The sequence below is a fragment of the Lygodium microphyllum genome, chromosome 5 (assembly GCF_053477565.2).
Source record: "Lygodium microphyllum isolate KBCC chromosome 5, Lygodium_microphyllum_v1.1.10, whole genome shotgun sequence".
Classification (NCBI taxonomy): domain Eukaryota; kingdom Viridiplantae; phylum Streptophyta; class Polypodiopsida; order Schizaeales; family Lygodiaceae; genus Lygodium; species Lygodium microphyllum.
Window position 1 is genome coordinate 40,405,656 of NC_141139.1, and position 72,089 is coordinate 40,477,744.

General features: G+C 40.5%; 2 protein-coding genes across 2 annotated transcripts; one reads left to right on the forward strand and one right to left on the reverse strand.

The window, feature by feature from the left end:
• Positions 1–21,972: 21,972 nt before the first annotated feature.
• Positions 21,973–41,308, reverse strand: LOC148035724 (histone deacetylase 8-like). The gene is given in 4 exon segments (XM_087677744.1): positions 21,973–23,676; positions 23,826–24,406; positions 40,929–40,970; positions 40,973–41,308. Coding segments are annotated over 4 exon segments (1,182 nt in total). The 5' UTR covers positions 41,196–41,308; the 3' UTR covers positions 21,973–23,340.
• On the forward strand, positions 30,389–31,666 carry LOC148035725 (uncharacterized). The gene is made up of 2 exons (XM_087678793.1): positions 30,389–31,406; positions 31,623–31,666. Exons 1-2 carry the CDS (start codon positions 30,404–30,406, stop codon positions 31,664–31,666), a joined length of 1,047 nt encoding a protein of 348 aa, XP_087534919.1. The 5' UTR covers positions 30,389–30,403.
• Positions 41,309–72,089: the final 30,781 nt, after the last annotated feature.

Below are 72,089 nucleotides of genomic sequence, written 5' to 3' on the forward strand. Positions count from 1 at the left end.
TTAGATCCAGTTTTGGGATAGTTTGCTCTCATTATTGCGGTTCTGAAATTTATTACAGCAAGCATTTATTGGTGGACTGAGCAGTATTTTTTATGCTGAAATATCCTGATTTGGTGTATCGCACGTAGTATTAAGTGGGCAGCATCTTTTGGCACACTTTTCTCGCCATTTGAAGCTCATTTTAGTGGATTTTGGGCATTTTCTGTAGTAAAACAGCAAGCAGTTTTAGATTGTCTGTGCATTTCCAGCCTGCATTATGGCATCCTATTCGACTGATAATGCCATATTTAACATCATAAAGTTGGATGGTACCAATTACTCTTATTGGAAGAGTCAAATTTGGCAGGTCTTGGTGCAGAAATCTCAGATTAAGCCACTTCGGTTGAGTGGGCAGCAGCCTGCAACTATGAACAATGACAACTGGATTGAACTTGATGAGCTATGCAAGTCCACGATTGTATTGTCTCTCACTGAACAGGTAAATTATAATGTATTTGAGGAAGCACAAAGTGCATGGGATCTATGGAATAAGATCAAGAATCTTTATGATAAGAAAAGTCCGATGAGTCAGATGTACTGGTTGAAGCAGCTTATGGATCTGCGCATGAAGGATAATGCAACTATGTCTGCTCACTTGAGCCAGTTCCATGCTATACTGAAGAACCTGACTTCGCAGGATATCACCTTTGGAGAGGAAGTAACTCCTCTTTTCTTGCTTGGGACTTTGAATGAGTCATGGGATGAATTCCGCACTGCCCTATGTGCCTCTAGTGCTACTCTGAAATTGAATGATGTTGAGAGTGATCTTCTGCAGAAAGAGGTTAATCGCAAAAACTTGGATGCCTCTTGTGTTTCACATGCTTTGACAGTTAGAGGCAGGAATGACAGGAATGATCGTGGTCATGGCTGTGGCCATGACTCGCAGAAGGGTCGGTCTAAATCTCATGGAAAGTTGCGTAATAAGTCGCGTGGGCGCAACGCTAATGTCACTTGTCATCATTGTGGGAAAAAGGGCCATATCAGACCACAGTGTCATGAGTTGCGCAATGAGAAGCGCAAGGATAAGGGGAAAGAGAAAGTGCAGGAGAAGTCCTCTGATCGCAGCATAGTACCTGCGAAGTCCAGCGTCAAGATTGAGGAAATTAATGTCACGCAGACTGAGGATTCCGATGGTGATGATGAGTTCATACTTGCAGCTAGTTCTTCTGATGCCTCACACTTGACTGAGACACCTAGTATGTATGCATAGTGCTGGTTATTGGATTCAGGTGCGTCCTTCCATGTGATGCCTTACCGTGAGTGGTTTCACTCTTACCGTACTGTATCTGGATCGGTCAGACTTGGAGATGACAGGTCTCTTGATATTGTGGGCTGTGGAGATATTCAATTGCAGTTTTCCACTGGCAGTTCCTTTTTGCTCAGGGATGTACGTCATGTACCTGCGCTTACGCGCAGTCTTATGTCTGCAGGACAGTTGGATGATGCAGGGTTTCATGTCTGTTTTGGGGATTCTGCCTGGAAGATTACCAAAGGCAGACTTGTGCTTGCTAGAGGTGCCAAGGTTGGCAGCCTCTATCCTCTTGTTGTACCATAAATCCACGTTCCCTTTGACACTCGTATATGTGATCACCAAACACAAATCGCAAGGAGCCACTGTGAACCAAAAGCACTCCTATACATTAGAAGAATGTATGTGCCAGGAGGATTAGTGTATGTAATGCTCTCCCATGTAACCAAAAGAAAAAATTTGCATATCGTCAGCCTTCCAAATCCATCTACCTTTGCTTCGGTACCTTTCTTGATACCATGACTCAAGTAAAGAAATAACACATTTGAATTAAAGAAAAAAGATTAAACACAACACATTTGATCACACAAGAATCTCACACACTTCTTGTAGCAAGTAATAAATTGATATTCTAAATCTTCTTTCAAACGTTGTTTGTTAGTAGGCTAATGTGTTCTCCAAATTTTATTCTCCAACTAATGTATATTAACAAACTAATGTGCTTTCCTCATTTTCTCCTTTATAGACACACAACACCCATTAAGGCAAAGATGACTCGGGATGAGTGGAGCCCTAAGAGGAACACCAAGGAAAAGGGGTTTCTACTGCAAGAAAATCTATATTGTAACATCAACAAGCTTTTGTTTTATTATTTTGAGAACCACAACAAGGAAAATAACAAATCTTCACGCAGCATCATAGTAGATATCTCCCACGGATTTGATAGAATCAACCATAATCTTCAATATCTGCATAGAATCCATCAATAAAGAAAGAAACACAAAAGAATACACAATTTTTGAATGGAAATAATCACATATGATTCATCTTCATTGTCTTCGTAGTTCTCTCTCTCAATTTGTCATAGATAGATACATTATTTTGAAAGAATTGGATATCTCTGACTCTCTCTTTTTCTCTCAATCAATAGTACATCATCTCCTTACTACAGTACTCAATAATCACTCTCCATAATCCTTCTTAGGCCGTGGATGCATCTGCCAAGAGGTATGGGAGGTATGAAAGGGCACCAGAGCCACTACAATGTCTCTTCATAGCTCACTACTGTCACTTCACTTTAGTCCTCTTTTCAGTCTTCAACAGCTACTTCTTCCATTTTATTTAGCTCTTTTGAAGATTCATCCTTTTCAAAAGTTAGAAAAATTTCCCAAAGTCACATACACATTCCACAGAACACTTACAGAAGATCTATAGAACAGAAACATAACAGAACAAGACAGAACAGAGGCTCTACAGAAGGTCTACAGAGTGTTAACAGAAGGTCATCAGATCCTCATAACTCATACTAAAACCATCCCAAACTATAAAAAACTATTCAATAAGCTTTCAAAAGACCTCAACCTTCATCAATCATCAATCCATGCTTCATACAGAAGAAAATCAGGATAAAACATAAGCTAAACAGAAGGTATCAAAATCAATCAGAACCTCAACAAAACCTATCAGAGCATCACAGAGCCTCATATTTCTACTGAGAATCATCATGAGCTTCCAAAACATAATCAATATAATCCTAAACACTCTCAAACACTTCCAAAACAACCAAACATCACTCAAAATCTATCAAAAGTCAACCATTCAGGCCTAAAAAACAACAAAAATCGACCAAAAAATCTAGTCATTTCAACATTCAATAATGAGGTACACACAAACCGAATGATACCAACTATGTATTTGAAAACTAATAGATTACTTTACCTAACCACATTCATCTATACATGCAGATATTCTAGCTATACATTCAAAACCATAGGAACACCTAGTGCCCTATCAACAACTGTCTTGCAAATACATAGAATCCTAGGTACGTAACGATAAACTGGATGAGAATGGCAAACGTCATTGGACAAAAGCCATCAACATATGTCAATGGCTTTGCAATGTACAACAACCTCCAAAAAATGATGGTCCCATGCACTCCAATTATTGACAACAAACGTCATCTTGCATCAAATAACAAGCTTGCAACTGGTACACAACCTCCTAAAACTTCACATTGTTAATATTTACTAGAAACAATGCTAACTCATATGCACTTAATATGTAGGATTCCTCAAATACATACTCGAGCTTAAGTACGAAGACATGGTTAACAATCCACTACAAACAAGCATAGCACAAGCGCTACTAGACACAAGAACAAACAACATTTAAAAATACCCAATTGAGCTACTGCACTACGGATTTAACATCTCACTCAACCAATTGGTAGAAGTCATGGAAAAAGAAGACAGGGGCACACTAGAAGATTACGTGAGAAATAACTAGTACAATCATGGTCGTGAAAATCCTGCAATAACGATCGAGAAGGTCACATACCTACTGAGAAGAGAGGTTTACACCCAGAAACACGGTTTTAACTCTGATTCATTTAGCAACATAATCTATGTAACATGCAAGTTCTCAAACATGACTTCTTCTCAAACATTTTTTTTTTAACAATATCAACTTTTCTCGTAGAAATGTAAATAGAAGCAAACCAAACTTTTGCTAGTGCTAAACTTGCAGTCTCAACCACTGCAAGTCCAACCACTAGCTCAAGTACTTCCATATCATCCGGAAACATTTGCAACCAAGACCCACGAGCCAGTTTAGAAATGCCAATGCAGAGACACAAAAGCAAGTACTTCATCTACAGCATAAGATGTAAGAAAAACGGCAAGGAGTATGTAGGACAGACGAATGACATTGTTTAATTGGATTTTCTTTTGTATGAAGCATGGATTGATGATTGATGAAGGTTGAAATATTTTGAAATCTTATTGAATATTTTTTTATAGTTTGGAATGGTTTTAGTATGAGTTATGAGGATCTAATGTTCTCTGATGACCTTCTGTTAACCCTCTGTAAAGCCTCTATCTATATTTTGTTCCTTTTCTATTTTGTTCTGTAGATCTTTTGTAAGTGTTTTGTGGAATGTAAATGTGTCTTTGGGAAATTTTTCTAACTTTTGGAAAGGATGAATCTAAGTTCAAAAGAGCTAAAACAAATGGAAGAAGCTACTGAAGACTGAAAAGAGGACTGAAGTGAAGTGACAATAGTGAGCTATGAAGAGACACTGTAGTGGCTTTGGTGCCCTTTCATACCTCACATACCTCTTGGGAGATATATCCACGACCTAATAAGGATTATTGAGAGTGATTATTGAGTATTGTAGTAAGGAGATGATGTATTATTGATTGAGAGAGAAAGAGAGAGTCAGAGATAGCCAATTCTATCAAAACAATTTATCTATCTATGAGAGATTAAGAGAGAGAAATATAAAGACAATGAAGATGAATCATATGTGATATTATTTCCATTCAAAAATGGTGTATTCTTTTGTGTTTCTTGTTCTATTGATGGATTCTGTGAAGATGTTGAAAATTATGGTTGATTCTATTAAATCCGTGGGAGATATCTACTATGATGTTGGGTGAAGATTTGTTCTTTTCCTTGTTGTGGTTCTCAAAATAATGAAATAAAAACTTGTTGATGTTACAAGATAGATTTTCTTGCAGTAGAAACCCCTTTTCCTTGGGGCTCCACTCAAGATCATGAGGAGTGAATGCATTCCTAACACTCCTCCATAAGAGCCTATGAGAAGTGAAGAAACCCCTAGCGATATGTTTTTATATTTCCTTTCTTAAGTGGGACAAGAGCATCTCCTAGCATAGGTACCCTAGATGTTTTCCATTACTGCCTCTATGGAGGAATGGATCAGGGTCTTACAAGTGGACCTTGAGGAGCAAGAGGCCACTTTTGTGGAGCAGACATCTAGCTGGAGAGGTTCATATTGAGGGCCTTCGGTATGTTCATATAAACAATGTCTTCTTGAAAAGCCCCTAAGGAAAGGGTAAATAGAGTAGTGTTCAAGGTTCCTACTACCATGAAGAAGGTAGATTTATAGTATTCTACACACAACTAGGTAGACATGTGTAGCCAAGTGCAACAATTAACCAAATATTTTAAGAATTTTCATAGCAAAAACTTTCAATTACGATATCAAGCCTCCTATGTCACTCACTTGAGATTGTTCTAATATTAATATTTGTTAGAATGGAAATATTGTAATATGTTGATACTTATAATCTCCACGTATACATGATATATTTTATACTTTTTTGGTCATGTAATTTTGAAGATAAAACAAATCATTTATTGCAAGTGTTATCAACTTGTATTGGTAACAATATGATTTGGTTTATATGGTACTTACATATTGTCATATAAGTAAACTCAAACTTATATATGTAAGGAGTGGGAGAGATGGGAGTGCAAACTTACTCTAGATTGAATAAGAATCATAATGTCATGGTTAAGTATGAACAAGATCCATGCTCAATGTCCATCACACCTTGTACAAGAAAGAAGAAAACAAAGACAAATGTTAAAGAATAAAATGCCAAAATCATAACAAAGACTTATATATATGGATGAGGCTAGGCACAAGCACTTAACAAACATGGGACATAAAACTATGCTAGCATGGTGGAGAGTTGGCATAGTACTCTCCAAGAATTCATAATTATGGGGGAGTGTGCCCTTTCCCCATGAAGCACTAGTACTATAGTGTACTATAATGGTTATGTTATGTTCTATATTATGGTAGACACTAAGACAAATAATAGCAGACTTATCTAGATATTTAGTACTTAGTTGTCCATACATGAGTCTCCTTCGTGTATTGGACTATGTACATTGGAATTGAGTTCCTAATCTCTTCCTTTTCAATAGTGAAGGATGACATGCACATCCAACATTTAAAGGTTGATTTTGAATTTTCTAATGTGTTCAACGATGGCTCTATTTCCTTCCATACCCATTGTAGAGATCGAGTACAATCTCATTTCATTTTGCTTATAGCATTACTCCCAATGATGAAGAAATTTCCATACTGCTTTGAGTCACGCAATCAATAAAAATATGATGTTTTTTCCCTACCACTTTTAGTCCCATGATTAATTAATATCTAATATTTGAGAACAAATCTCTCTTTCACTTTTCCAAGTATTGCAAAGACCACCATGTTTGAATCCCACTCTTGACACAGTTGCTAGTAACGTGTGTGCTTCTTAGTAAAATTAGCATAAGTACCATATGAGACAATTGGATATGCATATCAAGTAGTAGCTAACAATGATGTTTGTGATGGTGATAACCAAGTAGTATATCCGATGATGATATTTATAATGGTGATCAGCTCCAAAAGGTGGGTGGTTGTCTCAAGAAGAGTAGCTATATCATTGAGCATGCCTTTTTGTTGCATGGTTTTTTTTGTTGCTATTATAGGTTGAGAGTGACAAATCAGGCAAGGGTGGAGGGAGAAGAAGTTATAGGTAGTAGTGAGAGGGAAGTGTGGGACCTTGTAAATGTTTTTCTAAACGACAATGTTTTTTAACCTGAACAGGAAACGATGAGAAGAAGTTTATATATGGAAATATGAGTGTGGACATGTGAGGATAAGCCTAATGTACTGCCTACTCGGAAAAGAAGGAAGCATCCTTCTATTAGAGAAGGTATTGACTTCCACATGGAGCTTTTGAAATGTAATAGCCACTCATGTGGATTCACAAAACTTCAACAATGATCTTGACAAAACTCAGAGAAAGGAATACAATGAAAGTATTGTACAAGAGCTAGAAAAACTCATTAGAGCATTATGCAAGATTGCAAACAAACTTTAGGGAAGGGGATTTAGAGACACCCTTTGTCCTTTCAAATAGTACAAAGATTTAGAAGCAACCTATGATTTTGACACCATATGGATAGTGCAAAGTGGCTAGTTAGTGAATCATTCGTGAAATTATCAAGGAGCTCAAATTCCTTCTATAGATGCTTAAGTTGGTGAAGCTTAAGAAGAAACAAGGCATGTTATATGAGATGGAGGAGAAGAAAATAGATCCAATTTGTTGTAATGGATACACCATGCTTTCTTATTAGCATGGCATATATAGGATGACTTGTTGAAACTAGAGTAGGCTAGCCTCAAAGGCACTATTGTTGATTATTTGGGGCCATGGATTGATGGTGGAAGCTAACTACTCATCTGCATGTTCTAGTGTTTTTGCCCCTCTCTCATCCCAACAACCAAAAATTACTAGCCAACCTACAGCTCCCTTTTCTCCTACACCAACAATTGCAACCATAACCAAAGATTATCTACCAATAACGGCCACAACAAGGCAATAATGGCCACAACAAGGCCACCAAATCAAAGGCTACCACCTGCATGGCCACCTCTCATCAAAACAATTGCCACTGCCAGAAGGAGGTGGTGGTGGGGTTGGACGAGGGGATGATGATAAAGAAGAAAGTGGCATTGGAGAAGGAGAGGACAACAATAGAGGAGATGGTAAGGGGAAAGGAGGAGAAGGCGATGAAGGGCAACGGCCTACACAATGGCCAAAAGAAAAAGAAGGAGAAGAAGAACAAAGAAGAGGGAAGAAGATGAAGAGAAGAGAAACTTGACCTCTACCTTTTCCTTCCTTATAAAAAAAATATTTAAATTAGTTTTCATTAAAATAGGAGAAATTTTTAAGAAAGAAAACAATGTATAGCTGCACATGTAATCAAAGTGCCATGTCATGGAGTACTTTCATGGGTTTGTTTTCTTTCTACATGTGTTGCTAGGGGATGAAGGAAAATAGCATATCCAAGAACTAGGAGAGACACAACAACTTGTTGAAGCAGAGACTAATGAGGTGCAAGAGGTCTCCTAGCCAATAGATGTGACTAGTGAGAGGGATCAAAGTGGTCAACGTTATGTTGAAGGTTTGAAAAGGGATAACATAGAGCCAGGTTCGGTTGATGAGTAAGAAGAGGTTGAGGAGGATGATGTTGAAGTTCCTACAGGTCTGTTTCCCACCTTCCTTATTGGAAAAGGTAGAATGTTCTCCTGACTCATATGCAAGCCCTTTTTAACATCATGGGGGGCTACTTCCTAGCCATTATTGCACAAAATCTTGAAATAGATTCTGACTTTATTGTTCCATATTGGGATAAGTATCTGCTTGTGGATTCATATATCAAGGATATAGAATACCACTCAACAGCAAAGACTTTGACCATGATATATAAGGATGCACTCTTATATGAGTCAACCCTTCCTTCAAAGGAAGAGTTTGAAGCAACATAGAAACAATTAAATGTATCTCACTTGGAAAAATAAAAAAAGAACTAGAATCATAAGTCTTTGTAGATCAACCAATCAAGCGTCCAAATATGGAGTGAGGAGTTACTAGTTTCATATAAAAATTAAAAGGTTTGTTTCACAAGCTATATTCATTTGGATACCAATATTGACTTTCATTTCACTATAATTCACTAGATATATTTGCTATTTTCAACTTTTTGTATACGAACATGGGTTCATTGGCCATGCAACTTGCAAATGAAAGGGAGGTTAAGACAAGGACTCTACTTTGACCATTATATATATTCTTCTAAACTGTTAGCTTTCTCTACTCCTCCACCATGACTTGTATGGCTAAAATAGCTAGTATGAGCTTGATAATGAGTATTCTCCATACCTCAGTTGACCACACTAATAGACTACCATATTCCTTGGTGAACCAAGAGGTTTGATTACATATAATGTACTATGAAAGCATAAGAAGGGATGCCAAATTAGTACGACACTTTCAATTAAGCAATTATACTTTATCAAACATTATGAAAACAACATACCATGTAGTGGATAATGTGTTGGTCTATCCACTCACTAACTATTGACTTTTTAAACTTGTCCAATGCTATTTCAAATACCTTATACTCATGTGAGTTCCATACCCACATGTTACAAAACTTTAAAGAATATATCTAAAGACTTTCATATATTCAGCTTGCATAATCGTGCTCTACCACTATTAGCATGGTCAACAACTAGATTATGGATACACTTTCACATGTTGAATTGAATTCTTTGGGTGAATTACTTGTCAAGGATTATCTAAGGGTGATACAAATAAAAACATTTGTACTTTCACACCTCTAATTGACATGTCTCATCCTTTGACCTTTTCTCATCATTTTCAATTTTCATATTTCTACCATACAAACCAACATTTGGCAATGCCTTCTCAAATATTGTAATTGCCTTGACCTGCATAGACCTAATTCACATCGTCCAAACAAAACATATACACAAGAAAAGTAATTTCTGAATGATTCTGCACAAACCTTGCATTGTATAGATATAGACTCTAGACAAGAAAATATCTTAGTTTGCTATAAAATCTGGATCTTTGAGGTGCCTATTGGGTGCCTTTTTTCAATTATTTTTGTTAAGTTCCTTTGTAGTACACATGTAACATATGCATGGGTTCTTCGAATTTGTCTCTTTTGAGACATTACACATACACTTTAGAGTCACCTACTAGATGCCACTCTACCTTGAATCTTCCATACCTTTCCACGACAAACTTCTCCCGTTCCTTTGTTCGGTTACTGATTTGGGGTATACTTATCTTATGAAAAATCCAATGCAAGGTTTTGAAATCCTCAAACATGACCTTGAATACACATACGCTTTTAGAGTCACCTACTAGATGTCACTCTACTTTGAATCTTCCCAACCTTTCCACATCCAAACTTCTCCCATTCCTTTGCTTGCTAATGATTTGGGGTATACATGTCTTATGGACAATCCAATGCAAGGTTTCGAAATTCTCAAACATAACCTTGAATACACACATATTTTATAAGCATGTGACACAACCACACTATTAGCATAAGTAAACTTCATACATAAATATATTGCTCACCTCAAATGACCCTAAAGAGAATATAATGTTCTTAGATTGAATACTAAACCATTCTAGATTTTACTTTGAAATTTTTGGATCGAGTGTCCTATTCATCAATGTGATAGTGAGCCGTTCTAGCTTTATATCCTTTATAAATTGACACTCATTGAGCTTGTATACAAATGTTGAGATACCGTCACATTCATCCAAAGTTACCTCAAATAGTTAAACAAAGTATGATTGTAAGGTCTCCAAGATGTAGAATATATTATTATATTTGTTATAAACCACCATCTGTCATATTGCTCTATAGTACGTATCTTTGATATGAATTCGAGCTCCTAGGACATGTAGAACTTCATCATTCACTTGTTTTCTCATTCATTCGAGTGATATTGGGTTTGGCGATATTTCTCCATGCGTCTTAGATTCCTTCATCTTCAAGTGAAAATATTTGTAAATAGTATATATCCCCAATTGGATATACATGCCCTATCTAACAAGGCTTGCATATCAGTTCCCTTTCAAGAATGCCTCAATCTCTTGTTTTATAAGCTTTTGATGCTTTGAATCCCCTACTGCTCCATAGTATGTATCTTCAATATGAAATGGAATTCCTAGGACCTATACACTTTACCATTTACTTTTTTTCGCATTCTTTTGAGTAATGTTAGGTTTGACAATATTGATTCATCTAGCTTAGATTCCTTCATCTTTAATTGAAGAGATTTGTAAATAATTATGTATCCCCAATTGGATACACCTGCCTCATCTAACAAGTCTTGCATATTGCTTGAGTTAAGTTGGCTCCCTTTCAAGGCCTCAATATCTTGTTTTGTAATATTTTGGTACTTTTGATCCTTTAGAATTGCTTTGATGACTCCATACTTAAATGATTTTCTTCATTGAGTTACAGGATATCTCTGTATTCATAATCAAATTACTTATTTATCATAAGATAATTGATAAATACTTTATGGCATCGAGAAAGAAGTAACAAACAGCTTGCTTGTTTCACTATGTATATCATTGTATTAATACCTCCGCTTCGTAACTTCACATTGAAACCAACCTTCCTCCTCGGATAGGGTGGTAAATAACCTGATTAAGCACTATTTATATCAATTAACAAATTCACAAAACTGAAATGCACACTTTACCATATAATATTGAACATTGGACACCCTATTGGCCCCAAAACTAATGTCCCTTTTGGTATTTGTTTAACTTAATTGAAGAAGAAGTTGATGTACAATGGGATTCTCCCAATGCCTTTCAATATTCCAACTCCCCTTGCTGTCCAAAATGATTAGCAAGTCTTCAATCTAATTTGCCCCTTGATTCAGGCAGTCAATTCGCCTTCACCTGCTTTAATGGAGATGGAAAATGTTCCCAATTCATTGATTTGCTAGTCCCTCCACTTGAATTTGACTGAAAACGGCTTTAGCTCTATTGAATCCAAGTCTTGAAGCTCCCAATGTTTGGCATGCTTCTCGAGGATTCTACTAAACCCTAATTTCTGCTCTGTAGATTAGGCTTTACAACATCAAAGAAATCTGAAATTTCTTAGCCACCTCTAGTGATCTCAATGTTGTAATCTTCGGAACAAGGCTATAGGCTGGGAGATAAGAGAGAATGCTGATGAGAGAGAAAATTCAGACTTTCTTTGCGAAGAACTAAAGAAAATCTATCATTTACTACTGTTGCCCCGTCTTAACAGCTTGTAGATGCAAAAAACTAAAAAAATCAGTAATTTACTATTGATGCTCTATCTCAATAACCTGTAGATGTTGTCACCTGCTATTGATTGGTCTTCTCCTATCGTTTGCTATCTTAGAAGGTCCTCTAACGGTGGCTAATGCAGATCAAACTAGCAACATCTCCTCCCCCTCTCTTGCAAGCTACATACACTAAAATGCCTCTCTCCAACCTCTAAAGACCCTGTCTTGCATGGGCATTTTTGACAAGTGACAGCCTTCCCAAATGGTTTTTTCAACATTATCCATAATTAAATATTAATTTTTAGTCTTTAAATACTAAAAATTAATCTAATAATTATTTCTATGTCTTGAAAAATAATCTAACTAGCCAATAATTAAATTGGCTAAGCAACTTCCATTCTCAAGTGCCTCTGTGCCATCTTTGACCATCAGATTGACGTTAAGCACCATTAAATGCCACTTCTCTAATGTCACCAACAATTGACACTTATGGCCAAATGAATAACCTAGGCCAACAACTAGCACCAGATACCACCAAGTACCTATGGGGCATAACTCATAGCAACTTTTTCCTTTGACATCCCATGATTACCTTGAGTCTCGGCCTCATAAATTTACTCTATCCCCAATTACACCTCACATATGCAACATTCACTTAACCATGTGATTAAAAATTAATCCATATGTTAAGTGAGGTTTTAAAAATATATATCCTCATAACAACCCTCCCCCTTAAAATCCTCACAATCATCCTTGATTACATTGTTAGATGCATCAAAAGCAAAATAGTGGACTGGAATTTCTACAAGGCGTCATAGTTAAACATAACATTGCGCACCATTGCTCAACCATTCCATATGCCTAACACATACTGAAAATTACTAGCCAATCATAACATAACATAAGACTCACAAAGAGTCTCAAAAAACATTGCAAGTTTATCATGTGATGTCTATTTCTCATGAGCTCAACTCATCTAGCAAAAGCAAACCATAGCATAGCATAACCAAGCATAAACCATGGCTAAAACATCAATGGCAACATAGCATATGTTGTTGTCCATGGAACCAAATGTAAACCATTGAAAATTGAGCATAATTTGATCATCAACTGATCACTTGTTGATCTGGGAACTTATCACAAACTGATGTAAATGTGACCCCAAACTGATCACAAACTCATTGCAAAAACTGACCAGCAATCAATGCAAAAACTGACACAAAACTAATCCCAAAAGTGACCATAAACTGTTTTCAAGTTGAGATCAAAAATTGAGCTAAATTTGATCAAAATTTATCTCTCAAAATTGAGGCAAAATCCATGCCAAATTGATCATAAGCTAATGCAAAAGTATAATTCCAATGCCCAAGTGAAACTCATACTCATCTGTATACACTCATAGTGACTAGTACACTAAGTAGTAACCTCAAACTAAGGATCTTTTGATACTGCTCCCACTGTGTCTTGTGGTCTGAAACATAGTACCTCAAAAGATCTAACATAGTGGAATTTTCTTCCTCAGACTAACCATTTGTCTATGGATGGAAGGATGATGAGAATTTCAGCATGGTATCCATATTCTCAAACAATCCCTTCCAAAATAAACTAGTCATCCAAGGGTCTCGATCACTAATGATCGACTCTAGCATACTGTGATACTTAAAGATGTGCTACAAAAATAATCGTACCATATGATCCGCCTTTATTTTCTTCCTCATCGGAATGAAATGAGCCCTATAGGTATCTTAAGAAGCTCAAAAATAAATTCCATTGCAATGCTTTGCCAAGGCCTATCTGAAATCGGCCAGAGCTGCAACAAACCCGGCATCTTTTGCCTATCATGCTTTACCTTCTGGCATACACTGCATGTCTTAACAAACTATTCTACATCATGCCTCAAAGATGGCCAATAAAAGAAATGCTCCACGGCCTTGACCATGGCATCACTATCTCTGTGTTGTGCATACGAAGAAGCATGATTTTCAATGATAACTCTAGGCCTTAACTACTTTGTGACACACAATTGTCCTTGCATCATCAAAATTCCATCTCTTAGTACAAAGTGTACATATATTTGGCCATTGTAAAGCTGAAGCAAAGTCCGAATCAGCAACATATTTCTCTTTCATGGCATCCAACTCAGTATGATAAACCATACTAACAACTGAAATTTGTGGCTTACGTAACAATGCATCAGTCCAACAACATTCTTTTAACCATCAATATATACAATCTGAAAATGGAACATAAAGAGAAAATTTGCCCATCTCATATGCTTCTCTGACAACTTTGTCTATGTCAAAAAGTACCTCAAAGTCTTTTGATGCAAGGTAAAGCACCGTCATCAACATGGGTACAATTCAAGCAAATGTTTGTATCAAATTGGTTGACGAGTACCTTTGAGGTGGACATCATGATAGCTTGGAATAAGTTGGATGTTAAGGAATGTAAGAATTTGGATCAATATAATAAGAAGTTTTGGGATGCATTGCTACCTATTACTTTTTATTGTCCCGTATCCCTTCATGAGCAAGTGGAAAAATATGTTTGTGGGCTACCCAAAGAAATTGTGGATTTTTGCATTAAATCCACCATGTCTGGCATGTCGCAGCTCATAGAGATTGCTCCTACAACCGATGCTTTGTTGTGCGGGAAAGATTTAGGCTTCTTAGAGAGTGGGAAAAAGCCGAATGAAAAGTTGTTTAAGGTTGAGAAAAGGGACAGATCTGAAAAATAGTTTGAAAAGTGGCAAAAAAAACAAAGAAAGCACTAAAAAACGTTGGCACAATGTAGGAATTGATGGCTCCAAATAAATGTTTTATTTGCAACATCACTGTAATGCATTCCCTTTCAAGAAAGTGGTTGCCTTTCGAATCTTCAAGGACTCCTTGAAGTTTCCCCCCAAATAGGCTACATCAAACTGCTGAATGAAAGTCAAAGCTTTCAGCCTATCTTGTACGCCACTGAAGGACTCAACCACTGCTTTTCCACACTCACATAGTCTTTTGCTGCCATGTCGGGTGTCAAGTTGTCATACACTGGCTGCTGCAAAAAGGGTGCATTTACTAAATTTACATCAGAACCAACGCCAAACAAAGCATTTGCATAACCAACATTCATTCCTTAAGTCCCATAAGCATTCGGGGGTGCAAATGCAGTACCAAACATGCTACTTTGTGCCCTAGGCATCAAGCCAATATTGCCATACATAGGGTTTTGCATATTTCTAGCTATACCCGAATACATTGGCCCTTGCACACCACGCATTAGTTGATGCATACCATAGGGATTTGTGCCATACATTCCCGTATGCAGTCCTTGCCCAACCATAGCATAAAAAATCATGCTTCCACCAAAATATCTTGGCTGCCCCATCATAACATACATGCCCGATTGTCCAAAATCCATTGGTTTGACACTTCCATCACTTGCATTTGCATTCCTTGCCCTATAGATAACAATTGTTTTATTTCATTAGCATCTTTGGGAGCTTCAAATAAAGGATTTGGCATTATCTTTGGTGCATCTTGATGTCTCAAAGGTGTAGAAGACTTCTTCTTCTTCTTGCCTTTATTGTCTTTCTTTGGAGCATTCAAAAATTGGGTAAATTGAGGATCTATTGTATATTGTCTAAGCCTTGTCCAAGGTCATGCATTGCATTTCCTTCATTTATATGTGAATGTCCATACTAAGAGGCATCATCACTGCTTGAGTCCATCTCACTGTATGAAGACATATTGTTGTCATTTCTCAATTGAGAGCAAAAATCAGCACTAGCACAAAGCTTGAGCTTGCAATTAGGTGCCTCGATTCCATCAAATCAAGGGATTGAGTGGTATCCCGACAATGGAACCATAAAACGAGCCTTCCTCCTCAGATAGGGTGGTAAATAATCTGATTAAGCACTATTTACAACAATTAACAAATTCACAAAACTGAAATGCACACTTTACCATATAATCTCGGATATTGGACACCCTATTGGCCCCAAGACTGGTGCCCTTTCGATATCTATCTAACTTAATTGAAGAAGAAGTTGATGTATAATGGGATTCTCCCAATGCCTTTGGGTATTCCAACTCTCATTGCTATCCAAAATGTCCAACAAGTCTTCAATCTGATTTGCCCCTTGATTCGAGTAGTCAATTGGCCTTCACATACTTTAATGCAGATGGAAAATGCCCCAAATTCATTGATTTGTTGATCCCTCCACTTGAATTTGACTAAAAACGGCTTTAGCCCTATCGAATCCAAGTCTTAGAGCTTCCAATTTCTAGCACACTTCTCGATGCTACTATTAAAACCTAATTTTTGCTACATATTTGGATTTACAACAGAGAAATCTGAAATTTCTTAGCCTATGGTGATCTCAATGTTGTAATCTTCGAAACAAGGCTATAGAAAGGCTAGGAAATCAGAGAGAATGCTAAGAAGAGAGAAAATTTAGATTTTCTTCCCGAAGAACTGAAGAAAATCTATCATCTACTACTACCTTGTCTCAGCAACTTGTATATATAAAGAACTGAAGAAAATCTATCATTTATTGTTGACGCCCTATCTCAATAGCCTGTAGATGTTGTCACCTACTATTGATTGGCCTTCTTCTACCCTTGGTTGCCTCAAAAGGTCCTCCAATGGCTATAGATCAAACCAGCAATATCTCCTTCCCCTCTCTTGTAAGTTGAATACACTAAAATGCCTCTCTCCAACCTATAAAGACGTTTTTCAATCTTGCATGGGCATTTTTAACAAGTGACAATCTTTTCAAATGATTTTTTCAATATTATTTATAATTAAATATTAATTTTTAGTATTTAAATACTAAAAATTAATCTAATAATTATAGCTATGTCCTAAAAAATAATCAAACTAGCTAATAGTTAAATTGGCTAAGCAACTTTCATTCTCGAGCGTCTCTACGTCATCTTTGACCATCATATTGACATTAAGTATCATTAAATGCCACTTCTCTAGTGTCACCAAAACTAACGTATGATCAAATGAATAACCTAAACCAACAACTGGCACCAAATACCACCAAGTACCAATGCAAGATAACTTATAGTAACTTTTATCTTCGACATCTCATGATTTCATCGGTTCCTAAGCTTGTAAATTTATTCTAACCCCAATTACATCTCACATGAGCAACATTCCCTTAACCATGCGATTAAAAATTAATTCACATATTAAGTGAGGTTTCAAAAATACATGTCATCATGACACACATCTTGAATATTTCAAAGTTTATGCATCATTTGTAAACTCCTAATATAATTTCTTTAATCCTCCATTTATCTCTTTGTTTCTCTAGCTCTAAAATAGGATTCTTGTTCTATAGTAGTCTATGCTTACATTTTCCTTCTCAAATATATATCTTTCTAACTTATATACATTGCTAATGGTATCCAAATGTTATGGGTATCTTATTATGCCATTATAACTATCTTTTTCTTATATAATGGCTCATACTCACGCTCAAGCTCAACATGGAGGTGATATGCATTTCTTTTGAATCTCTTTGATAATGATTCAAGCATCACCATCTCCATTTGTCATGTTGATTCAACCCTAGACATTCCTATTGATTCCACCCAAGCCATCTCCATTTGCAATGTTGATTCCCTATTTGTGCTATTTGTGAAGTTGCTTCCAAAAAATGAGAAAGTATACTTATAATATTTCAAAACACATTTGGTGAGCATAACTTAAGACTTTGCTTAGTGTTTTGGCTCATATTTTGATAAAAAGAAACTATGCCATTAATCTGAATCAATCTAAATATGAACCATCAGGTTTTGGAGTATTATGCACTTAATTCCAAGTACTAAACTCTTAATTATGGCTAATTGACAACTTAAAAGTTATGTGCTAATATATGTATTTTGAATTTAAAAAAGAAAATTTAACAAATGTTAATTGTCATTTTGTAATATTTTTGAGTTACCTCTCTCTATGTTGCGATGGAATTTCCTACAATGCCCAAACTTACAGCCAAATCTCCCTTAATAAAAAAACTCTACCAACTTAAACAATTAAGAATTTTGCAATAATCCTCAATGACAAGGGTGTTTTTTCAAACAAATATTCTCATAAACTACATAAATATCCTATTTTCTAAAGCTACATAGAATCAACATCTCAATTTATCTTCTTCTAATCTTAACTTGGTCCATTAATGCACCAAAATCCAAACATAATAGATTGCTAAGGCGCAGAACACTTACATCAACAAGTTCAATATATCAACATAGGCATAACTTGTTCCTTCTAGGCTTATTTAAGACTTAGAGTGGATATCACTAAAAACAAGGCATAGGGACATTATGATGAATGATCAAATCTTGGGGGTGTTCATACTAAGTGTATAAGCTTCCTCATGCAAAATATAGTTTTATTCTTGTCTTTCTCTTCAAGGTTTGTCAAATAGATACATAAATCTCCTCTTTCTTTTTTTAATTGATGTTCAATTTTTCCTCCAGTATATTTTCATAGTACTGCATCTTTATTAAAAGAATTGATAACTTCTAGAGAGAGGGTATCCCCCTCACTATGCAAGATCTCTACTTGTAGTAACCAAATGTGGTTTTTTCGAATAGCCAAGATCTTCCTTTGGATGATTTACAAGGAATTTTGCTTGGCAAAGTTGGGCTCGGCTTTTGTCAGGATCAACTCCCTTAAGGATTATCCCTTACATAGGTTTATTGGAATTCTTGTATTGTTATCGCACTTAGGAAAGAATAACTAGTACTTTAAGAGTTGAAAGTAATGTTTGGTCATGACTACCATGCTTACATATCTATACTTTTGTTGCCCCTATAAAACCCTTGAATCTCCAAAAAATATCTAAATAGATACATTTACTTCCCTCAAACAATTTGAGTTGCATACATAATGTCATGTACTAGCATATTTGTGAGTGCATGACATTATGTATAGCCCATACTTGATTTTTTGGAAATCTAACTTGATTTTTTGGTGCCTAATACTTGTCTAAAATCATCCTTATCCTTTTCAACTCTCTTAACCAACTATAGCCCATACTCAAAATTCATGTTATTTTTTGGAAGATATCCTTTTGTTAATGTGTTTGGGGATGCTAGAGACCTACATGAGATGTCTAAACAAATATGACCAAAATAGGTGATCAATATCCAAACTATTAGTAACCTTTTATGTGATATATTGTTTTTAGTACAAATTCAAAAGTCTCATTAAACAAGTTGCTTGCCTTTATGCAAGTAACTGAAGTTTTTCTATTTAGCTACAAAACTATTTAGCTCATGATGAACTTCTCCACCTATCATCTTTAAGAGTTTTTAGATGTACTTTCTTCTTTCATAGTCTCATAGGTCATTTTGGCCTTTTGCAAACATTAATAAATCATTTCATATCATGAATAATAGCTCCTATCACCACCACCATCAATGATACCTCAAATGAGGAGCAAAGAAGAAAGATACAAGCATTGCATGTGCTAATGGTAGGGCTAAAAGCACATGATAGTATGGACAAAGACATCAAAGTACACAAAGATTGGCATCAAGAAGACTTTATCCATATCACCTTAGAAGTTGGATAAGAAAGTAGTCAACTAGAATGAACAAGAGGAGAGCTCAAAAATACATGCCCTCATGTTACACTTCCCCATCATGGAGACCAAGAATGATTTCTTAGCACAAAATAGGACACTAAGGAAAACATGTGTATTCTTAAGGAATGACCCTTCAACTCAATTGGTTCGCATAACAAAATGCCTGCTAAATCAAAGTGGTTTGAGAAGAGGGTAAACCAACTTTCTATAAATGTGGAAGAGTTGTAATCTTGGAGAAATGTGCCAAATGATGATGTAAGACCTATGGAACCAAACTTACAATAGCAATTTGAAATTGCAATGAAGAATTGTGACCTAATCTCGATGCATTCTTAAATATATTTAAAGTTAGAGGTCAAGAGAAAGTTCCTTCGTTTGCATAATGCATTTGTTGATCTTACCAAAAAGGTAAGATAAAATTGTTGCACACCCCTTAGTTGAGCCCAATTCATTAAGGGTAAGTATGCTTAAGGATTAAGTGAGCCAAAGTCACTAAGAGTAAGCATGATTAAGGACTTATACCTTATGTAACATATATTGATTGGTATATGATTAGGGACTAATTCCTTATGTAAAATATATTGATTGATTTTACTTGTGCTACATAAGCCTTATCCACTTTTGTCAAAATTCAAGGGAGAAAAGAAAAATATACATTGGCTATGGTTCAAGTGGTTACATAGCCATCACTCTCTTCTTTCAAGGTGTGATCATGTTTATCTCCATTAAAATCGAACACTTCATATATATTTATTTATTTATTTATTATTTTTGTGTACATGTGCACACACACAAGCACATGTTATTTATGTGCATGAGAGAGAGAGAGAGAGAGAGAGAGAGTGTGTGTGTGTGTGTGTGTGTGTGTGTGTGTGTGTGTGTGTGTGTGTGTGTGCGCGCGCATGCGCACATGCAAAAACATATTTTCCAAAACCTTTCAAGAATTTTGTCAAAATATCTACATCCATTTGTCTATCCTGCATGGAGGAACTCTTAGCTTTTGTTTTCTCCCAACATGTCACACTAATGTAATAGATTGCATTATACAACTTTAAAGATGGACTCTTGAGTTTTCCAAAAGTATCACAAGTTTTGATGGAACATCCAAGAACACAAGTGATGCAAACACACACGTGCACTACTATACAAGTGTGAGAAAGTTGTTTTGAAATAAATGAACTCTTAACACATCACAAGTTTCAATGGAAAATCCAAGAGCACAAGTATGCATATAACACACAAATGCACTATCGGAGAACATGAGTGTAAAACTATTAAAGCCAAACCCTAAATACTAGGATATAATACTCCCACCCCTAAGGCACTTGATATTGGGCATTCCTATGAGAAACAAGAGGCAAAGAATCTACACATCTTGCCCAAGAAGGAACATTACTAGTAGATGAAGAGCAAACAACCAAATATCCAAGACACGTGTTACATATTGTGGGCTAGAAAAAGCTTTTCATTTCAATTCTTCCAAGTTTAAGAGAAATAGTAAGTGTTTCATATTATGGACTAAAAAAAGCTATTCATTTAAATTTCTTTTAGTTTGATAGGCATAGTAGCTAAGAGTCAAAGTTCTTAGTTTGAAGTCTTTTGAGATAACTTATAACTAAGAAAAATCATTTAGGTTCCAAGTTTTTCAAGTATGAGAAAGTTTGCAACTAGGGATTGAACAAACTATTTATGGGTATGAAAAAGCTGAGGCAAAAGTGATAATAAGATGTATGTCGAGCTTTACATTCCAAATCAGCTAGAGTAACACCAAGACCTTTAATGATGCTCAAGGATTGGGACATACACTCCGCCTACATGTACAACAATATAGACCCTTAAATAGCATCTATAAGTTAATGTTATCAAGTCAATAGACAAAAGTCATATCATCCCCACCCTAAAATAAAGACATGAGAGAGGGACTAATACTTCTTTGTAATTAGGCAAACAAAACCCATTTTTACCCATGCCCCTACAATCACCATCTTGAAGCATCAAAGAGAACCTTTACTCACATGTTGACAACCAGGTCAGCATCGAATAGTCATCTGCCCATCCATTGGTCCTTAGATTGTCTTGGGAATGGTATAATGGCAGTAAAAAGTGCCAAAGGAATGGCAGGGTTCAAGTTTTCCCACCTATCTAGAAGACAGAGTATAACAAAGTGCCTAGAGATGGATAATGTATTCAAATGCCCATCTCGAACTAGTATAGGTTACAAAGCTATGAATCTATCATAATAAAGACGCCAGGATATGAGATGATTTATATCATGCATATTCTTAGTAAACCATGAACGTGCAAGCATATGCATATTGTGATACATCGACTGGTCCTACTAAGTTATGGTACTGGAAAGTTCCAAACTGGTCAATTAGAAGGGCATTGCCCATGGACTGGCAACATGAAATTAGGTTATAATTATGACATGGGTACATTAGATGGTTGAATGTCCAATCAAATCCCAAGGTACATGTCAAATCCTCAGTGAGGTGGACAAGCTTCTAGAGGTTGAATAACATTGACTCAAACTGTCACTTCTTATTCTGGATACAAAAAGTTGTATGTTTATATAATCAACAATCTCAGTGACTAACCAAAAGGGTTAGAGCCCCGTTGCACCAAGGCCAATGGAGGTAAGCGTGAGCTTGTGCATAGGACGGCCATTTTTGAATGGTTTAGTACGGGGAATGGAGGGGTAAGAAAACCCCACTCCCCCTGCTCTTGCTGGGTGCAACTGAGGGATAGCGGGGGGAGTGGAATCTCACTGCTCCCACACCTCCCGGGCGCAACCAGGCCCTTACTAAGCCTAGCCCAGTCCCTACTCTCCAAATTGCCTACCATACAAGAAATATTCCAAAAAGACCACTTTCTGCCATGCAAGATTCCAAATTACAGGCTCACATCTACATTCAAATACCATATTGGTTCTAAACTCCGTAAGTGATTGCAGTGTGAAAATGTGAATCTTCTGGAAGCCGGTACTTCCCACCCTGTCATCACCTCTTGGCATCCCAAAGATACAGCATTGCATACTAAACTTATCCTGCTCCTGAAATCCTATGTGAGGTAGAATCTCGCCCCAGGCCGTTGAAACCATGCATCCATCCTAAAAGACTGTTTGGCTGTTGCTTCCTTTGCACAGGTGCACCTGCCATCTGAAATACCTCCTCTTTTCAACTTGTCAGCTGTAAATAGCACTCCCATAATAATCTTCCAAGAGCCAGTCCCTGAGAGAAAGTTCCAACCCCCAAACATTCTCCACCATCTGGATGAACCTTGTGTCAGATAACTCAATTTCTACAATTCTGCACTTCTGTGCTTTTCCTGCAACTAATCAGGCCAATGCTTTTGAGCTTCAATGCCTTGCTCAGCACCATGTCTCAATAATTACTAACTCAAATAATGTCCTAGCAATGTGGACAGAATTTTCTACTTATATAATCTTCAAAGTACCCTAGGTGAATCTGCTAATATAATAAATAGAATACGAGTGGCAATTAGACTGGAACCAGACATAAGAAGGGAAGCTGCCACAAGTCTGCTAGGATGTCAGCATCTGTACCTTCGTGATAAGCCCAATCCTAAAACCATTATTCAGATCCTGCACTTCAAGAAGAAGTCTCTTTCAACTTCATCACAAGAGAACAACCAACGTATTCTAGCATTCCATACATTCACAGCTAGAAACAGAGTAGAGTACAAGCAGTGTTACAGTGCCACTGCATTGTGCTGACCCATGCAACGTTCTTCACACCTGGCATTATACTATTAAAGATTAGCATCTTCCCGTGCATGTATATGCTGGGTATTTTTTGTAACAAGACCCAGTCTATTCCAATCTTCCTTTATCTTATTAACTGCAGCAATAGTTAGCTTTTCATCTTCAGGATAATATGCAAGAGGATCAGAAAGCAGTGGGGCAGGAAGATCCAGGATACCCTCTAAAGTTGCATGTAAACAATAGGCTGCATATGTCAGGTGGTAACCACCCTCTTGGACCAACAAAACTCTACCACTACAATCCAAGTTGGCCTGTTTCCGAATGATTTGGCCTAAACGGCGGTATCCAACCATGCTTAAAGATTGCCTTCCATTGGGATCAAACTGTATCCAATCAGAGATTCAATATACTTAGCTGACATCTCGCTAAAAACAAAGAGGCATATGTACAAAAAAGCTCTACAAAGTACAATGAAAGTTTTAGAAATTCTTTCGCAAAAACCAAGAATAGACCTCACATTCAATGATCTTACCTGACTGGAGTCTTGGCCGATTACCATCACAATTATCTCTGGTCTGAACCTGCTTAAAGCTGGAATAACCAACTCTTTCATTGTGTATTCATAACCCTCATCTCCAGTCCCATTTGGTAAAGGAATGTTCAAATTAAAGCCTGCTCCCCTACCTCTGCCCACCTCATCAGGTAAACCACTTTGGGGATGTGAAAGACCCCATGAGCCATGATTCATGTGTAAAGATACTGTAAGAACATCATCCCTTTCATAAAAGCCTTCAGCAGTGCCATTCCCATAGTGAACATCAATGTCAACAACACCCACCCGTTTAATACCAGAGTCTATAGCTAGCTGCACAGCAAGACCCACATTGTTGAGAAAGCAATAGCCATCAGCTTGAGAAGGCTGGGCATGATGGCCAGGAGGTCGAACCAGAGCTAATGCTAGCTTGCACTGACCTGCTACAATACTCTTCATAGCTTCCAGTGTTGAGCCTGCTGCTAAAAGTGCAGCATCCCAGGATCCAGGATTGAACTTAGTACCAGAGCAGAAAACTTTACCTCCTTGTGCATCTGCATCAATCAGCTCTTGCACATAATCTGGAGATCACATATTCACATTGTGTTATATACATGCAGAACATCCCTTTTTCTGTTACCATTTCAAAACAACCTGCTCACACAAGTAAAACTTTTCAATGCTTGTTTTGGCATGGCTATTTTACTTTTGAAGAGCTTAGTTCCAACAACCACTTGTAACAAAAACTATCAGGAAGAATTGGGTCATTTCTTGATTTGTGTGGGCACATATGTATGCAGTATACATGTTAGGCAGCTCCTATTGAGTTGATGTATTGCTGACTATTCATGGTGCAGCAGTCTTAGAGATCATTGCAGATCTGGGATTGTTGTAGATGTATTTTTGGTGATATTGCTAAAGTGAGAGTCACCTGGCAGTGATGTATGCTGAAATTTTAGTTATATTGCTAAAAGTCATCTTTTCTACTGCTGTACATGTATTTGGGCACTGTCAATAATATAGTGACACTAAATCTTGCTCTTATTTCCTGAAATTTTGGGCTGAAATTAGCTGAATATTCAGCTTGTTGTTTGCTGTCATAAATTACAGAATTGGTTTTTGGTGCATTGCTGACAAATGGCTACTAATGCTTCTAGCAACAGTGACACTAAAGCCCTCCTTGAAATCAAGAGGTTTGATGACACTAGCTTTGACCTGTGGAAGGACAGGATGCAAGGCATTTTGTTTCTCAAGGACTTTGATGATGCTCTCTTGGAAACTAAGCCTACAGCTATGACAGATGAGGATTGGGCTAGACTCAACAAGAAGGCCATTGCATACATTAAAATGGTTGTATCTGATGATGTACTTACAGACATTAAGCGTCTTGATATACAACTTATGCTGTATGGAATAAGTTAATGGATTTATGAACCAGCATCTAAGCATTTGAGTGCTTTCACAGTGACTTTAAGTCTATTCCAGAACTCTGGCTTACAGCCCTTCAGTTTATCATTGAAGGCTATTTTCTTGTTAATGACTTTGCTTGATAGCTGAGAGGATTCAATTGTTTCACTTAGCAACAACACTCATTTAACTTTTTATGGTATTAGGGGCTCTATCCTCAATGAGGAGATCAAAAGAAAGTCGAGTGGAGAAAGCAATGGTTCAATCTATCATCTAAGAGGCAGGTCAGAGAAGAGGGGTAATAAAGCAAATAAAGGCAAAACTAGGAGTAAAAGCAAGGGCAAACAACAAGATATTACTTGCTATCAATGTGGGCGTAAAGGGTATAAAAAGCCCAATTGTCTGTACTACAAGAAAGACCAAAAAAGAAAGAAACAACAGGGAAAGAAAAAGAAGGATGACAAGAAAGATGATGACAGCTCTTCCTCAAAAGAAGTTGCAAAGGCAAATGTTGCATCTAGTGTGGTCATTGAAGAACTTCCTAACACTGGAGAGATACTTGTTGGAGCCTCATGCAATGATGTAGAAGTTATGGCAACAGCAGGTGATGTGCACATCACCAAAAAGGAGATGATTGATGCCTTACTTTCAACCCATGATGGACTGTCCCAATCATGGATAGTGGATAGCGGTGCCTCTTTTCATATTACTCCCTCTTTGGAGTCATTTTCTACATACACTAGGTTGCCTAGGCAAGGTTTACTTGGATGACAACTATACATGTGAGATAAGAGGGTGTAGGTACCATTCACTTGGTCCTTGAAAAAGGCCAAGAGCTGATTTTACACGATGTCAACACTACGAGTCATGACCTGTTAGCCTGCTCTCTTTTCATTCTCAGTCTATCATCTCCTGGTTGTGAGCTCCTGTCAGAGTCTGGCAGGAGAGAGAGGAGCTCTGTCAGTTTTGTGTTTGCTGATTTAGTCTGCATTCCCTTCTCGGGTGGCACTGGCACTCAGCCCAAAATGGGCCTTTTTTGTGTGCAGTCAGCCCATATTTGGGCAGGTCGGCCAGTTTGTGTGCAGTCGGCCAGTTTGTGGGCAGGTCGGCCAGTTTCAGCCAGGTCGGCCAGTTTTGGCTGGTTTGGGGCTATTTATAGCAGCTCCCCCAGTCATTCTCTCACACACTCTTGTGCAGATTCAGCACACACTCCCTCCTCTCCCACTCCGGCATTGGTGCTGCCATTGCTTCCAGTCTATTCTGGTGCCCTCACTGACGCTCCGGGCTGCGTGCAAGGACTGATCAGTCCACTTTGGTGTATTCAGCATTTCATTTCAGTCAGTGCAGATTTTCTTCCTTCATTTTCTGCTTTCTCTCTCTCCTCCTCTGTGTTCGTGTTCTTCCGTTGCGCACTCTCAAATGGTATCATCGCCTGATTGAGAGCACGGAGGACCTAACCTTGTGGAGAGATACCTCACCCCTCTTCTGCTACTGTCGCCTCATCTCCAACTGCCCAGGCGGCCCCTCCGGGTGGCCATTCTTCTTGCGTTTGCTGCAGACGACTTCTCCTGCGGCTGCCACGTCATCAAACGACCCCTCCTGCTTGCGTTTACCATCAGGCGGCCTCTCCTTCAGCTGGGCGATACATCATCAGGCTGCGTTTTCCTGATCTGGTGGTCGTTTCCACTCCTGGCGGCTCATCTCCTGCTGGCGACCCACTCCCAGGCTGCGTTTTAGTACTGGCAGCTTCTGTTCTGGTGATCTTCGTCAACTACCTTTGCATTTTGCAGCTCCGGGTGTTTGTAGGCTATCACAGCCTGCGTTTTGGTGGTTGGTGACCATACTACTGGTCATACTTCGGCTTCGACACAGTTTTCTTTGGTGTTTGGTATTTTGTAGATTGGAAGATGTCTTACCAGTTTTCAAGCTTTGACGACTCAGAGGATGAGCTCCTTTATCATCATTCCTCTAACCGGAGGCGGGATTATCAAGAGTTTCGATGTCAGCAGGAGACTCCTTGCACTCATCCCTCTTCAGTCCATGCATCTCAGAGGGTTCCATCTACCGTGAAGGTGCCTTCCGTGAAGACTGCTTCAGATGTGCGGATGCCTTCCTTACTTCCCTCTATTCAGGTGCCGATTCTCCCTTCCTTTCCGAAGGAAGATAAGTTGGATGGTTCCAACTACTCCCTCTGGTCGTGCAAGGTGGAGTGCATCCTCGATACATTCGACCTATGGGAGCTTGTTTCTTCGCCCATCGACCGTCCCCCCGTGGATTCGTCAGATGGCGCCTCTATGGACCGTGCAGCCTTGTGGGATAGGCTCAACTCTCGAGCCCGTTCCTTTCTTTTTATGAGTTTACATGATTCCGTTCTTGTACATGTTCACAGGTTACAGACCACGACGGAAGTGTGGAAGAAGCTTGCGTCTTTGTATCAGCACAAGACGTTTGCCCACAAGATTTCCTTGGAGAAGAAGTTGCGGATGCTCAGTCTTGATGATTCTTCTTCCACGAAGGAGCACATCACGAAGATGGAGGACATGCAAGGCGAGCTAGCCTCTCTTGGTCGTGTGATATCGTCCGAGGATATGGCGATGATTCTGTTGACTCAGCTGCCATCACCCCGCTATGATGTCTTCTACACCAGCCTCATCACCTCGAGGACCCGCGAGAAACTCCTATGGGAGGAACTTTCCCCGCTTGTCTTGGAGCATGACGAGCGACTCAAAGAGGTGGGTGCCAGTGGCTCCACCAAGGCTTTTACTGCAGGTACAGGTGGCGGCAAGAAGAAGAAGCAACAGAAGGAGAAGGCCAAGGACAAGGAGGAGGAGGACAAGAAGTATGCATGTCAATGGGCTAGGGCACCAAGATATTATCATGATTATTTAGGCATTTTATGATGGTCATTTTAGCATTTATTACTAACTGACTAGCATTAAATGCTCGTCGACCTGACATGATTTATAGCATTATTTTTGCCTATTTATTTAGGCTTCTCCACATTCATCATCATCATGATCATTCATCACCTGATTGGTTCTAGTGGAGGGAGAGGAATAGGTAGGTGCCAATGCCTTCACAACCAGCGACTCACATTGGTTCTGTATTGTCTCATATTTTGGTATATCGATTCCATTTCTTGAGTATCTCTTTGCTTCTAAGTTCCTTACGCAGTGTTCTTTTCTTTTGCAGTGTTTCTCTTTCTCTTTCCTTTCTCTTGTGTTCAAGAGTTTATTACAACAGTTTTCCACAATTCCACCATCACTGCATCCACTTCTGACAATTCCATCCCATACCCCACCATCTCCTTTAGTGGTTCCCTCACACCTTCCATCCCCTTCGGAAGGGGACGATATTGGTGATGCAACTATGGATTTCTTGGCCCTTTGTGTTTCCAAAGGGAGCTTCCCAAGATCATGGGGAGTTCCTTCACGATTTCCAATCTACTTTGGGTCTTTCTTTTATGCCGCTACCCTTTTTCTTCATCATCAAGCCACCATTTCTTGCCACTTGGCCCTTGGTCCCTGGTTTTTCTATGTAGCTTATGACACCTTCAATAGTTCCTCACTATCATCTCATAGTTGGGTTAGAGGCTTGGCTCACCCATCCCTAGCTGGAGTTTTCTGGAGTGATCCATTTGAGGCCTCTCCATTTCCATTGCCCTTTGGTGGCCTTCCATTTGACTGGTTGTTTATATGGAGAGAAGGTCTTGCTCCTTTACTCGCTTTCTTCATCGACGGACTACATCAACATTGGTACTCTTCCTGCCACATAGTGACAGGAAACAGCCGAAACGGCCCCTCGGCACGTGGAATCGCCGTCCCCGGCATGTATCCGTCGCGGACCGCGTTTCCAAATGATGGAACGTTCCCTGTCCCGTTTCAGACAGGGAGCGTTCCCTGTCTGAAACGGGACAGGGAACGCCACGTGGCAAAAATTACCTACGGGCCGCCCGCTAACTGTTTTCGCCTGCGCCCAGTTCTCCTGCGTCCCGCCTGCTCCCGCCTGGCCCAATTCTCTTGCTCCCGCCTGCTTTCGCCTGAGGGTTGAGCCCCGTCCTAGCCTACGTCCTGCTCCCGCCTGGGCCCTGCATTCTGCTCGCGAGACCCGCCTGCATCCTGCCCCCAGGCCCCAGGGCCCAGCCACCTTCTTTCTCTTCCTTCTTCTTCTTTCTTCTCTTCCTTCTCTTCCCTCTCTTCCTTCTTCTTCTTTCTCTTCTTTCTCTTTCTTCTCTTCCTTCTCTTCTTCCTTCTACCTTCTCTTCTTCCTTCTACCTTCTCTTCACTTCTCCCTTATCTTCTTCCTTCTTCCATGAACCTTCTTCTTCTTCTCCCTTCTCTCCCTTTCCCTTCTCTCTCGACTCTTGAGTGAGTCTTGACTCTTGAGCCTTCTCCCTTCTCTCGAGCCTTCAATAATCAATTTTCAGCCTTCAATTTTTCCTTCTCTCGACTCTTGAACCTAAGGCCTTCAATTTTCAGCCTGAAATCATAAATGGCTTCATCTTCCCGCCCCGCTCGTCGGGTTGGTAGTCGAGGAAGAAGATCTAATGATTGGTCATGGTGGGAAGAAGTAAATGCTGACCGCCCTTTGAGTGGTGGAGGATCTCAACCATGGACTTGCAAGCTTTGCCCATACAAGCGAACTAGTGGAGCAAACAAGGTAATCCATTGAGCCGAGCATTTGTATTTCAAATTTTTATTGATTTTAATTTTTCAAAGTTACTTAAATATTAGAATATGGACTACCAATTGCCACTTGTTCCATTTTAAATTTTAATATTTATGCATAATCAGGTCCGAGCTCATCTCCTACATTTTGTCCAAATGTGACCTTGGAGAAACAAAGAGAGCTTCGTGACCGTGTAGCAGGTCAACAAGCTTATCTTGCATCTAGACCACAACGTGTTGCAGTTGACCCTGCAACTTTTGTGACACCATCCCCATCAAATGTATCTAGAGCAGGGTCAATATCAGGAAGTGCTACCTCCACATCTACTACAAGCATTGCATCGGCCATGGCATCAACAACGCCACATGTTGCACGTAGACAAAGCACACTTGATGCTAGTTGGGATCCCAAGAAAAAGGAAGAGGTGGATACATCAGTGGCACGCTTTTTTTAATCATGACCACATTCAATTTCGTGCAGCCAGGTCAGAGTATTTTAAATTGATGTGCAAGAAGATTAGTGAGTATGGCCCTTCGTATGTACCTCCATCATCAGAGACCTTACGCACCACTTTGCTCAACAAGGAAAAGCGCCTTGTTGAGCAAGCAGCAGTGACTAGAAAGAGCATGTGGGCTAAAAATGGAGTTTCCTTGATTGCTGATGGTTGGAGTGATACACGCAAGCGATCCATTCATGGTATGGTTGCTTATTCTCGTGGGAAAATGTATTTTATATCTTCACATGATGCATCGGAGACAAGAAAGTCAGCAGATGTACTTGCAGCAGAGTGGGTTACAAGTGTTGAGCTTATTGGCCCAGAGCATGTTGTGGGATTTGTTGCAGATGGAGAGCCTACAAATAGGGCAGCAGGTGCTATTATTCAGGGATATTATCCACATATCACAGTTTCATATTGTATGGCTCATTGCTTGAACAACCTACTAAAGGATATTGGTAACCTGTCATGGATTGCACCTGTCATAGAGCAAGGAGCTCAAATGGTTGGCTTTGTTTTGAATCACCAGTTTCTTCGCCATCACTTCTCTTTGCGGTCGAAGAAGACACTTTTAAAATACTCTGATACCAGATTTGCCTTTAACTTCTTGATGCTAGGCAGGTTAAGAGAATGCAGTGGTGCCTTGAGGCAGTTATTTCTTAGTGATGAGTTTACCTCATCAACATTGGCAGATACTCCTACAGGTATCTTATGCTTGGAGAAAGCAAATAACTCCACTTTTTGGGATGATGTAAAGCTGATAGATGCTATGGTATCACCCATTGTACATTTATTGAGGGTTATGGATGCTATGCAACCTTGCATTGGCAAGGTATATGAGGCTATGGATAGGCTGAATGAAAAGTTGCAGGAGTTGGCACCAAATGATGAGGCGTATGAGGAAATACACCATTTAGTTGTGACGAGGTGGAACTCCTATAGCTCACCCATACATGCAGCTGCATTTGTTGTGGATCCTGAGTTCCAAGGCAAGGGTCATGAGAATGACAGTGAGGTTATGGATGCATGGAGACTTATATTGTCTCGTCTAGTGCCTGATCATGGCACTAGACGAAAGATCAAAGATCAGCTTTCATGTTATAGGACCTTTCTGTTAGAGATCATAGCCTGCACAGTCAGTCGGACTGTGCAGTTGAACTGCCACGTGGCAGTCCGACTGTCTGCAGCCCAGTCGGCTGCATTTAATGCAGCCGACTTGTTTCCAGGCTGCGCCCTGCGCCTCAGTTCGTGGCAGATTTCGACTATTTAATAGTCGACACTTTCAGCAGTCTACACACTTCTTCTCTGACGCAGATTACAGACCGGTGACGCGCAGTCTCTGTCTCTGTTCACAGATTTCAAACAGCAGACAATGCAGACTGCAAGCAGACTTCGAGGTCAGCAGGTCGCATCGTCGAGGTGGAGACACGCAATCCAGCGCACTGCGCCTGTGTATATCTTTGTATTCAGCATTCTTTATACAACAGATCTTCATCGTCCACTGTCTCTTTCTCTCCCTTCTCTCTCTGCGTTCTCTCTCTCTCAGTCCTACGCTTCCGCACCGCTGCACTCTGACATGGTATCAGAGCAGTGTTTAAGGGCTGACTGAGCGCAGAATCAACCTGAAGAGGAGTTTCCATCGCGACACAAATTTGCGTTTTTTGCGTCTAAGGGCAGACAGGAGGGCTGCGCCTTGGAACAAGGCTGAAACGAGTGTGGGCGCACAGGAAAGGAGTACAGGTGGTGGATTTGCTGCTGTTTACTGCTGTTTGACGCGGAGGAAGTTTGAGTTTTCAGCCTACAAGTGCAGGTTTTGCTTTTTCATCGCCTCCGGCGGGTGAAGAGGTTCAGGACGCGGAAGAGCCTTAGCAGGCTGAGTTTTCCCAGTCAAAGGGGGCTGCTTTTGCATTTGTGAAGGCATTGCAGGTGAAGATGTCTACAGAGATTGACTTGGAGTTCCAGGCGATTATGGACCGGAAGGTGCCTGTCTTACCGGCTCTTCCTACAGATCAGAAGCTCGACGGCGACAACTACCGCATTTGGCGCGTCATGATGTTGGCCATTCTAGAGTCCTATGATTTGGCGGAGTTGGTACAGGAGGAGATTGACCGGCCCTCGGTAAGAGATGAGTTCAAACTCTCTTCCGAAGCTCGTGCGGAGTTGGCCAAGGCCCAGTCTCATTGGGACAAACTGAATGCCAGGATTCGATCCTTTCTCTTTCTATCATGCACTACAGCCGTGATCGCTCACATCGAGCACTTGACGGTGGCTCGTGAGATATGGCTGGAGCTTGATCAAATGTACAATCGGATGACCTTAATGAAGAGGGTTTCTTTGGAGGTACAGATGCGGACTTTGTCCGTAAATAAGTCTTCTTCGCTACGGGAGCACATTAACAAGCTAAGGCAGCTACAGATGCAGGTTCAGAATGCGGGGAAGCCGATCTCCTCCGAAGACATGGCGATCACACTACTGTCCCAATTGCCGCCACGATTCGGTACATTTTACTCTGCCCTCATTGCTTCTGGGCGAGAGTCTACTCTTCGGTGGGAAGAGTTGGTTCCTATGGTCTTGGACCAAGAGGAACGGTTAAAGGGACAGAATGCTTCCAAGTCGAAGGCGCTGACAGGTCAAGCCTCTCAGAAGAAGGGGAAGGACCAAAAGAAGAAGAAGGGGGATAACAAGTCCAAGAAGGACAAGGAGAAGGACAAGGACAAAGACTCCACATGCCATATTTGTGGAAAGACTGGCCATTGGAAGAAGGATTGCCCTGACAAAGACACGAAGGACACCAAGAAGAAGGAAACCAAGGATTCTGGAGCAGTGGCTGCACCCTCATCAGCTGCATTTCTTATCTAGCTGTCATTGAGGACGCTTTACCGAATGCTTCTGATGCTGCGATGACGGCCCCCCAGGCTCGAGAGTGGATTGTTGATAGTGGTGCCTCACGGCACATGACTCCTTCATCAGATGGTGTTGCCCAGTTGCGACCCTCGCGTGGGCAGGTTCTCATTGGCAACAACTCTTCAGTTTCTGTTGCAAGTCGAGATAAGATGCAGCTTATTCCGGATGGACGCGGTGGTACCCATACCTCAGAGGTTTTGCATGTACCAGGTCTAGGGTACCATCTCCTTTCAGTTCATAAGATTTGCTCCCTTGGTCTTCTGGTGGAGTTTGACAGTATTATAGTGCAAGTCCCTGATCGTGAATCGAGGAAGGTTCTATCATCTGGATATGAGGAGAACGGCATTTACAAATTGAAGTCTTCCACCGCCCTCTCTACTCTTCTTCTTACCTCACAGTCACAGTCAGAGTTATGGCATGCTAAGTTTGGTCACCTGAACTATGACTATCTTCGAAAGGCGTCGCGTGGACAGCTTGTTCGAGGGTTGCCAAATATAGTGGTGAGCCAGCAACCATGTGTCTCCTGCATACGAGGGAAGCAGCATAGGGATGCCATTCCCCACACAGCTTCGCGGCGGTCTACTTTCCCGATGGAGCTAGTATCTACGGATCTATATGGCCCTATGAGGAATGAGTCCCTGCGTGGGAGCTCGTACTTCATGCTGATCGTGGATGACTACAGCAGGATGACATGGGCCTATTTTTTGGCACTCAAGTCAGAAGCTTTCTCGCACTTCAAAGATTGGCTTCTCTTTGAGGAGAACCGATCAGGCCGGAAGTTGAAGACCTTGCGATCCGACAAGGGAGGTGAATTTGTGTCTAATGAGTTTGCTCGGTTTTGTGCAGATAGAGGCATTCACCAGGAGTTTGCCAATACCAATACTCCTCAAGAAAATGGTATTCTTGAACGGAAGAACCGCAGTGTGATCGAGATGGCGCGCACCATGATGGAGCACCGACAGACCCCTCAAGTTCTGTGGGCCGAGGCTGTGGCTACTGCAGTCCACATCCTTAATCGATCCCCTACTTCGGCCGTGGAAGGGATGACTCCATTTGAAGCTTATTTTGGAACGAAGCCAGATGTTTCTTACTTTCGGGTCTTTGGGTGTGATGCCTATGTTCACATTCCCAAGGCTCACCGTGATAAATTTGAAGCGGCTTCTCAAAAACAGGTATTTGTTGGCTACAGCTCCCAGTCCCAAGGCTACCGATTGTATGATCCCGTTAAGCGGGATGTATATACTAGCCGTGATGTGCGGTTTGTGGAGGTTCCGACTACTTCAACGGGTGAGGAGCATCCCGTTCTTGGAGATCCAGGGGAGAGTTGGGCTCCTTCTACAGTTCCACTGGAGCCCGTGCCTTTTGATTATGATTCTGTTTCTGACACAGAGTCTACTGTTCCACCGGACCCCTCTGAGGAGTTACCACCGGTGGATATTCCAGAGTCTTCTGCTAATGGAGAACGACGAGGGGAGGTTCGGCCTCCTCCTCGCTGGGCCCGTGACACACTCCGTGATTCAGGGATCGAGGGGGTTCCTAAGGAGTGGGGACCGCAGGATGGTCCGCGGCGGTCACGGAGGCACCAGGCGCATTCTTCGGAGCTTGTTTGCTCCAACTATTGTTTGGTGTCCTGTCTTATGCAGGATCGAGAGCCCACCTCCGTGAAGGAGGCTTTACAGTCCGCCCCATGGAAGAAAGCTATGGAAGCTGAGTTGGAGGCTATTGAGAGGAATGGCACTTGGTCACTTGTGCCACGCCCCCCGAAGAAGAAGGTGATTGGAGTCAAGTGGGTCTTCAAGACCAAATATCTCAGTGATGGTACTTTGGATAAGCACAAGGCTCGCCTTGTTGCTAAGGGTTTTGCACAACGCCCAGGGATTGATTGTCATGACACCTTTGCCCCCACAGCTCGTATGGCAACCATTAGAGCTGTTCTTGCTTTGGCTGGCCATAGGAGATGGCCTGTTTATCAGTTGGATGTGAAGTCGGCCTTCCTGAATGGTGATTTGAAGGAGGAGATCTACGTTGAGCAACCTCCAGGCTTTGGTTCTTCCGATGGGAAAGTCTACAGGTTGAAGAAGGCCCTATATGGCCTCAAGCAGGCCCCGCGAGCTTGGAACGAGAAGATTGATTCGTTCCTCCAGTCTCAGTTGGGATATCGGCGGTCCAAGGCCGATCCGCAGCTGTATGTTCACACTTCCGAGGATGGTTGTGTGTTGTTTGTATTATATGTTGATGATTTGATTGTCACAGGTGATGATGCACAGCAGGTCCAGGAGACAAAGTCAGCTTTATATCGGACGTTCGAGATGACGGATTTGGGGCTACTCCATTTCTTTTTGGGCCATGAGATTTATCAGTCTCAGAGGGGGATCTTTATCTCTCAACAGAGATATATACAGGAGCTCTTGGTGTCTTTTGAGATGGAAGACTGTCGGGCCCTCTCTACTCCTATGGATCCGAACTGAAAGGCCACTTCCCATTCAGCTTCTCCTTTGGCGGATGCGTCCCGCTATCGGCAGTTGATTGGGTCTTTGATTTGGCTTCTCAACACGAGGGTTAATCTATGTTTTGTTGTTGGGCTCTTGGCAGGGTTCATGAGTGAACCTAAGACGGTGCATTGGCAGGCTACTCAGAGGATACTTCGGTATCTAAGGGGGACGTCTGATTTAGGGATTCATTACCCCGCAGGGACAGATGGGTCAGATCTTGTACTTGCAGGTTGGAGCAACTCGGATTGGGCCGATGACGTGGACCACAAGCGGTCTACTACAGGTTACTGCGTTACTTTGGGTGCAGGGGTTATTTCATGGAGTAGCAAGAAGCAGCCCACGGTAGCCCTTTCGTCTACTGAGGCGGAGTATCGGGCCGCGTCTTCCACCACATGCGAGGTTGTGTGGCTTCGGAGATTGTTGGAGGAGCTTGGGTGCCCCCAGACTCGTCCTACATTGCTGCGATGTGACAATGAAAGTTGCATTGCCTTGGCAAGGAACCCTGTTTTTCATGCCCGGACGAAGCACATTGAGATTCAATACCACTTCATCCAAGAAAAGCTTCTAGATGAGACCATCACTGTGAAGTATTGCAAGACGGAGGACAATCTTGCAGATTTGTTTACGAAGGCGCTTCCTCAGGCTCTACTTCGACAACATTCCAGATCCCTCAGGCTTCTGCCCTGTCCAGGCTCTGAGAGGGGGTGTTAGAGATCATAGCCTACACAGTCAGTCGGACTGTGCAGTCGAACTGCCACGTGGCAGTCCGACTGTCTGCAGCCCAGTCGGCTGCATTTAATGCAGCCGACTTGTTTCCAGGCTGCGCCCTGTTTCTGGGGCCCCAGTTCGTGGCAGATTTCGACTATTTAATAGTCGACACTTTCAGCAGTCTACACACTTCTTCTCTGACGCAGATTACAGACCGGTGACGCGCAGTCTCTGTCTCTATTCACAGATTTCAGACAGCAGACAGTGCAGACTGCAGCAGACTTCGAGGTGGACAGCAGGTCGCATCGTCGAGGTGGAGACACGCAGTCCAGCGCACTACGCCCGTGTATATCTTTGTATTCAGCATTCTTTATACAGCAGATCTTCATCGTCCACTGTCTCTTTCTCTTCCTTCTCTCTCTGCGTTCTCTCTCTCTCAGTCCTACGCTTCCGCACCGCTGCACTCTGACACTTTCGGGGTTCTTTTGGTTGTGGGTATGCACAGGAGGATCGCTGTAAGATTGGGGCAGCTTTGTGGTGGGAGGACTATGGTTCGGATGGTCCTGAGTTGCAGCAACTAGCCATCCGTATTTTGAGTCAGTCAGTTAGCTCTCTTGTTTGGAGCAATTGTGGAGTATCTACGCTCACATTGCTTCAAAGAAGAGGAACCGTCTTGGTGTGGAGAGAGCAAACGATCTAGTATTCGTTAGTGCTAATTTGAGGATGTTATGTAACAGTATGACAACAAAGCCTGATCCATTCACAGAGTGGGAGATACAGCAAGAAGAGGAGACACATGCTAATGTTGAGGGAGATGCAGCAATTCATGGTACACATGATGATGAGGCTGGCACTTCAGGAGTGGCTAGAGCAGCCTCAGATCATGATCATGATCTTTGATTTAGCTTACTTATCACAAGTCTCATGATACATGACACATTTACATTATATATGATATTATGATCATTGATGACACTGTGACACTTGGGTTGTTGACAGTTGTGCCATGCCGATATTATATTTGTACTTGAGTCTTGCAGTCTTGCAGTCGCCCTTTGGGCTATTTTGGCATGCCGCATTTTGCTTTAGTCTAGAGATTAGACTTTATATTTACAAACTTTTTTGGGGCAATGAGCATGTTCTTTCAAAGATTAGACTTCAATTTCATATTTGTAATCTTTTAAGTTTTTTGGCAATGGTACCATAGGCATGCTCTTTAAGCTTAGACTTTTAAGTTTAGTTCATTGTTCATTGTTTTATCATTTATGATTTTTGACATATGTATTATGGATTTTATTATTTATAATTGAATAGCTTACCTCTTGAGCCTTGTAAGTTGCAATTCAATTTCTAATGAGTAGTTTTAAAATAATGCATGATATCTTAAAGTTAAAACTTAAAATGATTTGTCCTTGTGGATTATATACCTTGGTTTTTAAGTTTTAACACTCCAGAGTCCACATGGATTATGAGTGAAATATTAATTTTTTTTCATGAATTTTGATTTTTTAAATGCCGTTCCCGTTCCCACGTCCCCGTTCCCTAGGTTTGGCGTTCCCGTCTCCGTCCCCGTCCCCGTTCCCCGTTCTCGTTCCCCGTTTCATGTTTCTATGTCCTGCCATCCTCGAATCCGCCTCTCCTTTGGCCTTCCACCACATCCACAATCTAAGAGGCAGTGTTAGCATGTGTGTCTTGTGTGGTCATCTCCTGCCTGTGGACCTGTCTCAATCAAATGAGGACATTAGGAGCTATGATATTGTATTTGTCTGTCACTTTATGTGTTTGACACTTTAGATGGAAGGCTTATTAGTACATTTCTTTTTGTGTGCTTTTGGTTATTTTTTATGGGTTTGACGACATTTAGGGTTTTCCCTCTTTTTTGACTGTATATAGACGGCTTGCCCTCCCACTTTCATTACCCATTATCCGTCATTGATCCTTCATGATCAGTTAGACCTCCTCATCCCCTTGCTACCATCCGGTGTCCACACTGACGCATAGAGTTGTGTGTCGGGGCTAACTATTGAAACATTGTACCTTTAGCCATTACAATCACATTGTTCCTTCTCTCTCTTGCGATCTCTCTTTGTATTCTTCTTCTCTCCATCTTCACTTTCCTCTTTCCATTGCACACTCTCATACCAAGAACCATGATGAATTTGATGATGAAGGCAGACCTGAAGGCTGACATCCCTTAGCCAAAATAGCCAAAGGAGAATCAGCCATCGAGTATTTGGAACATGCCCGTACTTGAGCTTGAGAGAGCACTCCAATGCTAACCAAGTGGTGTATACAAGCCCGAATCTCAACCTCAAGAGATAGCTTCATGCTAGTTGAAAAACAACACCAGGATAGCAAAGGCGGATTCCCAAGATTAAATAGAGCCCTTTCAAGGTTTTCCATTTTCATAGGACCTTTTCACTGTGTAATAGCCTCTTTTCTCTCTTCTTCAAGCCATCCTTCCTTGTTACCAACATACCCATCCCATGCCCTTTGGTCCCTAATGTCCATCCTTGGCAAGAATGCACTTCGGCACTTTTGACATCTCCTCACTATTATCATCTAGTCAAGCTAGTGATTTGGCTCACACATTCCCGACCGAATACCGTCTAGGTGACCCATTTGAGGTCTCTCAATTCCCATTGGCATGTTCAAGTCACTCGCTTCTTCATATTTTGATCTAGAGAGGAAGTCATACTCCTTGGCTGAATATCATATTTAACCAACAACATTGACATCATTCAATCTTCTGTTGGATCCTCTGTGACCCTCGAGTCTATTGCAAGCCCTCAAAGCATTCTTTGGACATTGTTTGTAGTGTTTGAGCTTCCAAGTTCTTCCCCTCTAGTGTTCCATTCTCTCTACTCATCTTGCCTTTAGCCACACCCAAGATCTAAGAAGGGTATTAGTAATCATGTCATTTCACATGATTCTTTATGACCATCTCTTGGTTGTCAGCCTCAACCAAGAGTCTAGGGAGGACATTTGGAACTCTAGCATTATGCATGTTCATCAACCCTTTGCTTTCATCCACGATGTTCATTTGTAGGCACATTCGATGAGATCTAAGATCTTCCATTGCCTTTCTTGACCTTCCAATTGTCTATACCACATGGCTTGCCTATTGTACGCATCATTGAGCACTTCCCATCCTAATATTGATTGATGATGACATGTATCTCACATGACATAGAGTGTGATAGCATGTGATGTTGCCTGTTAGTGAGATGCACTTTTTTCCCAAGAAAATACAATGAAGCTCACCTGAACAACTAAGATAATACATCAACATGTGCACATATCCCAAATAGCTAGGCCAACCTCTCACCTCCCCTATGAACAATATCCTTATAATTTTCTCCACCTCTAAGCATATAAACGATCTCATCCATATATGAGCCAAAGTCTCCAAGGTTGGAGTGGTCTACTAGCATATATATTTCTAGCTGTCCAAATAAATAACAAAAAATATCGGTGCTTGTTACCTCGAAAAGCTTGCATGATAAACATGCGAGATTTTTTATAACACTTAATCAACAGCAAATTGACTGAAAGTAAAAGATTTGGAGAGTACAAATACAAAGAAAAGGCACTAAGGTATCAAGGGCCCACTGCCCCATTGACAAGAGACAACTATCTGCCCCTCAAGTCTCTCAATTATAGTATTGAGCGACTATATGCCAAAATTATTGACAGTGATAAAGCTAGGTTTTAAAAAATCTATTGTAAGGAACTAGAGCAGAAAGGCCTAAATGGGACCAAATCAGTATTGACCTGATCAAACTGGGGCTAGGACAGCTTGCATGCTGAAAGTAATGCAGAAAACAGCTATGCAGTATGACCAGGAATGACAAGCAGCCTCTTCCATCAATGAAAATTTGTGCATGATCCTCGCTAGTAATATAGATGGTGGCAAATGATGTCGTTTGGTTGTGAGCAAACTTTAAACAGCTTTGGTCAATATGTCCATATTTAGATTAGAATTTATATTTAGGTTTCTCAGCCAAGGCTTTGGGCTTTAAAAAGAATCAATGTAAGAGGCCACTTAAGATGAAAATTCACAGATGCATGTCCTTTTCCTCCTAACAAAAAAGAATTTCTCATTTAGCACAGACGCGAAAAAAGCAAGACAGAAAATAATTCAAGGAATCCAAAATAGGTGAAAATTCACAGAGGCATGTCCTTTTCTTAACAAAACAGAATTGATCATTTAGAGGAGAACCCCAAAAAAACACAAAATAGAAAATAATTCAAGCAATCCAAGCTAGGTGAAAATTCAGAGAGGCAAGTCCTTTTCCTCTTCACAAAAAAGAATTTCTCATATGGAGAAGGCAAGCTATGACAGATACCCTAACCAAAGGCCCAATTTAGAGACTCTCGAGAAATGAAAGCATGAAGGCGCATGAGAGAGGGTTAGAATAGCCTTACCCTGAGTGTGGAAAGAGAGAAGCTCGGGAACCTGTGCTTTCTGCCTTGGCGCCAGACGATGTGCGGAGCGATGGGGCCTTTGCGGAGGATGGAGACCATGTTCCGCAGGCGATCGGCATTCTCAGGGTGGGCCTCCAGAACCTCCAAGAAGCCAGGGTCTGAGAGGGTGTCAAAGAGCCCGACGCCCAGGTTGTGTTGGAGCATGCCTGCGTGCCAGAACACGTGAAGAGGAGCTCCTCGTCCGTCTTCTTCTCCTTCTTGCGCCATATCCGGCTAGCCTCCTTGGCTCGCGCGGCCAGAGAGCTTACTTAAGGCGGGAAGGCAAAGTTTACAAAATTTGTCGCTGCAGAAATGGGCAAGGGCTCAAGGGGGACGAGAGAGCGGGGTGTCAAGGAATAGATAACTAGGTTCACAATTGCATTTTTGTTATGTAACATTTTTACTTATAGTTTTTAGATATTTTACGTGTTTTGAAGTGAAGTATATTTGTAGATAAGTTTTTGCATTGTTTAAATACATAAAAAATGTCGAAAAGAAAATATATATACATATATAATTCGAGTCACTCATTGTAATTTTGAATATTCACATTTTTTGTATATTAAATGAGGTTTTTTCTCTTCAAAAAATAATACTTTTTACATCTTGTTGGGTGTTTATATAGGTTATTGTACCTTGTCACAGTTGCATTTTTCTTACAGACTTGTTGCATAGGAGTGCATAGATAAACTTCTTAGTCAATTTCCATGCATATTACATGTAATATTTCAGAACAAAACAGAAGGTGAACAGAAGGTATCATAACAAATCAGAACTTCAACAGAACCTATCAGAACATCACAGAACCTCATATTTCTACTGAGAATCATCATGAGCTTCCAAAACATAATTAATATCTTTCAAAAACACTTTCAAATACTTCCAAAACAACCAATCATCACTCAAAATCTATCAAAAATCAACCATTTGGGCCTCCAAAAAAACAAAAATCAACAAAAAAATCTAGTCATTTCAGCATTCAACATATCCCCACACTTAGAAAGGAAGTGTTCTCGCAACCTAAGAAAAAGAAAAATATAAGTTTAGTAAAGAGCTCATTTCGATCTTTTTTAGCATCTTCAATAATCCACCCAACCACGACCCCAACTTTGTCACCTGTATCTAAGAAAGAATACAACTAAAGGAAAACACCATTATCCAGTAACACATCTTATAAACAATAGAAATTCATGACAAATTTGTAAAGGATATAAGAGGTTCTTCAACTTTGCATCATAGGCTTTCCATCCACCATCACCATCAGTGTCAATAGTCGAAAAGAGAGCTCTCGAACAAATCCATTATTCAACCAATATGAACTCATCACATAAAAATTAATACAGCACAAACACAAAACAACCATTTGAATGGCTCCTCCAAAAGAGAGATATATCATTAAGAAGTATAGAAGATACATCTAGGGGTATCAATGAAGATGATCCCTCTTGAAAGCTTGATGATTATGAAAGTGATCCATGGATAAGGATTCATCTACAAAAGATTTTGGAGGATTTTGAAAGAATTAAAGGTAATACATCCTTTCTAGCAAAACAAAGTATCTGCTAGGTAGAAAAAGGGCATGAAAATATAGGACATCCAATTGTTGGGAATTAATGTTCACATTGACATTCATACAAAGCTTGAGAATGGCCTTTTGATCATTATAGGAATGCCTATGCATATATGCTAGGTACCAAGCAAAATGGGTTATCAATCTCACCGAAGGATCTAGAGATTATGAATATTATTGGAAAAAATGGAGATAATTTTGGTACACTTGACTAGCAGTTGTCCAGTCCCCTGGAATTAATGGGCAATTAATCCGTGGTCCCGTGTAAGAGAATCAATTGAGCTCCATCCTCTTCTTTTGGAAATCTGCTGATCAAATCCTTCATACCCACTAACCAATTGAGGGGGTTGAGAAATAGAAGTGGTAGGAGATGGAAGATGAATGGGTAAAAGAGGATGAAGAGATGGGTAGGCAAAATCATAAAATGAGGAATAAGCTAAAGAAAGATTAGCTAAGAATTTAGGCGAATCAGTTAAGAAATGTATTAATTGATAAGCAGGAAAAGTGGAAGGTATATGGATAGATGGAGAAAGGGAAAAAACTCAATCTTCAATGAATGAACAATAGGTAAAGATTGGAATTTAAGGAGCACCCTGAGGTTGGGAAAGAAAAGGTAAGATGGCTGCTGAGTTGGATTGATAAAGGAAAAAATAAGTATCATAGCGATGGGCCATTTGTTGATAATAAAATAAACTAGGAACAAAGGGATCTAAAACAAATCATCGATGGTAGGCATCAAAGAAGGGCGAATCAAATGGATGGTTCTTGGAAAGATAAGCTAAAAGATCCACCCTCAGTTGGCTGCACATGAGTAGAGGCTTTATTCGGCCGTTGGTTCAGGACTACAAAATCAATCATTGAATGCCATAAAGTGTTAGGGCAAGCAACCACTTTAGAAGAATAGCATTGGAACATTTCATCTATCCTCAACTCCAAATGGTTGACATATAAGGCAACTTGTAAGACCACATTCCCCTACATACCAAGCCAGATCTACATCATTTGGAATTAATAGATCACACGACGGCATCATGGTATCCAAAGTCACAGAATCTTCAAAGACTATACACACAACTTCTGTTAGCAAATCAGAAGAGCAGGATTCACTCCAACCATCCTCTGGAAGAGGTAGATCCATTGTTGAGAGCTTAATATAGAAGGCCAACTTCTGCAGCTGATAGTCGACAAAAAAGGAATGGTTGGGAGGAACATACTCCTAAAATTGCTCAAATACAGATCATAATAGACCCATCCTAGATTGCAATCTTTCCACTTTAGCTTGAAACAAAGGACATAACGTGGCATGTCTCTAGAGAATTGCCAAGTCCGCAAGGTCAAAGAATGAACTGGTTGCACAATAGGGCTCTGTGAAGAAGAACGTGACTGGACTAGTTGCTCGTTAAGATGCTGAATTTGGTTTCTGCTCTGGTCTAAGGTGGTATTGGCTATCTTAAGCTCCTTTGTCTGGGTGGCCAGCAAATCCTGAAGCTCGTGAGCTTCCTTCAACAATCTATCTCGTTCCTCAGTTACATTAACCGCTTGGGTTTTAGTGTTAGCCAACAGAGTGTGCAAACTAGAAATTTCCATTTTCTGAGCATCAATGATCTTAGTCTATTGCTCCATTTAGGTACAAAGATCAGAAAAGCGTTCATGAGTAGAAGCTAGCTCGACATTTGATTTTGTCAGCTCTTCTTTGGTCTGTTGGACTTCATCATAGCAAGAGGAATAGAGCTGCTGGATACATGCAGTCACTGAGAGCTCAATAGAACACTGAACATCTTGACATAGGAAGGGAATTGCATCTCCAGTTACCAAGCGTTGCACTGAAGGGATGGAAATCTCCAGAGTACCCTCACGATGTGCTCTGAAAAGATTCAGTATTATGAGAAAAATTGGTAGGTGACTGATAGATTGATTAGGAACGGAGACTAGAGGAGGAGTTGGGGCTAATTTAGCCACTCGTTTTAAGCATTTCCTCTAAACTACCACAAGAGGGATAGGATCTCAGAGTGTTCAATAGGGGGAGAAGCATTTTGTGGATCAACTATCAAGGTAGGAACTTTCTTCGAAGGGGCAGCGTATGCCAAAAAGACAGAAAGGTAGGAACCAAATGTAACATTAGTTACATTACCCCTGGTAGCTTTGACAAAGTGTTGATCCATTTTGGACAGAAGGGAGGAACTCCAATGAATCGTTATGCCTTTTAACACTATTCTAAAAGCTATAGACAACTCCTTTAAAAGGTAATTAGAGGGTGTCTTGGCAGGCATAAACTTGTCTTGAAGGAACTGGCATAGCTGCTTCCACACAGGATTGGAGATCATGGAGACACTGATGCCAGAAGTGGTAAGAACCTTCTTGGGATCCAACACATCCTGGGTCTGCTTTTGCAACAATTTAAGGATATCCTCATTCGAGAACAGTTGTCTAGAAGTAGGGAAAGAGTCTCCCTGATAGGGTAACGACAGAGCCTTGCCCAAACTTTTAGGCATCAATTAGATAAGAGATGTGTAGTGAAGATGGATTTAGATTTAATGGAAGGTAGATTGTATCAATTATTAACAATGGGTGAAACTGATCATAAGTATCAGTATCCTCTGGGATGAGTGGTAATGAAAGTGCGATGAACTTGGCTAAGCTTGCTTTGCCAATAAGTTCGGACTCCAAAAATAAAGAATAATCATGAGAGACCAATGGGACATACTAGACTGGAGGAGGAGCTTGAGGCGCCATTCAGATAGATTATACACACACCATACACACAAACAATCACAATGAATGCCTGCAAAACAACAGAATATCCATAAAAAAGAAATCGACCAAAATAAGTACACATAGACGTGACAAACCAACAGACCACCCCAAACAATCCACCTCCTAGAAAAAATTCGGCATGACCTCTAACATATGCGATCGAAAGCTTCATGTTATGCAACAAACATGCACCTGAGACCCCGTATCAAGCAGAAAAGAAAACTACAGACCACACCCGTAATCGTATCATACAATCGAACCATAATACCTCAAAAACCCACTTAGGACATAACGAGAACTTTTGTAAGCAATGACAGCTCGAGAGACTGCACGTACCCATCCTACGAAAGCACATTTATTGAAAATGGGAAAAAATGCAGTGAGGGGAATGATTTTAATGAAGGGTTTGTTTTAATAAATGATTAAAAATGGGTTAAATTTTATTAAGTTATAATGAAAAGGAAAGTTTCTTCTTAAAATATTAATTACAAATTATTAGGGTGAAGTGGTGTTTTAAACGGATCCGGGACTTCGTTACCTAGACTAAGGACTTTAAATGCATATTCATTGATTAAAAATTAAGTGTCTGTTTAATACTTTTTGTGTAGTATGTGCACTTGTGATGGCGAGTTCATTTTTAAACAAACTTAGATGTGTCTGTTGCGCACGAAGCGCGTGCTAAGTGAATGGCTGGTTCATTTTATTTGTTTAGAAAAATGTGTGTTTGGCATGAGTGCGCATGGAAATGTGGGTGATTTAAGTTCATTTTAACAATTAACCATGGTTAAGGGGTGACAAAAAATAAATAAAGCAAGAAATATAAATACTTGGTAGGGGTGTATATGCAAGAGACTGAGGGCACATAAATGGATCCCAAGATGCAATGAGTCATCCAACAAAAAAGCAAAAGCCACTACTGAAAAAAAATGAAACACAGTATTAAAAAAAAAGAAAATATGAAGGCGAGGTTAGTTGGGTCATATTTGGTTTAGTTAATTTGGATTAGTATTTGGGTCTTGTTATCATTTTTATTGTAATTGATGTGTTTTTTTTCTCATTGTTTGTGTTTTTTTTTTTAGTTTTTAATGTTTGATTTATTATGATTTTTGTTTAAAAAATTTAATAACTAGCTTTCAACCATCAACCTTGAGTGAGAATTGAACCATCAGGGTTCAACAATGGATCTGTATTTTTAAATATTTTTTTCAGTTTATTTTTGAAATTTAAAATAAAATTTCTACAAATTTAGGTAAAAGTTTTAGCATTTCGGTCATAAAATAATAGGGTGATCATGTGTCAAGGTATTTTCAGCTTATAAAATTTTCTATGATTTTTTTGAATTTAAATTTAATTTTTATGGAATTTTCTCAAATTTCAATGAATTTTGAAGGATTTTAAGGGTTGTAAATTTTTTGCAATTAATTCTTTGCATTGGAACCCACAAAATAAGCTTAAAAATTTCCCAATTTGGTAACAAAAATTTCAGCTATTTTTCTATTTTAATTGATTTTTAAATGAATTTTCTATGAATTTTATAGGGTTTTAAGTGTTTTTCTGAGTGTTAAGAGGTTAAAAAAAGGGAAAAAAGAGGAGATACTCGAGCTACGTGTGAACAACAGCTTGTGCTCGGATGACACGCACCACTGCACGGACAAGTCAAGATGCGCGTCCTCGTTCGTGAACACGGATGGACGACTCCCGAATACAATACTAGTGCACCCGCGACGCGCGCGAATACCCGCACGAACACCCATAAGCAGGGTGGGAGGATGAGATGGGGATTTGGACCCGGGTTGACACGAAAAGGGGGGAAAGGCCGTCAGGGGGGTGGTGGCGGGTTGTTGCGGAAGAATGGGGGCAGAGGGGGACTTGAAGGCCGTTGCGGGTGAACGGGGGTCAAAGGAGGTGGGTTTTTTTTTTTTTTTTTTTGGGTGGACAGGGGGTTGGACAAGGGGTTGGACAGGGCAGGGGGTGGACAATGGGTGGACGGGAGGGGTGAATAGGGAGGGTAGGAGAGGGCGGGGTGGGGAGGTAGAGAGGACGATGGGGAGGGCACTATGGGAGCGAGAGAGAGGAGGAGGGGAGGTGGAGAAGGAAGGTAGCGGGCGGGGGGTAGGAGAAGAAGGAGAAGAATGAAGGGGAGGAGGAGGAGGAGGAGGAGGAGAAGAAGAAGAAGAAGAAGGAAGAGGAGGAAATGGAAAGAGACGAGAGGAAATGGGGAAGAAGGAAGAAAGAAGAGGAGGAGGCAGGTGGAGGAGATGGCAGGAGAAGGAGAAGATAGGGGAAAATGAGGGAGGAGAGAGGAGATGGTGGAAGAAGAAGAAGGAGGAGGAGGAGGAGCAGGAGCAAGAGTAGGGAGAGATGGGAGAGAGAGGGGTGATGGAAGGAGAAGAAAGAAGAAGGAGAAAGAAAGAGAGAGGGAGAGGTCGGGGAGAGAGAAGAAGAAGAAGAGAGAGGGAAAGAAAGAGAGAGGAGAAGGGGAGGGGGGGTTTTAAAATTTTAAATTAAAAAGAAAATTAAAATAAATAATAAGAAAAAAATACCCCCTCGTCCTGCACATAAACACAGGGCGGGGGTAAAAGAATTTGCAAGGGTGGGACCCGTAAATGGCCGGGATGGCAACGGGGAAGTCATGGACGCCACGGGGACATTGCGAGGCACGTAAAAGCAAAAACACACACATTCACGCGCAAGGCGAGGTGCATGGGAACACGACAAAACAGAAAAAAATTAATAACATGCAAACCGTGCATTAAAATGAAATTCCATAAAAAGGAAAAATGTGTAGGAGGGCGACGAGGGAAGACAGCAAAAAAGGCAACGGGGTGTCTGAGAACAATTTAGGGCGTTCACATGGGAAAAACACAAAAATCGAGCCTGAAAACGCATATGGGAATTAATATCAAAAAATCCGATCACTGAAATGAGACGCGGAAAAAGGAAAAATGTGGAAAAAGTCATGTGGGACATGCCTATCATGTCAGAACACAGTTCTGACGAAGATAAGACCCATTCACATGGAAAAAACCAACAAAATCGTACGCGAAAAGGGATTCAGAAATTAATATAACAACATCCGAGCACTGGAACAAATGGCAGCAAAAATGAAAAATATTAGGAAATATATAATCGGCAGGGCTGTCACATCAAATCGCAGTGTAGATGGGGTTAGGAGGCGTTCACATGGAAAAAACAAGAAAATAGAGCTCGAAAACACCAAGAAAAATTAATAACAAAAAATTCAAAGGGTGAGGTTAAAGGAAAATTGTGCAGGAAGGATGGCCAAACAAGGCTATCCAGTTAGAATTGAATTTTGAAGAGAATAGGGTAGGCTCACATGGAAAAATGATAAAAATGTACGCGAAAAAGGCACGAAACCACACAAAAATGAATAACTGACAAATTGTACGTCAAAATGATAGGCGATTAAAAGGAAAAATATCTAAGGGAAGGCATAGGACAGGGTTGGTATGTTAGATCGCTATTTTGAAGCAATAAAGGTATGTTCGCATGGAAATACATCCCATTGTGTGGGAAAAGCTGCAAAAATTAATAACGCAAAAACAGTAAGCCGAAATAGGGGGATGTAAAAAGGAAAAGTGTGTCATTCGAAGGGACGAACAGGGTTATAGAGTTGACTTAGGGAATGTTCACATAGAAAAGGGAAAAAATTGCGCAATAAAAGCAACCACAAGGGAAATAGCCTCAACAACAGGGGATACGAGGGTAGTTGGGTGGGGAAGGGACCCCATCAAGGAAGAAATAGTAAGTTGTAGACACACATGATTAGGTAAGACATATGCATGGGGTATGCACAACAGACGCACAAGGATGTGTCCCCACACTTTAAGACCTTACTGGGCAGGGCTGACTAATCAACAAGGACCTAGGACCTGACAACAGAGTGTACTTGGACATCCCCACACTTAAGACATGATTTCCATTGGTAAACAGAAGGAGGTAGGGTTAGAAAAACTTGGCCCATTTTTGTAATAAAGCATAAATGCTTTAGTCTAGGGTAAGTATAAAAGGTGGAGGTGTAACTTGTGTAGGATCTTTTTGCTATTTTACAAATATTACTTGTTTGAGGTCTCAACCTCCCACCATCTAAGATGGTGAATACTCTTGGCCACCATAGCTTGGGGTGCATACCTTGCTGTAGCCTCTCATCATTTGATTCTCAACCAACATTGGTAATACCATTTCTTGCCAAGCCACCTTGGCTATGGCTTCTTGGCATTTTATGTCTATTTCTTGTATTTTCAGTTTAAAAGCTTGCTGTGGAATTTAGCTTTATTACATTGGTATGAGAGCATGGACTTTGATCCATGGGAAGAGTCATTTTCTTGGAGAATTTAGTCATTCGGACAGGAATCAGTTAACTGGAGCACCAAGATTTGGTCACAGGGTTTGGTACAATTCAAACTGTGACTAGTTAGAGTTCTCTACAACAAGTTGGGACTAATTTTGAAGGCTTCTTGAAGAAGATCTTGAGGAAGATGGAGGTTGTTGGCCGAAATAGCAGGACGTGGTCAAATGGAGGTCCATTTTGAAGGCTTTTGTCCCTAACTGGAGTCTAAGTGGGATTACATAGTTTAAACTGAGATTACTTTTTGGGGACAATTTCTCTCTCTTCTTTCTCTCAAGTTTTTCTCCAAGAATCCATGGAGTCAATTGCTGAAATCTTCTTTCAAGAGCCATTTTCCCCTGAAGAGACATCAGAGTTTGTTTCTTTGTGTCATAAGCTTCAGATAGAGTAGCATAATACTCACACTTGTTGAGTTTGATCAGCTAGGACAACCGATTGAGTTTGCGTATTTTGCGCTAAATTCCTGCACCTCTTCCTCTCGAAATTTCATCAGATGAAGCTTGGCTATGGTTATGGCAAACATTGGCAAGGGTCCTTCAAGTCTTCAGCAAGCATCTATGGTCTCCTTACACTTCCTTGATCATCCTTGATCATTCTTAAGCTTCCAAAACCTTGGCTATGGTAGATTCAGGACAACAATGAATCTTTTTGAAATTTCTTCAAAGATCAAAGGGCTTTTGCTCTAACAAGTATCCTAGAGCTTCTTCAACACTCAAATCACTGCAAAAGGGTAATGCCCTATCCATAGCCCTTTCAATTCAGTCATTTCCCAATACCCACTTGCATTTCATTAAAAAGTTCAAAGGCTTTTTCAGTCAATGCATAGCATCCTTGTTTGATTAGCCATTAGAATGTACTTGCCATGTTGGTTCCCACGAGGAAAAGCAGATGCCAGGCAAGTCGAGAAGACAAAAGCAAGGTGACCCTCCCTTCCCAATTATTAAGACTATGAAGGGGTGCACAACCCGGCTTGAGGTGGAACTTTGCACACCCCTCTTATCTCGGAGCCCATGCAATTTTCAAATTTAGGTGCATGAACATTTACCATTATCAAAGTTTGGCACAAGTACAGCATTGATCAGCAATATTCAGGGTTCCATAAGTGGTTGACGAACCATTGGAAGAGGGGCAGAGCATCTCCTATTTTCAGGGTACCTATAGGTGTTTGACAGATAAAACAGCAGGCATATACCAATCTACAAGTTATTCTTGAGCCCTACAGGTGCCCCATAACCCTCTCCTGGTTGCTACAGTGGTTTACAAGGGTTTCCTTCACTCAGGGTATTCCTACAAGGTCAAACAAGGTTTCCACAAGGTGTTAACGGGTTGCAGAAATTTTCCAGACAGGTACACAGTTCCTATTACAGAAAATTGTGTCGTGATTTGATTTGGGATCTTAATAGCTTGATTTGAAGAGGGGATCCTAAGCTTCGATTTGAATAAAAAATCTTGTTGATTCGACATCGGAAGCAAAATTTATGGCCAATTTACTGACAGGGGGCCTAGTGGACTACACCTAAACAAGATGTCTGGGATACACTGTTTGAGTTCATTCTACCCATATACCTTATTGTAAGCTGAGATATTACTAAATTTGGTATATCCCTATATAATAAGCTTTCCATAGAGCTATTAAGCATTGGGATTGGTGCCATATTTTGAGAGAAACAAGGGGTTAAGTGACAAACTATCTACTACTATATCACTATTTCCTAATGGCCAGTAATATGAAGAAAGACCCTATTACTGAGGCATTGAATGATGGTGTTAGAGACTTCCAAGATGATCAAAATTACACAACTGAAGCCCATAATGTTGATCAAATAGATGAAGAATTAAGCATTGGGATTGCTTATAGCACACATCAAGGACAACATGGCATACATGAAGAGCATGCAAGGAATGATTATCTTCTACTGTCAAAAGAGTTGGGACATCAATGAAGGCCTTTCTAAGGATTTGAAGGCTTTGAATGAAGGTTTAACCCATATGAATCAAGGTTTGTTGCAAGGGATGACATAGGTAAACCAAGGAATCTCTGAATTGCAGCAAAGCAATAAATCTTTATTCCAAGAGCTCATCTTAGCCATAAAGGAAATTGGAAGTAAACTACAAGGAGAACCTCAAAATATTGAAGACTCCCATGCAATTCACTTTGTTGGTAATCATTTCCATCCAAGCAAAGAAAAGTCTCAGCCAGTAAAGCACATTTTTGAAAGGGGAGAACCATCTAGAGTGAGGGGCAACCATCATCCTTCACAAATTCATGGTATTCATACCCCAAAACCTCAGTTTAGCAGTCCAAAGAATAATCATAGACATGAAGAGGAACAAGACAAAACTCGATGGGATAATGATTATATGGATGTGACCCTTTCTACAAGAATTTTTATCATCAGCCCTCAAATACACAAAAAGGGAATGTAGGCAACAATTAAGTTCATGAAGGTGGAAGGCATGATAAGCGAAGATCAGCCCATGACATCCCAAACCAAGAGCATGTTTCAAATGGACAACCTTCATCTCATGGTTTTGGGCCATCTACTTTTAGACAAAATTCATGGAGATAACAATCTCACGGGCAACCATCTTACAATGAAAAATAATATAAAGAGAAGATCAATATCACTAATTTCAAAGGAGACAATGCTTCACCTTCGGAATGGGAGGAGTGGACCAATAAGCTTGAATTATACTTCACCCTTTATCCTAAAAGTGAAGAGGCCAAAATTTATTTTGCGGCTCTTCATCTTGAAGGTTATGCCCATACTTGGTGGCGTTGCATGCAAAAGATTGGGCAAAACTCTTGGGAGGAGTTGAAGCAAGTAATGATTCATGTCTTTGTGTCTCCTTTGGAAAAAGAAAGGCTTCAAAGAAGATGATATGCGTGCGCTCAAAGAGGAATGTCTGTTAGAGACTATTCCAATGCCTACTTGAATCTTTCCATGTATATTAAATGCATTTCAGGTTTTGCTAAGCTGAACAAATACATTTTGGTCTTGACCCTACCCTATCATCGGAGGTAGGAGCTCAATAACCAAAAACATTACATGAGGCCATAAAATTGGCTAAAAGATACTCTTTGAAGTACAAAAGAGATGCAAACAATTTTCAGCAAAGAAGTATGGGCAATAATATTTCCAATCAACCTACAAAGTATGTTCAAGTTTCCAGCCAATAATCAAGAGACTCTTTTAGACAAGAAAATAGAGGTTATAATAGTCCAAACAATTATAATAGCAAAGTGCCAACATTTCCCACTGTTTATGCCTCTAAACAGGGTGAAAATTTTGTACAAAATCAAGGGCAAACTTTTAAAAATGTGACTGAGCCAAAAGGTACTTTTTCAAGAGCTGAAAATGCACCTAAACTGCCCCAAAACAGTTTTAACAACAACTTCCTTTCTCACGACAAGCTTAGGGAAATGCATACAAAAGGATTATGCTTCAAATGTGGGGAGAAGTGGTCACAAGATAATAAGCTGAAGTGTAAAGCTAAGAACTCAAAAATCAACATGGTGATCACTCAGGAAGTGGAAGTTGAAGAAGAAGAAGATCAAGAGGGAAATTTACTGCATGTTGATGCATAACCAATGGTTGAAGAGATTCATGAAGAAGAGCATGCCACCAATGAAGAATTCTATGATCCCATGGATGGATTTCCTTTTGATCCAGGTGGTAATCATGACTCATGTTTCCTTGTATACCATCTCACATGATGCATGGACCGGTTGCAAAAGGGGAAAATACACTTGGACTCAAAGGTTTCACTAATGGCAAGGTTGCACATATTCTAGTGGATACGAGCAGCACTCATAGCTTCATTAACACCAAATCTTTGAATGGGCTGAAGTTGCTACCCATTGATATGGATTCCTCCTTGTGGATACAAGTTGCCAATGGTGCATATGAGTCTAGTAAAGAAGTGTGTCCATGTACTTCAATTGAGTTATCACCCTCTTACACAATAAAAGTAGACTTGATCACTTTGGATATGGGACCTATTGATATTGCCATTGGTTGTAATTGGCTGAAAACACTTGGCAAATTTACCTTGGACTTGGAGCAATTGCAAATGGGATTTAATTGGTAAGGACAATACATAGAGTTGAAAGGAATAGACCACAAACAAATTGAAATCATCTCCATGAAGAAATTACGAAAAAAATCAATGCAAAGTCATGCATCTTCACTCTTTTGCTTGCAAAAGTAGATGAAGGACAATCAATAAATCAGCCATCTTCTTCTTTAAAAAAAAGGGATCCAAGATTAGGAGAGTTATCGGAGGAATACAAGGATTTATTTTAGCCACCATCATCTTTATCTCCAAAGCGAGAGGTTGACCATCCTATTGATTTTTTGCCCAATACAAAGCCCATCAACAAATCTGCCTATAGCTTGTCTAAGTTTGAAAGGGAAGAAGTGGAGCGACAAGTCAAAGAATTGTTGCAAATGGGTTTAATTCAGCAAAGTCAATCACCGTTTGCCTCTCCCATGCTCTTAGTAAAAAAGAAGGATGGATCAATTCGCATGTGTATTGGTTATCAGGATTTGAACAAGTCAACAGTCAAGAATATGTATCCTATTCCCTGAATTGATGATCTTTTGGATGAGCTTAAAGATGCAAAGGTCTTCACCAAAATAGATCTTCGATCATGCTATCATCAAATTTGAATGAAGGAAGGAGATGAGTTCAAAATAGCCTTTAGGACTGAAAGAGGGTTATACCACTTCTTGGTTATGCCATTCGGACTTTCCAATGCGCTCGCTACTTTTCAAGCCCTCATGAATAAAATATTGCAGCCCTTCTTGTTCAAAACAGTCCTTGTTTTCTTTGATGATATCCTAATCTATAGTAAATCCAAGGATGAGCATTTGAAGCATATGAGAGAGGTCTTTGACACTTTACGAAGACACACACTCTTTGCTAATATGATGAAGTGTTCTTTCATGGAAGATGAAGTTGAATACTTAGGCCATGTTGTGGGAGAACAAGGAATTAGAGTGGATTCCAATAAGGTAAAATGTGTTAAAGAGTGGCCTACTCCTACGAATGCAACCTCTTTGAGAGAATCCCTTGGTCTATCATCTTTCTATAGAAGGTTCATCAAGAATTATGCTCATGTGGCAGCTCCATTGACGGATAGGCTCAAAAAGGAAGCTTTCTTTTGGGACTCCATCGTTGATCAAAGTTTCAATGAGCTGAAATCTCTTCTAATTTTAGCACCCATCCTTGTATGTTCAGATTTCTCTAAGGAGTTTATCATATGTGCGGATGCTAGTGGAAGAGGAATTGGGACTGTTTTATGTCAAGATCATGGAGTCATAGCTTATGAGAGCTGAAAGCTTGATGACAAGGAGCGTCAATTACATGTTTATGAGCAAGAGATGTTAGCAATATTGCATGCTATCAAAAAGTGGCATCATTACATCTATGGCAGCCATTTCAAGGTCAAAAGCGATCATCCTGTGTTAAAATATTTTCTTTCACAACCAAATTTATCACCCAAGCAATGAAGATGGTTAGCTACTCTCAAGGATATGATTTTAAAATATCTTATATGGCTGGAAAAGACAATGTGGTGGTGGATACCTTATCAAGAATGTGGACATGTTCCACTTCTACCATTTCAACCGTGCATAAGGATTGGATCCATGATATTCAAGAGGAGTATTTGCTTGATGAGCAAGCATCAAAGATGATGAAGGAATTTTAGCAAGGCAAAGGAGAAGAGTATCCAAATTTCAAATGGCACAACGGTCTTTTATGGTATCGTGGTAGGGTATTTGTGGTTTGTTCAAAACATTTGACAATATCCATAAGAGTTTCTATTGGAAGGGTATTTGGAGGGATGTTAAGGATTATGTTATGCAATGTCTTCCATGTCAATAAAATAAAGATTCCTCTCTTCTACCCAATGGTTTATTTCAGCCACTTCCTATTCTTCAAGGCAAGTGGATTGATATTACAATGGATTTGATTGTGGGCTTATGTACAACAAAGCATAGGTGGAATAACATTTATGTGGTGGTGGACCGGTTGACTAAATCAACTCATTTTATCCCTACCAAGGTTCAATTTATAGCAAAGCAAGTGGCTGAACAGTTCATGGAATGTGTTTTTAAGCTTCATGGTATGCCATTGAAGATAGTATCCGATCGTGATACTAAGTTCATGGAAAGTTTTTGGAGGAGTTTATTCACTTCTATTGACATGCTCCATTTATTGACACGCTCCGTCATGGGAACTTGCTGTATTAAACTTTTGTCATAAAAATAATTGCTCTATAGTCATCAAAACTGGATTTTTATGGCATGACTAGATACTAGGGATTGTCCTTTACATTTCTATAGCTCATACATGATGATTGGATATTTCTTCTTCAAGTTATGGCCATTTTTGTGCAGCAGCCTGTTTTGGACAGTTTTCAACAGTATATTCAAACTTCATACCTATACTTCATTGATATATGAGATATTCTTCAGCTTGGAGTTTCATTATAGCATGGATTCATCTCTTACAAAGCTATCCTTGTACTCTTTCTTCATCAATTGTCCCAATTCTAGCTTTGAGGACAAAGCTCTTTTAGACCGGGATGGCTTGTAATAAAGCATAAATGCTTTAGTCTAGGGTAAGTATAAAAGGTGGAGATGTAACATGTGTAGGATCTTTTTGCCATTTTACAAACATTACTTGTTTGAGGTCTCAATCTCCCACCATCTAAGGGGGTGGATACCTTGCTGCAGCCTCTCATCATTTGATTTTCAACCAACATTGGTAATACCATTTCTTGCCAAGCCACCTTGGCTATGACTTCTTGGCATTTTATGTATATTTCTTGTATTTTCACTTTAAAATCTTGATGTGAAATTTAGCTTTATTATAATTTTGTAGATACTTGAGAGTAATTGTCGATGGCACGCACTAGGTCACATTTGTCTGCAGGAGGTACCAGAGCTTGCTGCAACAGACACATCCAACATGGTAGGGACCATGCAGCAGCACCCAAGGATGCCGCATTGCTGATGAAGGTGAGGGAAGCCGTCGATGGCGAAGGATAGAGCACACATGTCACAATCACTCATGTTGGAAATGAGAGAACAGTCACTCCCCCAAGCACTCACAGCACTCGATGAAAACTAATTGAAACCCATATCTCACACTCGGTATAGAAATTGGCAAGGGGAACGGTGCATGGGGAAGTATGCCGGTGTTCACAATTGCTGGTGCAATCCTGAATCCCACCCATCTGGCATAGGTGCATGGAGGAAGGCTAGGGAGCCTTGTAGTGTGGTGCACAGAACAGGGTGACATGTCCTGTGATGATGGCAGAGACCCATCGCGTGTGTGCATAAAATAGGGAAATAGAAACATACCTAACTCCAAATGTCGTAACCTCCCTCAACCTCACCTCTCGGCATTCTTGAAACCCATTGATGTAATCCTCACAGTCACTTGTGCAAAGGTTGTATGCCTTGTACACATTTGATGGTGCAACTGTGCATCCCACCTTGTGCTGGCATACGATGCAAGAAGGAAGGCCAAGGAGCCTTATAATGCAGTGCACAAGAACAGATCGTGCTTTGTGCATTGAGAGGCCCATCTCGTGCATGCAACACTCCATTCACACATCGCACCTCTCATTGAAATTGAAGGGAAAGGACTGGTCACTCACCCCACCCTCTGTCTCACGTTTACTGATAGATATAGAGGGCAGACCATACTCACATCCCCATCCAATTAGGATAAAAGCTTACATCACTTAGGGGATTGTTGATAAAGATCGCTTCATTTATTGATGAAGAGGCATACCTAGGGAGGTAGCCAACAGATCGGAACTTGATTTTATCTGTAGAGCATGTCGTCTTTGGAAAAGATAGTATGTTATAGGAAATTAGTCCTTCGAATGAGACTGCTGATCCAGTGCACCAAAGGAGATGGCTCCGAAAAGTTGCATCTAAAAAGGTTTGGCTAATGATTCAACTATTCTAGACTCCGGGGTGTTGCCACCTTTTCCACAGCTAGCTTTCCATCTAAGGGTGTTTACCGCCTTGTCTTGGAACAAGGCCTGCTATGATAGGGAATTGCTTTCTTTTCTCCCATAGCAGTTTGTTTGTTTGTTTTTTTTTTCTTTATTTTGCTTATTTTTTTCTTTTAATAAAGAGAATGGTAGAAATACCATGTAGCAAGACCATCCTCATCACCACTGCTGGATCAGACGAGAGGAGAACATAGTAATGATGGGAGGTATCTGGGAGGGGCTAGCAGAACAAGACCGCCTCATAGGGAAGATCATAAGGGCTATCAGAAGCACGAAGAGAAGGACAGTGCAATGCCCAAAGGGGAAAGGGTGGGTCGACTGTGGCTGTCAAGATCCCCAGGGAGGGAAGTACCTCTTTAGGAGATAGCCATTGATAAAAAAGGGATCCTCAGAAGCGTCAATGGCTTGCACTTGGAAAGAACCATTAGGATTAACAGTAAGGACCTTATAGGGACCCATCCAATGCTGTTGAAGCTTGCCAGGAAACTTGCCAAATTGAGAATCATAAACCACGATAAGATCACCTTCTTTGAACTCCTTGTGCTTGATGAAGCTATTGTTGAAATGTGCAATGTCCAATTATTGGAATATTGTTATTGGTACCCTAGAGGGGTATCATTGTGTGATTTATGGTAGCCACATAGGAGGATGTGGACTTCATGGATAGATGTGGGACAAGGGTCACCACAAGTTGAATGTGGATCAGAGGATGCCACATAGCAGGCTATTGTCTTGAGCTTCTCTATATAAGAGACCTGCCATTGTATGATCATTAAGCATTGGAATATATTGTTGAGTGTTGCCTACATCGTTGTCTCTCCATTATGGATTTCCTTGTGTATTTTGATCCTCCATAGCATTGCACTAATCTTGCATTGCCCTAGGCTTAGTGGCGGTCTCATTTAGTTTCTTATCATGGTATCAGAGCTGGTCATCCGCTAAGCTTAGGTAGATTAGTGTGTTTTCTTTCATGTCTTTTGTATAGAGAAAAAAAAAAAAATGGCAACACTCTATCATTAGGGAGAGTTTGTGTGAGATTATGCCTTTGCTGTATTTGAAGTAGCCCACGAAAGTAGTAGTCCTGAGTTGAAGTTTTCTACTATGATAAAAGAAGAACTGTGCAGGTTGCTGCAACAAAGGAAGTTGCTCCCTATGGAAGCTGCTGCTGCCAAGAGAAGAAGACTCCCTGCTCATGGAAGAAGCAGGAGGATGTTGCTATTGAGAAGTCAAGAAAGAAGCTGCCGTGAAGAAAGGAGAGAGTTGTTGCAAAGAATAGATGCTGCATCGAGTATTTTGCTGACTCTTTGATTGGTAGTTGCCCATACTAGCGAAATATCAGAGAGTCTGTGGGAACTGAGTTTTCCTCTCCACTCAGACTTGTGCTGGTTCCATACCAGCGACCGGAAAGCAGTGAGCTGCGTGAACCTTGATGCGTCTATCGAGTACCCATCTAGATGACCACAGAGTAACGGTGACTTTTAACCTAAAGTCTGCTGCCAGAAGCAAAGTAATATTCACTGAATCCGTTCATCAGGTCAAGTGTTGAACAATCCGCAGACTAGAAGGCGGATCGTATCTTAATTTCACACTTGTTTCCCTTCAGCAACCATCGGAAAGATGCCGCAGGTTCTTGGCGATGCAACATGCTCTGTGGTTTCGAACGTTGCTCGGTATTGTGGTCCTGAAATGCAGAAGCGCTGCAGCAAATGGATGAGCAACCTACCTCTCCAGCAAGGGAGGAAATGGGCAATGTCTGTTATTTGTGGGATTGGGACCATACAAGTCAACTTATCTTGCCAGGCTTCTGTGCTTGATGCCAGCGCTCCACCCTCGGTGAAGATCAATTGCCATCGTATTGCTCCTAAGTCTCTTGCTTACAAAGCCAGGCGAGCTAAGAGGCGGTATCATGGAGGAGGAGCAGATGATGATGGTTCTGGATGGAGTGGTTGTAGTGGAGGTGGACATTACTGGGGTGACCGATGGAGTGATGATAGCTGGTGATGGGAAAGAGGTGCTTCCTCGTGCTACCTTGGAGAGAAAGAGATGGCTGCCTCAAAATGGTTGATTTGGGGTTGAAAACCCTAAAGTATTTGTATGGTGTAAATGATCTTATCTTGTGTGGTTTGAAACAAGCCTTAGCCCCTTAGCCTCTTATCCTTTCCATACCACTCCCTAAGATGAATCTCCATATGGAATATCTTTGGGAATCAAAATATATGTCAATCTTGGTTGTGGCAAGAGCCACATATTTAGTCAATGGCATATATGGCATAGATATTTTTGTGTCAAATTTAGTGACACATGTATTGAAAGATTGTGAACAATGATGTGCTCATTCACAATCTATACCTATGGATGTATTTTTATGACACCTTTATTTGCGGGTGCCTTGCCCTTGCATGGACATAAAATGGATGTAATTCTCTCACCCATGTTTATGAGGGTCCTCTGCCCGAGCCCACGGGTGCTCAAAAAGGATATTTGATTGTGGTGTGCAGGAGTAGTGTACGTTGATGATGCACTACTTGGGTTGGTTCCTTCTCCCTGACACATGGGGTGTCTAAAAAGCACTTGGGTGGTTCCGCCCGAGCAGCATGGTGCTCGAAATGGACTTGAGGTGTCTAGGTTGCTAGACACATGCACACACATTTGTTGAACACTCCAATTTGTCATTGAGGGGGAGTGTTGAGAAAGTGAGTTTGGCAATGCCAAATCATTGGGGGTGAGAGGTGAGATGGTGTCACTGATTGTACATTGAGGAGGGGTGTTGAAATGTGCAATGTCCAATTATTGGAATATTGTTATTGGTACCCTAGAGGGGTATCATTGTGTGATTTATGGTAGCCACATAGGAGGATGTGGACTTCATGGATAGATGTGGGACAAGGGTCACCACAAGTTGAATGTGGATCAGAGGATGCCACATAGCAGGCTATTGTCTTGAGGTTCTCTATATAAGAGACCTGCCATTGTATGATCATTAAGCATTGGAATATATTGTTGAGTGTTGCCTACATCGTTGTCTCTCCATTATGGATTTCCTTGTGTATTTTGATCCTCCATAGCATTGCACTAATCTTGCATTGCCCTAGGCTTAGTGGCGGTCTCATTTAGTTTCTTATCAGCTATCATGATAGGCCTTGCGTCGCGCTTGAGTGGTTTTGATGCACTGAAGGGCCATCCGCGGAATCTCATCCAAACATTCCAAATGCGACAAGCGGCGTTGGAGACACTCATAATCTCTGAGGCATTCTTTAATTGCTACTCGCAAAGAGGGCAACTCCAGCTCAACAGGGAAGACGACTTTTGTGCCATACATAAACTGGAAAGGAGTTTATCCTATAGCTATGTTATGAGAGGTTCTGTATGCCCAGAGGGCCTCTGTAAGTCGATCATCCTAATCGCGATGATGTGCGGCAATCGTCCTTGTTAGGATCGAGCAGAGGATGCGATTGGTGACTTCAAGTTGGCCATTGGCTTTTCGAGGTAATAGGGGTGGACTTGCGATGGCAGATTTTATACAGTTTTGTCAACTCTTCCATGATCTTATTAAGGAAATGAGTACCTCGATCACTTATCAGCTTGAGGGGACTACCAAAACGGGTGATGATGTCTTCATACATGAACAGGGCTATGCTGTTACCATCATCCCGCTTCAAAGCTTTAGCTTCACACCACTTTGTGACATAATTTGTACATACCAATATATATATGTTGTGCTTCTGTATGGTGGGCGGATCAATGGGACTCACTAAATCAATCCCCCACTTCTCGAATGGCTTTAGGGGAAGGATAGGTTGCAGTGGCATGGCAGTGGTCTTGGTGGGTTTCTCCATTTGTTGACAAGCATCGCATCTCTTGTAGTAGTCATAAGCATCCTTGTGGAGGGTCTTAGCCACCAGTATCCTGCGAGCAGAGCCTTTCTGGCTGTCGCTTCTCCTACGAAGTGTCCACCACATGACTTGTCATGGTATGCTTTTAATACTATGCCAATTTCGTCTCCTACAACACATCTTTGCGACACTTCATCTTTTCCTCTCTTGTACAGTGCACCATCTAGCAAGGTGTAGGGGGCTGATTCCAACAAAAGCTTCTTTTTCTCACGGCTCGAATCAGGGGGATACTATTGAGTTGCCAGGAGGTTGGCTATGTCTGCGTACCATGGAGTAACTGTGTCAAATAGAAACAAGGAAGCATCAGGAAGGTCTGGATCATCCTGTTCCTTTTCTGCAGTTTGAGGGATTCGTGATAGATGATCGGCTAGGACACGGGAATATCCAGGATTAGTGAACACTTCAAAATCAAACTTCTGGAATAGGAGCAACCATCTCATCATTCGTCCTTTGAAATCGGCTTTGTTTATCAGGAAGGAAAGGGCTTCATGGTCCACGTAGAACTTGAAATGCGTCGACAAAAGATATTGTCGAAACTTCTCCAATGCAAACACCATTGCTAAGCACTCAAGCTCTATCACTGTGTAGTTCCATTCTCTATCAGTGACCTTTTGGCTTGCATAATATATTGGTCGATCCAACTTGAAAGAACCCTTTTGGCATAATACAATGCCTAGCCCTTCGATTGATGTATCTATGTGCACATGGAACTCCTTTTCCAATCAGGAGGTTGTAGGATGGGTGCTCTGATGAGGCACTGTTTTAGGGTATTGAAGGCTTCTTCATAGTCCATTAGTCCGAAGGAAATACTCATCTTTCCTTAGAAGATTGTGCAGAGGGGCTGCCTTGGTTGCAAAATGTGCAATAAATCTTCTGTAGTAGCCCACATGGCCAAGAAATCCTCTCAATTGCTTGAGGTTTTTTGGTGTTATCAAGGTGGCAATCTTTCCAATCTTCGCTGGGCCTGTTGTGATCCCTTGTGTAGAGACAATATGGCCCAGAAGAACTCCTAATGAGACGCTGAAGATACATTTGTCGGGGTTAAGAGAGATCCCATACTCTTGGCATCTGTCAAAACATTGCTCTAGGTGTCCGCAATGCTCACGGATTAGGCTATAAACACAGAAGTCATCGAGATACACCTCAATGAAATCATGTAGATGGTTTTGGAAGGCAGCCATCATTACTCATTGGAAGGTAGCAGGAGCATTACTACAGAGCCCAAACAACATCACTTTGTAAGCATGGGTTCCCCATTCTGTGGTGAAGGTTGTTTTGGATTGGTCCTCTTCTGCAATTTGGACTTGGTTATATCCGCTAAATCTATCCAAGAGGGAATATAGCTCATGGCCGACCACTATGTCCAATAGTTGGTCTGTGAAAGGGATAGGGAAATGATCATTCTTCATCTTGGATTTTAGCTTTCGAAAGTCCACATATATTCAAAGTTTCCCGTTCTTCTTGGGTACGACCACAATGGGTGAAACCCATTCACTGTTAGCCACGCGATAAATGAACTCTACTTCAAGGAGCTTCAATAATTCAGCCTTCATTAGAACAGAATAATTGGGATTCATACGCCTTTGTCTTTGCCTCACAGGTTTGACATCTAGTTCAAGGTCAATGTGATGTTGACAGACTGTAGGGTCAATCCCCTTCAGGTCTTTGTACGACCAAGCAAACACGTCTAAGTTCTCCTTCAGTAGGTCTCACAGAACCACTAGTTCTTCTTTTGGAAGATTTAGACCCACTTTCAGGTGACGTTCAGTACCGTCATTATCCAGGAACGTCAATTGCCTTTCACCGTCCAATTCAAGGATAAAAGTCCCACGGATTGCTTCTGGATAGAGGTTTGACTCCTTCAAGGGAGTAGTGTCATCGTCTGATGTTCCACTAGAACTAGTGTCCTCCATCTAAGCAGATGACTCATTTTTTTGTTGGGATTGTTGGAAGTGTATCAGAGATTTGTTTGCTTCTATGTGAGTGGTGATCTCTTCTGGACTTAGGGATTCATATTCGGAGGATGCGTCCAAGAATGTCACATAGCACAGACCTTCTATAAGCCTGGCTCTGATGGCTGTGGCTTTTGTTGACAAGGGGCATCATCATCATCTTTTCACCAGAATGAATGGTCAGGGGGACAGGAGCTACTGGTGAACTTAATTTTTATACCTTTGATCCATTGCTTATGTAGATTCTGCATACTTTGTGGTCCATTGGTCAACCCAAATGAAACTATGGTCATTACATCCAACACCCCGAGATCCTTGACCTCTGAGGTCTTTGTAGGGACATCAACAAGATCGTCCGCTATCAGAGGATCTTCTTCAACTTCACTTTCATAACCTACTTCTTTTTCTTCCACATCATTTTCATTCTCTTCCTCTAGAGGCTCTGTCGTTGCTTTTGTAGAGGCTTTGTGGGAGAAGAACAAGTCCTCCTCTCTGTGTCTACTTCTACTTCTACCTCTGCCTCTGGTTCTGACTCTACTTATGTCTCTGTGACGACTGCTATGTAACAGGGAGAACAATACATCCATGCTTCTATTTCACTGTCAGAGGTGATTTTCAAAGTCACAAGTTGAGGTAGGAGGTATTCTCCCATGAACAAAGTCTTTGCTTAGTTGACTTATAGTACCCATTGCTAGGGACTATGCCTTTGTTTTCTTGGGAAAGATCTGTTTAACAGCCTCTTCGTTTCCTGATGTACCATCTGCTACTTCATTGGAGGAGTCTGTTATGACTTTGATGGATGTGGATTCATTACATTTTTGCGATCGGTACATTTTCAACACCACTTTATTGGGTCCTCTGGGTGCCTTTGAACCAGTCCATCCTAGCTCTTGCTTCAAAAAGCCAAGGTCTTTCCAACAGCAGAGGGTATGAGGTCCCGCAAGAATTTGGTTTGACCACCAAATATGTCAGCCAATAGTCTCATCCTGCAAGAGTTGTTTTTACATATGGGAGGATGCCCAATGGTTTGATTCTGCTTTGGTCTGCCAATCTGATAAGCCACTGCATAGGCTGAATCCCTTGCAAACCTAGATCCTTCATTGTCTCATCTATCATTATGTTTACTAATGAGCCTCCATCAATCAATGCATATGAAATAAAGCATCTCTCTATCCATACACTAATCTTTGGGGCTCTAAGATCTAGGAAGGCATTAGCCACATTCACTTCTTTCACAGGTTCTGAGGCTCTGTTAAACTTTGTTGTTATTGGGGGAGCAATCCTTAGGTTGCATCTTCTTCTCAAGTTGCTTTCAAATCTCTTTCAGCAACTAGGAGACATTATCAGTAATTGTTGGAATGTTAGGTTTGGTTTAAAGGTGTCTAGGTCTTTGACCAAATAATACTCTTTGATAGGATCCACAAGCTTTTCCAATTGACTGGGAAATGGAGCCACACCCACTTTGATCTTCCCTTTTTCTTCTAAGAGTGGCAACATCTGCACTTCTTTTTCATGAGGAGGTACTTTTGCATCCTCTATTTCTTGGACCTCTAGTCCTGTCTTTGCAACTGTCTTTGTAGCTCTCTATGGCTCTGTAGTGCTATGTACTTCCTTATTCTAGATTGCATTATTCTGTTTTTCCCAAGGGAGGTTGAACTTCACAGTCTTGGCAGAAGGAACGTTCTCTTTTGGAATTACGGGTTCTCCTTTCTTTACTCGTGTTATTGTGGCCACTTCCAATTCCACCAAATTGGAAGTAGGTTCTTGGGCTTTTTGTTGGGTATCAAAAGTAGATTTCACAAGGGTTGGACAACTTGGACAATCTTTTGCAGTATGGCCTCCTTTGCATCAATTGCATAAGGGCTTGTAATCTACAAATCTTCTAGAGTTTGGACAATTCAATGAGATATGAGTACTTTCTCCACATCTGTAACATTCCACCTCTGATCTCTGACCACCGCCAGTAGATTGACGTCCTTTGTAACTTTGAGAGGGAAACCTCCTTGGACCAAAATTATGACCAAATTCCCTAGGCTTTGGTCCAATGTCCAGCATTGTCATTTTGGATTCTAGCAAGTTGAATCTTGCGTTTTCATCTTTTTGTCGTCGTTCATGCATCTCTTTTAGAGAGGAGATATCCTCTGTATGGTTTTTCCTCAAACAGTATGAATGGAAGGCTCCACAAATGGTTGGTTTCTGGGTACATTCAATGGCTAAATGTCCCACTTGATGGCACTTTCCGCACCATGTATTTGAACGCATCACATCTCTCCCTCCTCCCACAAGAGTAGATATATTGGTGGTATTTACCTTCATCATCTATAGCTGCTCTGTAATCACATCCATAAGCTCTTTCTTGATACTTGCCACTGAATTGGATAAGTAGTCCTTTAGATTTTCACCTTTTGGAGTACTTGTAGTAGGGTTTTGGAAAGCTTTTGTAAATACTGCATACACTGGTAGGGTTGATATAGGAGGTCCTCTATTTTGGTTCTGATTCAAAGCTCCTATTGAGAATTGTGGTTGTTGATTCCAGTGGATAGGGTTCCACTATTGTTGAGTCACATTGGAGGAACTGTTTGAGGCCATTGTTGTTGTGGTTGAATCATCATTTGAGCCATTGTCATTTGCGGCCACTGTGGATTAGGTGCATTGTATTGCGACACTGTTTGCATCTGGGGATAAGGGTAGGGAACAGTCCCTGGGATTGAATTTGGTGGGTATGCCATTCCTGGCATGGGAGAAGGTAAGACTCCTCTTCCTAGAGTCATTGACATCCTTGCTTCAAGTTTGTCATATAGTCTTGCACCTTCCACTACAGCTTGCAAGTTGACTGGTCTTCCCAATTCCATGAACTTGTGAACTTCTAGTTGTAGGCCTCTGAGGAACACTCCTTTTTGGATGCCTTCATCCAAATGATGGTTGGTCCATCTCTTCAGGATGGATTCCATTCACGAGACATAAGCTTCTACTCTTTCTCTAGAGGACTGAATTAGGTTCATGAACTCCTCTTGCATCCTCTCTTCAAAACCTTCATGCCTGAATTTAGTGATGAAGGCCAACTTCAGGTCGTCCCATGTGCCAAAAGTTCATGCTGCTTGTCTCTCATACCATTGAAATGCTGGCACCCTTGAAAGTGGCTGGGAAGATTGCTAACCAATGCTCAGGGATTTTTGCATTGTTAGCCACACATGCTACCATAAACTCTGCTATATGAAGATTGGGGTCTTCATTGTACTCTCCCTTAAAATTTGGCAATGGGACTACATTTGTTGGCCTGTTCATCAATATTTCTAGGACGAATCTGACTAGGAAGGGGACCTTGAGTTGCCATGGGGACTTCTGTAAAGAGTGCTTTTAGGGTGTCAAAGGAGGCTTCTGCTACAAGCTCGTTCTCAGTCTTGATTCTTGCCTTCTCTCTTCTCACGTAGCTTTGGACTCATTCTAGCGCTTGCCTCTTGATTGCATCATTCATTAGGGGGTTGGCTCCAACCAGTTGGTCTGTATTCAGCAGAATAGAATCAGCAGGGGACTTCAGTCTTTGGAGGATTCTTGAGAGCTAGATTTTAGGATTTGATTTGGACCCATTCTTGGAGCATTGGAGCCTGTTTTGGAGCCGGAAAGTGCCCGAGAGGCATTAAAGAGCCAATTTTTATGAAAAATCGAATGGTGGTGGCAGATGGCAAGCTAGAGTTTTTCTAGATGCATTTCGACATGAGGAATCCAACACAAGTCTTGGTTCGTTAATCAGAGGTCGTTTGACCCTCCATTTAATCCCCATAAGGTTTGGCATTATAAAGCAGCTGGATCGGGAAGCCATAAAGTGCGTGGGAGAGGCCAGGTTGATGGATTCGATGCCACGAAGCCGCCTGTCCAGTCGGATTGCAAATAGGAGTTCGTTTAGGCCTTCAAAATTAAAAAATCCACTTGCGAGACAGTGTGAATACAAAAAGATGAACCGGTTATTTTAATGTTTTAAACCTTAGGCTTAATTAAAGCCTTGAAACTAATGCAAAAATTGTCAAACAAGGGAAGCGTCAATGCGCCTCCTCATTTTTTGCTCGATGCCTCTCCGATTCAAACCCATTTGGAGAGAGAGAGAGATTCTCAATTAGGGCAGAGAGAGGAACAAGATGGCTGCAAGCTTGCCTATTTTCATGGAGGATTTAAAAATCTCATTTTTTAGTATTTCTCTCTCCTCCCTCTCTCTCTCTCCTTAAGGGGCAGTTCATGCCATGAAGAAGAATGAAGATTGGTTGAAGGATGCTTGTCCGGCATGGTACCGGATCACTCCTGGATCGATGGAGGGCTAGAGTTGGCTGTTCGGAGGTGGGCTGAGCCTTGAATGAGGGCTGATCTGTAGTCCCGCAATAGATTTTAAAACCCGCAAAGAAGGAAAAAACTGGTAATTCTATTTTACAAAGGAAAATTTCTTATTTTTGATATTTGATTGAGCCAATGTTGTTCTTATGGAGTGAAAATTGGTAGACATGCTGTTTACTGTTTGTTCTATGCTTGCATGATGAAAAAATCAAAAAACCTGTAAAACACGATTTTTATGAGGAAAATGGGGTTTTTGGTATTTTGGGGTGGGATAAACCAATACACATGGAAAAAATGCTAATAAAATCTACATTTTTGCTATTCTAAGAATCAAGAGCCATAGCTCTAAAAATATATCAATTTTTTAATTGGAAAATAGAGAAAAATAGGAAAAAATAAGAGGAAAAATAAGAATATGCCTTAGAAAAATATGAAAAAATATAATAAGTGGTTGTGGATGTATGGTGGGGCAAAGCATGAGGTTTGGCCTCAGTTTGCCCCATTTTTTTATCACAATGTGTGATTTATTACTTTTTATACATTAAACCATGACAAAACAACCTCTATACACCTATGCAACGAAGCAAAACTTAAACGGTGAGGGGGAGTAGGATTTTGCGCAACAGTTTGACTGAAATAATATAAATTTTGATTGGTTTTTTTTCTATGCATAGTATTTAGGAAACGACCTATTTGGAAATTAGGGATCTAGTAGCACAAGGTTTGCCTTGGTGCTAGATTCTTGCAATGAAGCATATACGTATTAGTTGGAATTCATGGAAAGACTGTTTGCGTACTAGCACATAGACTGATTTTGAAACATAATTGTTTGTGCATAATGAGACATCCACTATTGCATTGATCATACATGTGGTATCAACTCCTGGAAAATGCATAGCAATTGTTTAAATTATAGTTGACCCATGCTTGAGAGGGTGAGATTCCCCTTGTCGTAGGTTAGCCATTCGTTTCTTGGGGGATATTATTAGTGAGGAAACATGGTATCTCCTAGATCTCGCAATCAAAGAGAGGAGTCTTGTGCGAATGTGTTTATATGTAAAAGGAGCGCATCGAGGGGCCAATCCCCAATATGTAGGAGAGCTGCAGTGGGACCAGGCAATTAGCCAATGGGGTGCCTCCTATGTCTGTGATACGTGGCATTTATTGACAATATGTGTGGGATACCCCCTTTGAGGGGTTTTGGGGAAGGTGCCGCTGGACTCTTATCTAGCTATAAACGCAATATTAGATGTATCTAGTGTACATTTAGTTATTATACAGACGCTCCTGGCCCGCAAGGCTGTGTGGTGAGGTTGTCTATTGTGTGCATGAGGTCCGGCTAGTGCCATAGCCAGTGCCAGCCCATTTTTGGTCCCATCAATTCTCTAGCCAACATTTCTTCTACTTCCTTGTTTTCAACATCTCTGAATTCAGCTTTCAAACCACTACAAAGGGGGGAGATATTCTGTTCTGAAAGTATCAAAACTCATTCTTCTTAAGATCGTTGTTTTGCCATCATTATAATAATGCCAGCTTTTGAGGGTTTCAACTGTGTATGTTATGAAGAAAAATTTGTCTACCAACTTCCAGTGGGTTGCTAATTGAACAAACAGGAGATTGTTAGTGCACCAAGCATCCCATGTATCTTGCTATTGAGCATCCATGAACAAATTCCAACTCTTTTCTTTCTTGTTTTTGTGAACCTCCACAGAACACGACCCCTAAAGCTTCTTCATGATCTCCCACTTGATGATGTCTAGAAACTTCTCAATGAATGCCAAATCTTCCATGGATGGTCATTCCCTTTGTTTCTCCTCTTCAGTTTGTTCCCAAACAATTTACCACCAAGATGCACGTCTCTGTTGCTTCAACAGGAAGATGAAATAATCCACCACATAGAGCCTGCATCATGATGGTAATATGTTTCCGCCATTGTGGGATGAACTTCTTGTAGAAAGTGGCTTTGGTAATAAGAATCTCCAACTATTCAGTGGAAGATGGAACTTTGCAAGCATCCATTGAATTTTCCTCTTCTTGGTAATGCCATTTCCTTCATTTTTAGCCTCTTCTGATGCTTGTTGATGGCAAGTTTCCCTAGCTGCGCACCAAAAACATAGACCTCCAAGAGGAACACCAAGGAAAAGGGGTTTCTACTACAAGAAAATCTATCTTGTAACATCAACAAATTTTTATTTCATTCTTTTGAGAACCACAACAAGGAAAAGAACAAATCTTCACATAGCATCATAGTAGATATTTGCCACGGATTTAATAGAATCAACCATAATCTTCAACATCGTCACAGAATCCATCAATAGAACAAGAAACACAAAATAATACACCATTTTTGAATGGAAATAATATCACATATGATTCATCTTCATTGTCTTCATATTTCTTTCTCTTAATCTCTCATAGATAGATACATTGTTTTGATAGAATTGGCTATCTTTGACTCTCTCTTTCTCTCTCAATCAATAGTACATCATCTCCTTACTACAATACTCAATAATCATTCTCAATAATACTTATTAGGTCGTGGATGCATCTCCCAAGAGGTATGGGAGGTATGAAAGGGCACCAGAGCCACTACAGTGTCTCTTCATAGCTCATTGCTGTCACTTCACTTTAGCCCTCTTTTTAATCTTCAGCAGCTACTTCTTCCATTTGTTTTAGCTCTTTTGAACTTAGATTCATCCTTTCCAAAAGTTAGAAAAATTTCCCAAAGTCACATATACATTCCACAGGAATACTTGCAAAATATCTACAGAAGAGAATATAACATAGAGAGAGGCTCTACAGAAAGTCTATAGAGGGTTAACAGAAGGTCATCAGAGAACATCAGATCCTCATAACTCATACTAAAACCATCCCAAACTATCAAAAACTAGTCAATAAGCTTTTAAAAGATTTCAACCTTCATTAATCATCAATCCATGCTTCATACGAAAGAAAATAAGAACAAAACAGAAGCTAAACAGAAGGTATCAGAACCAATCAGAACCTCAACAGAACCTATCAGAACATCACATAGCCTAATATTTCTAATGAGAATCATCATGAGATTCCAAAAAATAATCAATATCATCCAAAAACACTTTCAAAAGCTTCAAAAAAAACCAATCATCACTCAAAATCTATCAAAAGTCAACCATTCATGCCTCAAAAACAACAAAAATCAACCAAAAAATCTAGTCATTTTAGCATTCAACATTGAGGCTTCTCCAATTGCTACACCTAGATAGTATCTATCTGCAAACACATAATTATATAAGAAAATCCAATCAACATTGGGCTTGAGTGTGGACCCACACAATAGGGGGGTGGACCCCCACAATGCGAGGGGGTGCCCTACAAAAATATAGAGGGGCCCACCTTACATTGTGCTGCAGGTCTTGCGAGTTGACTCACACAACATTGTCAAGAGAATTTTGGTCTAAGCTCTGAAAGTGGATGATTATACGTACCTTGTAGATTTTAATGCACTACCTATAAGATATGAGGAGATAGAATCTCAGGACAACATGACTGCTATCCTATGGGTTTGATGATATTCCATTGCTGATTTGGCACATGCTATAGGGATAGTAAGAGGAGGGTTTCTAAGACTAATTTGGGACATGCTACATGGATATTCCATTCCTATGAGGAGGGTTTCTAAGACTAATTTGGCACTACATGGATAGTAAGAGGCAATAAAGGTGTCTATTGATGAGACTTTGATTGGTGGACATGTAGATGTTATAATGACTAAAGATGTAGAAGAACTAGATGCTTTGGTTGAGAAAGTAACTGACATATTGTTTGTGGGCATATAAGGTGTGCATGCTTTGACTAGTGATGCAAATGTGGTCTCTAGAATTGCTTTGCTAGAGAATACATGTGATACTTTGATTGAGGTTGTCTATATGTAGGAGATCAATGTTAGACAGGAGTGTAAATAGATATTGATATAACATCTCCACTTATGCATGGAGCTATAGACTATGGAATTTATTGTATATTGTAAAGCTAAATGGGGTACTGCTATTCCACCCATGTTTTTATAGATGTGGTAGGATATATGGACATGGATTGCAAAGCTAAAGGGGATATTGAACCTTGTCCCTTGTTGATTATTGATTTCTGTTTTATGAGGGAGGGGCTAGGATCACTTATATATGTCTTTCTATGGATGTGAGGGCTGGGGCTTGGGCTAGGGTTTGAGTATCCTTGCCAAG

What these genes read in the sequence shown, in the direction of transcription:
- LOC148035725 (XM_087678793.1), top strand. Translation starts at nt 30,404, where the DNA reads ATGTGCAAGAAGATTAGTGAGTATGGCCCTTCGTATGTACCTCCATCA. An exon ending in CAAGGGTCATGAGAATGACA is followed by an intron (nt 31,407 to 31,622) that starts GTGAGGTTATGG and finishes ACTTGTTTCCAG; the next exon opens with GCTGCGCCCTGCGCCTCAGT.